Source organism: Prunus persica, chromosome G7, assembly GCF_000346465.2.
Source record: "Prunus persica cultivar Lovell chromosome G7, Prunus_persica_NCBIv2, whole genome shotgun sequence".
Classification (NCBI taxonomy): Eukaryota; Viridiplantae; Streptophyta; class Magnoliopsida; order Rosales; family Rosaceae; genus Prunus; species Prunus persica.
Window position 1 is genome coordinate 11,101,503 of NC_034015.1, and position 64,676 is coordinate 11,166,178.

Below are 64,676 nucleotides of genomic sequence, written 5' to 3' on the forward strand. Positions count from 1 at the left end.
TTTTTTTTTTTTTCTCTTCTTTTGCTTTTTCTCACTCTGTGTAGGGTCTGCGGCTCACTGAGTGTCTGGTGGGCTTGATGAGGTTGGAAAATGTACTGGTCAAGCATGTGTAGGAGACTGTTGTCGGTCTTCGCACGTGTGACACCATTTGTTTGTGATGGAAATTGGAATAAGAAGGGACATGCCGCACAACACTACGGAATTACAGCAGATTAATGTCTTTTTTCCTGTTTTTATAGAGCACTAGATCAGTTATAAAAAAATTATATATATATACCTAATTGGCTGTTAGAGTGATTTGTCATTTGGCATTATGCAATTATGTGTCACATTCAATGCACAAGTGCGTTGTTTTATCAACGGCCAAATTATAATCTTTTTAATCTTTTAACTCGATAGTTAAAAAATATATTATATCTGTTCATTGATTGCACTACAAAAAGACTCCAAAGATTATTATCTGTCATTTCACATTAGTGTAATTATGTGGTACATTTAATGTACGATACGTTATTTTGTCAACGGTCAAATTTTAATCTTTTAACTCGAGAATTAAAAAGTATAATACACAACTCGAGAGGTAAAAAGTATAATACACCGGTACATTGGTTGTACAGCCAAAAGACTCATAACATTAACATATTGAGAACGGGTTAAAGGTTGATGGGAGGTCTTTTCATAATGTGTCTTTAGATGCTCTGTTGGACTATTTAACCATGTGGGGAATGGGATCTCTATGTTGTGATTAGACTAGTTGGCAATTGGTGAGTTTTAGTTCAGGTGGAGTTTGTTTGGGCCCAGTGGAGTTTCCTATGGGCTTTTTTTACAGTCGGAGGAGATTTAGGTTGTTGTTTGCATATCTTAACAGGTTTCGTAAATATAGTAATTTTCATTTTGACAAAGTCAGTTTGGATTTTTTTTATTTTTTGGTTGGTAAATATAAGAGTGTATAAAAGCTAGCACTGAAAATATGAGAGACATGAACAAATGCGTAATTTTTTTATAAAAATACTCGCGCCTGAACAACTCAGTTTGGATTTAATAGCAATAAATTTGGTCACAATAGTTAATGAAATATTGAATGCAAGAGCAAATGCATTTTAAAAATACTTGGACCATTTGAGTTACATTGAATGGGATTCATTCATTCAATTTCTACTTGGACGTTGATTGCTCTATGGATTTTTCAATAGGAAAAAATATATATATTAAAAAGTCAAGCATGGAGGAGCCATTTCTCTATCAAAGTGGGTGGACCATGGAGCCTAATGAATGAGCATATATCTCTTGGGCCATGTATTGTAGCTTGCACGTGTCTCTCAGCTAACCTGGTTGTACAGAACTTCTATGAAGCCGTGGGTCATGGAAAGTCACGCCTTATTATAAAGACAAAAGGGCTTGTAATGGTTAGTCATGTCCAAGGTGTCTTCCACGACCAGAAGCTCATATTCCTTTGCTTTTGTGGGACACCAGCACATGACACAGCTGAGCTGAAGTCGTTTGGACAATTATATGCGTGTCAATGGAGGAGGGGCACAGGGCATGCATGACCTTGCCAAGGGCGCCCTTTGCAATGGCCAACGAAACAAGGCTTTGAGTCGGGTTGCAGAGCCAGGAAAATGTACGCATGCATAAGATTGCACTTTCTATTTCTTGGTTTTATATGTGTTTAAAATAGTTAAGATTGTCATGTTGATGATTTTGATTTCACATGATGATACAGAGTATGAAATACTTTTTGTTTTTGTTTTAACTTTCAAATTTGAAATCTCAAGTATAAAATTATAATTTGATTAGTGTTATTGATGTGTGTGCGCGCTTGATATTATAATTTGATTAGTGTGTATTGATGTTATATTATGGTTTGTTTTGGGTATTAATGTGTTACTAGTTAATATTGGCATGCTTACATGTTCATTGGTGATGATTGATTTATTACACTTTTATATGCATGCGATACGTAAACATAAAAATTATATTAAGAATTTCATTATGTTATGAGATTTGGTTAGATTTGTTGGGATGAAAAATAAATTATGGAAATGAGGGTGATGGAAAGGATATTTTGTGTAGTTGAGTCAAATTATTGGTGACACAACTCGCTCCGAATTTCTCAAAATCCGTAATGAACCTTGTGATTTTTCCGACATCTAATTGATGCCAGACCCACTTACTAAAAACATCCTTTTCTCCGAAACAAAGGAAAAGGGGTCGAGACTCCTACCTAAATTTTGGCAGAGTTTTCCTTGAAAAATGAACTTTACCAAATTTTTTCACCTATAAAAAACAACATAAAATAATAGTCCAACTGCCAGCATACACAATGCAATAGCACACATATTACAAAATAGGCCTCCGGCCTTAAATTCAACCTCACACGGGCAATATCAAAGCAATCTAAGAATCTCCAGTTAAACAACCAAAGTAAAAGTTTCAAAGCAAATGGACAACAAGTGTCCTACAATTAAGTAGAGGCACGAGAAGAGAAAGACTCAACTTGGTTGTTCGGATGACGTCAAGCTACTGCCTAAGGGGCGCAAAATAGAAAATTGTGAGTGGACAAAAAACAAACATACTAACCCCCATCGTTTTGGAAAGCGATACCAAAAACATGCAACAAAAACCATTTATATACATAACTAACTTTAAAATCAAGATATCCTATAATCCCAATATAGCATATAACATAAACTCAAACTGGACCTTTTTCTCTTCCCATACCACTATCTTCCAAAATGCATGCTCGTAGGCACATCAAGCGAGGAAGGATCCTCACTAGTAGATAAGAATAAAAGTATATATATATATCTACTACCAAACTTATACCGGGGAAACAATCCAACGGAGATTGTTTGAATAGACCACATGGAAGAATCCTCAATAAATATGTGACTTGGGAACGAGTCGTCCAACTAGGGGACTGGGCTCTTAGATACGCATAGCAGAATCCTCAATACTCATGTTGCTGAACTAAGTCCTACTCGCACAGACTGCCCCGCCAAAGGCCTACGAAACCCTCCCTAAGGGTGCCCGGGTTCCGACATATTCAAGTATCCATTGTTTCCAAGTATCCATATCCAAGTATCCAAGTGTCGGGGAGGTACATATGGTGGTGCTATCAACACTCCAATATAATATATCCCACATCCCAACTCATATACCATGACCATATCCAATTTCCCAAATAAACCCAATGTACCCAATTCCATATACATAGACATCCGGACAATAATAGCGTCCATAACTCCATACCCAAATTATTATATATAATATAGATACCAAACTCCCACAATGATACAAAACCAAAGTTATGACAATATAATAATGTCATAGTCCCAATAGTCAAAATAATCAAATATATAAATGCATGACATTCCATTTTTGAAAATAATGATCATTTAAAAAACAAAGTCCACTCATAGATAATCCAAAGTTGCTTGACCCTAAGAAGGTCTCGCCTATTGAGCTTGTGGAGCTTGAGTACTTATTTTAAAAAACACGAGGACTTAATAAAATAAAGCACTCCGAGTGAGAACTTTAAATCAAATTCTTAACTTTCCCGGGACTCAAAGTGTGTACGCCTAACAGGGAGTTTCTAAAGCCAAACTAACGCTTTTTGAAAGGTGAAACGATTTCGAAAGACTCACGATCAACCGAGTGGTCAAACTTCCCAAATTGGTCAACTAGGGCCCCTATGATTTTTCATCCGAAAGTTCCTACGAGATCCTAGAGGTACAAAGAACAACATGTTTGAAATTGAAAGCGATAGAACGATCCGAACCTATCGAACCCAGATATCGTATAATAGGTGCAATATATGTTTGACTTTTAAATAGTAACCAATTCCAAATCTAAGCATACCATCGTGCTCAAGACAACAAGAGGAGTGTTTAGAACACAATAGGCCGACACAGAGTGGCTCACGCGCCGCCACTGGCCACCAACAAGGCGTGGGTGTCTTGAGAAAATTCTGGCGACGGCAAATTTTTGAAACACCCTACAATAGCTATACTAAAAGGACAAGTACAACGAGAGGAGCATTTTTGGTTCTTGGACAATGGCCAAAAACTTGCCGAAACTAGCTGAATCGAAGCTGGAACAGTGCAGATTTGGCCAGAACTTCTTTGCCTTAAACCGGCAATGGCAGCCATCATTGCTGTCGTGCAACCTAGAGGAAAGTAAGAGGGGGTAGAGAGCTACCTGATCCAAGTGGTGGTGTGACCTGACATGGCCGAAAACATCACTGGAGATGAGAGAGGTTTCTACCAAAACTTCCAGTCGATACTGTCAACTATCCCAGTAGTTTTGAGCTACGAAAAGTACTGGGTTGGGTAGAGGAGAGAGAGAGGGTAGACTTTGGAACTTGAATCGTTGGATTTGGTCGCCTGACAGTGATGATCTCGCCGGTCAAAGTTTCAACGTCGCGAGAGTGAGAGAGAGTGTGGGGGGGAGAGAGAGAGAGAGAGAGAGCGCATTTGGAAGGGGGAATCCAACTTCAAAAAAATTACAATTGTGCCATCGTACTTCCGTTGACCACAACCCACAACTTCTTCGTTAAAACTCATATTTAGTCCCACTACGTTTTTACAAACTCATGAGAGCGAGCTCTATGCAATGGTAGCATTCAATTCCCAACATCCTTACAGATCGAAAAGTGACTAAAGTGACCTTACCTCCAAGGGCAAATTTATAAATTCAGAATTGAATAAAACGGTTAAATTGGGTCGGGTTGTTACAATTGGTAACGTACCAAGTCTTATGAAAGCCCAAAGTCCACATGGCTTTTATCGGATAATTCGAGACTTGCGACAAAGAGTTAGGTAAAATGACTAACAAAAAAGGGAAATAATGGGAATATTGGGAAGGTCTTAATTAATATAAATGGACATTGAGACTAAGTGGTATAAGCATGGTATGTGACATGCAAGGTCTATTTGTTCAGTTATATGAATTAACGGGAATAGACGAAGAGTTCACATTACACTCATGCATTATTATTAATATTGTATGATTGCATGTCACTTTATTTAATTTTGTCAATTTACTATGATAAAAGCATTCACAATGGACTTCCTAAATCACATCCTTAGATAAAATTTAGGGAAGTAAGAAAATCCACCTCCAACCATGCTCTCTATCTAACTCCTAAAATATGGAGACCTCTATGAGCTCCTAAATCTTAGGAGAGAGAAAGGGCTCCTAGTGACTCCCTATAATTAAATGTTGCTTTACTTTAATGTTACTTTAAGTATATATTTAATATTAACTATTATTTTTCTATATAAAAGGGAGCATTTATGCTAAACTAAAAAAAGAAATAAATCATTTATGATTCCCTAAATTGGGGAATATGGTTGGAGTTGAAATTTTATAAGGAGCTCCTAAAATAATTTTCTAGTGCTTTTGGCTAAATTTTAACTAACTCATTCTCTAAGGTTTATGTCCCTACTGAGCGATGATTTGCTCATTCATCACCCTTTATAAGTTTCAGATAAATTAGTGGGTAAAGCAATGACTAAACCACTTGGGGTTGAATTAGATGCGAGTGATATATCTTTATTTATTTATAATTCGAGGTTTTTGTTGCATCTTGAGTCAGGGTGTGTCAATTTGTATATGAAAATACATACCAACCTGGGGGGCCTCGTGAGTTGAAAACGAGGAGAGAAGAAAGAAAAAACATGTAAAAATAGGAATTACATAAGCTTGTAGCTAAAAGTGTCAAATGGATCGTGTCGTGATGGCCCTTCCATTTATGAAAATTATTAAGTCCAGTCCTAGCCCATATAGGACCGGGCCAGGTTTGTGTCGGGCCATTAGACGAGCCAATATGGGCCCACTCCTAGCTTAACTTATGTATTGCATTTTTTTGTTGTTGTAATTTTGTTTACAATTTCATTTCAGTCTTTTGATGATTATTTATATACTAACAAGATTTATTTGTTAGAAAAAGAGTCCACTGACTTTACTTGAAGTACATTTAAATAGAAAAAGACTAGACTACTATTTGGGTTTACAAGATTAAAACTTTAAAAAGAAAATTATTATTTTATTTATAAAGAAAACATTGAACTTTAAAATATATTATTAACAAAAATAGGCATAAATTTAAGATATAAATATAATAATATTATGACTAAAACATAAATAATTTAATAAATATGCTTAAACTGGGCTGGCATGGTTCGTAACGGGTCTCTAGTTGGCCTAGCCTATTGGGCCGAATTACCTTGCCTCGGCTCTTCTAAAGATACGAGTCGTGTTGTGTAGGGCCTTACTTAATTGGGTAGAACCCGTGTCGTGCTCTAGTCGGCCCAATTCGGTTTACACCTCTATTCATTGTCAAAGAAAAGTTTCCGACATTAATAATAAAAAATTCTGAAACAGTTACTCTTCAATATTTACTGAATAAGAAACTGTGAGAAGTCTAATATCCTAGCCTAATTTCCACTAGTTCCAATCCATCTCCACTTATAAGGAACATGTTACCAATGGTATTTGTGCTCAAAACTGGATGACCAATAGTGGGCCAAAACTTAAAGATGTGATCTGCCTCCAATAAGGGTTTCCTTTCGACGGTAAAAGGCTATATGCAAGGAGAGAATGAAAAGGAGTAGGTTAGACCTAAGACATCGGTGTGGTACCAATTGAAAGCCCTCCAATGCTAAAGTTAGAGGAAGGAGTGAAGGGTTAATTACTAACAAAGCGAGGGCATAAATTTCAAGTTGCAATTACCCTTTGCCTTGGGAAAAATGGACCCTATTTATAGAGGTCTGGGGGTATTTACTTGGCGCAAACTTTTGATGTGGGACTAGTGGGGATAGCATAGAGGCTACCACGTGTCCTAACGAATACACTAGTGAGGAACTTAAGAGACCCCTGTAAGATACCTTCTTGGAGGCTAGATCGGCATAGGGTGCCGAGGGCACCTGCCAACCTTCGAGTGCGAACCTGCTCGACTGGGCCTACTAGTACGGAATCAGTAGTGGATGCCGAGGGCACCTGCCAATTATGAGGCTGGGCTGGCCAACGTGGGCTTCTGTGCCTCGTTTGGTGTCGTGTTCTTTCCACATGTCATGGGATGAGAGGTCGATCGTATATGGTACAAACAAATTGAATTGAACCCGTCAGAGACATTAGAGCTGTAGGTGAGAAAGGGTATGAGAATTTCTTATTCAAGTTTTCCTGCAATGATAAATTGAAATAAATACATAATAAACAAAAAATTTTGAGAAATAGAAACACCATTAGTAAGAAAACAAATTAAATAAAGAAAAGTAACTTAAACTATCAGCCACAAAGCACATGATACACAGCTACACAAAGATCACATGGATCCTAACAAAATACTCCCAAAATGTTTGTGTGATATTGATGCTTCATGGTTGTTTTGTTGGCCACGATTATGGAGAAAATTAACATGTGTCGACCAAATGTTAATCTCTATGCCTTTGTAGAAGTTGAAAAGCATAGTCACTCTGTCACTCTCTGATCCGAAAATAAAAAATATTCCCGAATCAGGTGCGTTAATTGAAAGAAATAAATAAAAAGACTGAAAAATTGGTTAAAATACATTACCATTATATTTATATAAAAAATTATAATAATCTTACAAGTGTACAAGATATAAATAAAAGTTTATCACTCTAAACTAATCTAACTTCTCTGGTTTTGGCTTTGTCTTGCCCACTAATTTATTTGAAAAATAAAATAGGCCATGGATGAGAAAACCACCGCTCAGTGAGTAGATTATGTAATATGTCAGTCAAGCAATGTCATTTTACACACTCTAAAAAATATATAATAAAAAGATACACAATCCAAGTCATATCACTTCATTACTTCATATCTTGGTTACCCTTCACAAATTGTACCCAGTACGTGACCTATATTGGCCTTACTGCCTTATGTCCCTATCTGGTACATTTATTCTTCTAATACCCAGTTACTGAAGTTCTCATGCTCCATAAATAATACATACTTCACAAAAACTCCTGTTGAGGCCCAAAAAATTCACGGTTGGGCCCGAATAAGTCACAGTACACGTGCCTTGCCAAATAAATAATCCATTATGCTAGAAATTGAGATAAAGATTATAAAATACACTGGCTTTACAAGCCCATGCTAATTAAGCATCGTGTCCCTCTTCAAGGACCATAAAATTAAAGCACGTCAAGCGACATGCCATGCCAAGCAGAAAATTATTATTTCACACCCAATCATGCTACAAGCGTAAGTGGGCCCAAGCTACTCAAATGCCCGGGGCTTGCTTGAGTGGGTTGTGGTATGGATGGTAATGAATTGTCATGAGGCCCATTGATGGGCTGAGAAATGGAAGTCCCGGATTGCTTAGGAGTCTCGCAACTCAAGCCCATTTCTTAGGCCCAAATATGTGGGTGAGCATAAAAGAGAAAATAGCCCATTACTTCAACCAAAATAGCCTAACACTTGATAAGATTAACCCATTTATTTGATAAATCAACATTTTGTCTTAGAAGACCCATACAATTATAAAAAGAAGCAGCAAAAGCCCCAACACTTGGCTGGAGAACAAAGCCACAAAGGGAGCCTGGAGGTCCATGTGTGCAAAGCTGCTGGGAGGCTCTAGCACATGGGAGGGAACAAGTTTCAAGCAAAACATCCAAAGGACCGGAGGATATTTGTGCGCAGACTGCTAGAAAGGGAGTCACCTTTCGAACCAGCGTGCATACCCATTTCTTTCCCTCATCAGAACTGGCTATGGACGAAAGAGGAAAAAAAAGGAAATAGATGGCTGGGAATGAGAGTTCTCTACTGAGGTAGTTGCGGGAAGAGCATTGAGCTCCCAAAAATTCATGTTTTTGTGCAATTGGGCAGAGGAAATTTCACCAAGATAGGATAAGTTAAAGGAGGACAGGAGAAAGGAAGGGAAAGATTTGGCCAAATTGGATTGAAACCATTATGGTTTCTTGGGAAGGAGGAGCTTCCAATGACTATAAGTGAAACACTTCTTACCCAACAACCATCAACCACATCCAAAAGAGCATGCTTCCTCTCTCACCTGCAAAACCCAGCAAATTCGTGCTCTATTCATCCTTCTCCCCCGTTTTCCTTCCTCTGACAGACTGTTCTAACATTCAACATAGCCTCTTTTAAGCTGCTGGAAAAATACTTGAGCCACCCATTCTCCTATCTTTCCCTCATTCTCATCCAAACCTTCCTGCAAACCCTTCATTTCTTACCTTAATACCCCCTTTTTTTTCCCAGGAACGCATAGCTTTCTCTTCAGTGCTAAACTCATGACAATTTTGCTTCTATGCCACAAGCCTCTCATACCAAGCTAAAAAGTCTACATGTAAGCATCCATTGTTTTTGTTAGTGAAGGTAACCAAGGTGTTTCCTAAGGTTTCACTATCCTTTCGAAGCATTATTGGGGTCTGATATTGGAACTTAGATACAGGGGGTGATTTCATCCATTTTGCTCTTTACGGCAGCCCAGCCCATTTGTAGCTGTCGGAAGAAAAAGCCCATATAACTCCAAATAATATATATTATGTGAAATATTGCACAAATTAATGCTTGACTTGAAAATAGAGAGAGGTTTGTAAATAGAATAAACCCATGATTTTCACATTTATCACAAAATAAGAACTTTTAGAACATATTACATAACCCACTCACCATGATAAGTATGAAATATTGCAAGACAAACACACACGCTCTTCATCTTGTTTTTTTTCTTCCTTATCTCTCTCTCTCTCTCTCTCTCTCTCTCTCGCTCTCTCTCTCTCTCTCTCTCTCTCTCTCTCTCTAACACTACTTCATGGTAGAAATCTATCTTAAAGGATTGGAATAAGTGATTGAAGTAAGGAAGCATGATACTTATAGGAGAGGCTATGGATGCACCCAAATAATATTTATATATACAATATTTTAAACCACCAAAAAGATAAGATAGAAAAGTAAGGGAATAATGTGACTCATCCCCTCTTGGCCAATGATATCACAACACCACCAAAAAATAAGATAGAAAGATGAGGGAATAATGTGAGTCATCCACCTTTGGCTAATGATATCACAACTAAGGGTGGGCACGGTCCAGTTTGGTCCAATTTTCAGTCAAAATTAGAACCTGAACCGTACTGTACATCCAGCTCAGTCCGATCCGGTTCTAATGAAAAATTAATGGCTCAACCGAACCATTCCAAACCGGTTCAGATCCAGTTCGGTTTCGATTTTCTCAGTTGGAATCGACAAACAATCCCAGCTTTGTTTTTTGAATTTTTCCCAGATCTACATTAGATCTACAATCCCAACTCTATTTTCGTTTTTGTTTTTTTGGATTTTTCCTGGATCTACAATCCCAACTTTTGTTTTTGTTTTTATTTTTATTTTTATTTTTGGATTTTTTCCAGATCTACATCAGATCTACAATCCCAGCTCTGTATGATGAAACAAGTCCCTAAGATCTACAAGATGCTGTCTGGGCAGCGTGCTCAGAGAAGGAAAGAGACTCCAGGGAGAGAGCTGGAGCTGAAGCTGTGCTGGCTCGTGCTGGTAGCTAAGCTCGGATGCATGCGGGGACTGGAGCCCAGTGGAAGGCGATGAAGGTGTAGAGGATGTGGCTGTGGCAGCATGAGGGGGAGAGGAAAATACAAGGTTGGCATCACAAAGAAGTGAGAAAGAAGAAGAAGAAAGAGTCAGCACAGATGAGAGAAATAAGAAGAAAAAAAGGAAGAAAAAAAAAGAAGAAGATGTTCACCCGTTTTCGTTTTTAACTCCTGATGTGGAAGGGCGAAGTTCCCCACTGGCTTGGAGACCACTTGTTGGTCGACAAGTCAGCTTTCTTTGGTGTGCGAGCGTGCCACTGCTAGCAATGTAAATTCTAGCAGACTTATTTTTAGAGTGGATAACTTGCGCCTCAAGTTACTGACTTCTAAAACAAACGATTGTGAATTTGGGTGAGGAATATCTCCCAAGTAAGTTCTTTTCTTGCCTCAGACTGGTGAGGACTTTCACAATTTATCTCAGTACCAAAAATGGTTGTTCTGGCCAGAATAGATAATAATAAAGTACTGTTTCAGGCAGAACTGCCTTTTACAAAATTAAGAAGGGAGAAATCAACTCTAGGAAGGCAAAAGGATGGCTGGAATCCCATTTCTGCCTGGGTAGAAACTTCTGATCCGGGCTGGACTGGGTATGTCTATGCTGGACTGTACTGTCAACAACTTTAGCTGCTTGGCTTCAGCTGTAAATCGATACCAAAGTTCGATTTTGGCAGAGCTTCAATCTACTTCAAGCTAGGGGTGGGCACGGTTAAGTTTGGACCGGTTTTTGCCTCAAATTAGAACCGATCCAATACTATTCATCCGGTTTGGTTCGGTTCGGTTTTAATAAAAACAATTTCAAAAACTGTCCGGTTCGGTTTGAACCGATTTCGGTCCGGTTCCGGTTCGGTTCGGTTTTGAACCGGATTATAAAAATTATTTTTTTAAATTACTTTTTAATACAATTCTCAATTGAAATATTATTTTTTTACTTGAAAATTAACAAATTATTCAATTTCATATAAAAAATAAATATTAAAGTGAGAAAATAGAGATATTTTGACATTGAACTTGGATAAATATTATGTTTTTTTTAGTGAAATTAAAAATATAGCATTAAATATAAATATATATATTGAAATTATATATTTTTTTAGTTTCACCGGTTCGGTTCGGCCCGATTCGGTTTTTGAAGACATGGAACCGGATCCGGAACCGGTCCAAACCGGTCCGGTTCGGTTTTTGACCGGTTTTTGACTTTTTGGTCAACTCGGTTTTTTTCCGGTTTGGTTCGGTGCGGTTTGGTTTGAATTTCCGGTTCGCCGGTTTGAGTGCCCACCCCTACTTCAAGCCTTGGGAGGCTCTTGAGCCTTCAGTCTGAAGGGACAGAAGTGGCTATTCTCGAGGATTTAGCAAGCTGGAACCATGCTGTAAAATTTGTTGAGGTTTTCATAGTTGTGAAAACTCAAACTATGTTTGTCTTGGCTTTTGCTGAACCAAATTTGTAACGAGGGATCTCGTTCTAGGAAATTTGTTTTCTAAGTCTGAACCTTGGAATTCTGATTTAAGGTTGGTTCCTCTTGGAATTTAAGTGAGCTCTTGGCTGTTTTTCTTGCTGTTGTTTTTTTGGTTGATGAGTTGAGTGTCCTTTCTTTCTTGCCTGCTTCTGTTTTTATAAGAGACCCTCCTTTTGAAGGTGGTTTTAAATTTAAATAATGGGCGGCAAAAGATTTCTCAAAACGTAAAGCAGGAAAGATTTTTATCAATTATGGCAGATAGACTCCCAGTGGTCACTTCCTATAGCGATCCCTTCCCTGGTTTCCTGGCTGACGTTTTTTTCTATTTTAATGCCACCGTCTGTGTGAGCTGATCCTATGGCGGTTTTGATTTTTCTTTTGTATTTTCTGAACAACTCCCTGTTTCTTGCTCTTGAAAACGTGATTTGCGAAATCTTTTTTAGAAGATAGTGTGTTGCTTTGGAGCAAAAAGTCTCTGATCATAGACGCCCCTTTGATTTTTCTTTCTCGGCAGTGTTTTCAGAAACGTCCCTTCTCACATAAAAACTCTAGTTGGAATTGCTGACTTTCCAGAGAGGTGAGGTAGCCACGTGAATGTGTCTTTAGTCTCTTGGGCTTGAGTTTAAACAATATTTTGTGGGCTGATCTTCAAAGGCCCAATATGACAGCTTTCTACGTTTTGGGTTTTTTGGGACTGGATAAGTATTTCACCACGGGCCTGTTTCTGGATCTCTTTGGTGTGTCAAATTTAGGCCCAAACAGAAGAGGAAAGAGTCGGCAGCACAATGGAGAGAAAAGAAGAAGAAAAAGAAAAAAAAAAAAAGTCAGCAGCACAGAGGAGAGAAAAGAAGAAAAAGAAAAAACAAAGAAGAAAAAAGAAGAAAAAGAAGAAGAAAAGCCGGCAACCAGATGAGAGAAGAAGAATAAGAAGAAAAAAGAAGACTTTTGGAATGAGAGATGATGAAGGGGATGGCTAGGGTATGAGAAATGGTTGAGGGAGTCGTACAAATGAATATAAAGAGTTGGGCCTGGTTAAAAAATAGAATTTGGCCTGGTGAGATGGTTAACAAATGGACTTGGGCCTATTTATTTATTTGACTTTTAGAGTTAGGCTTGGTATGGAGAGGTCTAATAATATATAATTATATATATATACATTTTTTAATTTGACCGGTCTGGTTATGCCCGGTCTGATTTTTGAAGGCATGGAACCGGAACTAGAACCAATCAAAATTGGTCCGGTTCAATTTTTTGATCGATTGTTGACTTTTTGGTCAACTCGATTTTTTCTTGGTTTTTTTGGTGTGGTTCGGCTCGGATTTCCTGTTTGCCGGTTTGAATGCCCACCTCTAATCACAACATCACTTGTTACTAGCTTGCAAGGTGCATGGCAATGATGATTTGATTAAAACTAATTCTAAGTCTCTACAGGTGGAAAACAAGAATGGTGTCATCTTTCAACTAAAGGGATAATCTCATACTAGGCTTAAGATTTAATAACATATAAATCTTCACAAAAAATATTTAAATAAGAAATTTTCATATTAATAAATGATTAATATAAAAGTAATAAGTTAAACACAATCAAAATAAGGAGTCTTGCAAGGACATTACCTGAAAAGTACGGCCAGAATGAAGGTCATTGTTGGGACAAGATTTAATATGACCACTGCATTTGTTGCTGATGTTAAGGCTAGGCTTTCAATGTATAAATTTTGAGATAATGGTCCCTAAAATAAATATTTTGTACTTAATAATTATTGGAGATATGAATTCCTCATGAAGTACTTATAAATTGGTATAGAATTAATTAACTTTGACAACATGATTGGTTAAAAAATATTTTGCCGTGTATATATTTGTATTAGAGGTTCCAAACGATCTTTGGGCTGGCCTGGTCCATTGCGCCGAATTACCTCATCCCAGTTTACCCAAAAATACGGGTCATGTTATATTGGGCCTTACTTAATCGGGTTGAACTCGTCTCCTGCCCGAGCCAGCTCGGTCTGTTTGACACCTCTATCTACTGTCAAAAAAAGTTTCCGACATTAATATTAAAAAATTATCAAACAGCTAGTCTTCAATATTTACTGAATAAGAAACTCTGAGAAGTCTAATATCCTAGCCCAACTTTCACTAGTTCCAATCCCTCTCCACACATAAGGAAAATGTTACCGAATGAATTGAACCCATAAGGGACATTAGAGCCGTAGTTGAGAAAGGGTACGAGAATTTCTTATTCAAATTATCCTACAATGATAAATTGAAATAAATACATAATGAACAAAAAAAATTTAGAAATAAAAACACCATTAATAAGAAAACAAATGAAATAAAGAAAAGTAACTTGAACTATCAACCACAAAGCATAGGATACACAGCTGCTCAAAGATAGCATGAAGCCTGACAAAATACTTGCAATTTTTTTTTTTTGGGGTGATATTGATGCCTCATGGTTGTTTCGCTAGCCATGATTATGGAGAAGATTAACACGTGTAGACCAAATGTTAATCTATATGCCTTTGTAGAAGCTGAAAAGCATAGCCCCTCCTAACCCTATAATTATTCCCACAACTTTAGCTTTCCCTGCATTAGTTTGTATGGACAAGTTCTCCATCATTAAATATAAAATTAATAAGTTAAACACAATCAAAATAAGGAATCTTGCAAGAAAATTACCTAAAAAGTATAGCCAAAATAAAGGTCATTGCTGGGATAAAATTTAACATGGCCACCACATATGTTGCTGATGTTAAGGCTAGGCTCTCAATATATAAATTTTGAGATAGTGGTCCCTAAAAATAAATATTTTGTACTTAATAATTATTGAAGATATGAATTCCTCAAGAAGTACTTGTAAATTGGTAAAGAATTAATTAACTTTGACAACATGAACATGATTGGTTAAAAAATATTTTGTCGTGTAGACATTTGTATTAGCTAGGCCAGGCCGTCCTTTCGGGCTTTGTATTGCATTTTTTTTTACAATTTCATTTCAGTCTTTGTCAATTATGTATATACTAACAAGATCTATTATTTGTTAGAAAAAGATACCAATGACTTTATTTGAAGTACATATAAATACAAAAGAGTTAGACTATTGTTCAGGTTTAAAAAATAAAATCTTTAAAAATAAAATCATTATTTTATTTATATAGAAAATATTGAATTTTAAAATATATTATTAGAGAAAAAGTATACTTGAATTTAAGATATAAATACAATAATATTATGTATCATTTTTCACTATAACAAATAGAATTTAATAGAATTTTCAATCCATGTCATTGTGTAGTTATGTGGATAGGATATGTAGTAGTATGATTGGATTTGTTTAATCGAACCGTATTGCTTGGTAATCAAATGTGAACAAGGGATTCTCTCTCTCTAGCAAGGAGAGACACAAGCTAGGGTTAGGATTTGGTCTGTGTGCCGTCACCTCCTCTTTAGTTTCGTTTGCCTTCCTTAGTCGGTCTCTCTGCCCTTGTGCCTTAGACCTCGCCTTTCAGCTTCATCGTTCCTGTCGCCTTCATCACTTCCTTTTGCTCACTCTCGCTGCAACAACGCCCTCGACTTCGCCTTCCTACTTGCGTCATCGTTGCACGCCCTCGTCTTCGTGCGTCGTCGTTTACCCTCTTTCTCAACTCTCTTTGCATATCAAGTGGTGGATTTTAGGGTCTTTCCGACTTATTTTCTCTTCGGGGGTTCAAGCCGTTGCCATGTCCTCCCTGATTATTACTCCCGACGAACCTGTTGATGAGATTGAATGCTCTTTTGGAAGTCGTCTGGTTCTTATGTGACGCGAACTCGTTGGTGTGGTTATTGGGTCATCTAATGTCTCTAATCGCTTTATTGGTTTTATCTTTAGTCTTGTGGCCCAAGTGCTTTCAGATCAACCTATCAACCCAAGTGTTTCTAATTCGTCTAGCATCAAGTGCAAAAGCTTTGCGGAAGCTTCCATTGATAGTGAGGTTTTGACTCATGGAGTGGATGTAGTGGCTCCTAAACGTTTGTGCAGTGGTACCCGTGCTGTTCTACCTATGGAGACTAGTCTCTTGGGGTTTCGTAAGGACCTCCCTTTAGCTGTTCAGACAAGCATTCATCGACTTGGCATCCCGCGAATGCATTGCTGCTTGATATCTACTTTAGGTTAAGTGGCTTAGGCCAAGTTTGTTTTTTTTGTTGCATGTTCTCCTTTTGTGATCTCCTTCCCAGCATACAGGTGCGACTTCGACTGCCTTATAAACTATGTTTTCATATGAGGTTTCCTTTGTCAGTGTGAAGAAGTTTGGGTGTGTTTTTCTGGGTTTTCCTTTCTTTAGTGTGCTTATTATGTTATTGTGTCTCTGTCTGCCTCATATCCTGGGTCGAGAAACTTTACCTCTGCAGCTGTACGAAGGACTATGGCTCCATAGTGGGTTTCTTTCGACAGTTGGATGGTGTTACAGTGCTTTTGGAGTTGGTTTCTCTGTTGGGTTTTCTTGTTTTTTGTTTAGTAAGCGGTCCAGCGTGACTTGATTTAGACTCTAGTACTTGACATGCGTGATACTATTTTCTTGCCTAGGTTTTCCTAGGAAGGTTTTAATGAGGCCGTTGTTTCGTGTCATTATATGTACGTTCATGATATTATGAATGAATTCTTCTAAAACAAATATATAATTTAATAAATGGGCTTTAAACGGGCTGGTCAGTTGGGTTTCGGCGACGGGCCTTGACTAACTCGATCTATTAGGTCGAATTACCTCGTCTCGACTCGTCTGAAGATACAAGTCATGCCGTGTCAGACCTTACTTAATCGGGCTGTACTTATGTCGTGTTAGGGCGGGCTTGATCCATTTGACACCCCTACTTATAGCCCAAACTGACGTGCATCCAACTAAATTGAAAAGAAAGCTAACACAAACTTCCATTCCTTTCCTCCAACATTCCAATTATGGACTACCCATATTAATTTCAACATGCCACCTATAGATAGAGATGAAAGTTAATGACAAGTTCATATACATCAACAAATTAAATCTCACCATTGGCGCAAAAATCTGATTTACATCTAAATTTTACATCTCCTCATTAGAGATGCTATAATGGTTCCTCTTCTCAATATTAAAAGACATCTCCTGACATGATTTTTATAAGTAATTGGGCTCAATCATTATAAAAAAAATATTGGGCTCAATTCTAAATCGTAAAATAGTTGAGACATTTGCAAACACCGAAAAAAGAAATACCCCTAGAATTGCACTTTATAGTTCATTAATTTAGGGCTCATTTGGAATAACTTCTTTAGGAAGTATTTTTGCTCATAAATGCTTCTAGCAAAAGCGCTTTTGTTATAAAAATGTATAAAGTTATATAAAAAAATTTAGAATGCTTCCTAAAGAAGCGCATAACAAGTGATTATCTAGAACGCGCTTCTAAACTTTTCTGTTAAACATTGTTAGAAGTGCTTATGATTGTCATCAAATGTTTTTCATCCTTTCAAAAGAACTCCCAAATAAGCCGTTAGTTCCAGTTTAAGTGCCAGCTTGGCATTGGTTATTTAGGGTGATAAGTGATTTTTAAAAAAAATTTGGGAAGCCTAGTCCGTTTGGTAAACTATGAGAAAATCACTTGTTGTTAAAAATTGTTGTGAGAGAAAGTTATAAGAGAAAGCAGGTAATGATGTACTTTCATTTTTTTTATGATGCAGGAATCAGTTTTGAAGAAGTGCTGAGTTTAATGATTATGCGGCAATCATTTTTTGATTATGCGGGAGTCAGTACCAACAACACTTTTAACAAAAAGTTTATCAAACGCCAAATTACTTTATCTCACAGGTGATTTCTTTCGCAACAAATCTGATAATGATCATTGTCACAGCACAGTAATACCAAATTAGCCCTAAGTGAAAACAATCCAAAACTAGATCGAACCCACACAGCTTAAAACTTCCAAAAATCTTAAATATAGAGACCCTTAAATATTTCTTGCAACTTTATGGTCAAAAGGGGTTGATACTAGAGATAGTTGATATCATCCAAACGCTCATGCGTTGCCCGATATATATTAACGGACCCCACCGATTCTAATCCACTTGTTCTCCACTTACCCCTTCGGAGTTGGCCACAATTCAACAGATTATTGGTAACGCTACCTGTAAACTCTACCAGCACCCAATCAAAAGCGCACACGAAGTCTAGTCTTCCTGCACCCAACCATACCCGATCTCCTCCTTCACTCTCTCTCCCAACCTCTCTCTCTCTCATTATTCATTTCTGGAAGATCTGCAACTCACAAATCTGTCTATAGAGAACTCTGCGCTTTGCTGCCTCCCGAAAAAACCATGAGCGACCCAATTGAGCCCTCAACGTCGTCGTCTTCCACCAAAGACCCGGCCCTTCTGATTCACCCGAGGCGCGAGCCATTCGAGCACGGGCTTTTGCCCATCCCCAAGCTCATCTTCACCGACCCGACGCAAACCCTAATTCCCCTAAAGCAGAAGCTGATCGAGCAGTCTTCGAGTCACCGGGTCAACTCGGCTGCGATCTCTGAGGTGCTTCAGATCTCCATTGATCATGCCAGGCTCGTCCTCGATACCCTTGCCTCTGTTCTTCAGTCGGAGTCCGACCCGCTCCTCAAATCCAAGCCGGACGTGGTTGATGAGGTCGGCGCCGATGTGAATGATCTGGTTCTATTCCTCTACATTCAGTCGTACAAGAAGTTGCTGCCGAGGACGCACAAGGACTCGGCTGCCGTCGCAGATGTTTGGCCTTCGACCTCGGCTTTCGATGGGTATTTGTCCGCTTTATCGCCATTGCAGGTGATAAGTCGTTCCTGAATTAATATTTTTTCTTTTTGTTTTTTGGTGGTCCATTGTGCAAGCAATGCTGGTGTTATTTTAGATTACAGTAGTGAATTTGGGAAGGTATGATAAGTTTGGGGCAAATTGAAATGGGTTTGCAGCGATTCATTGCTTACTTTGGCCGTTGGTTTTGGAATTTGTATAAAATTTGATTAGTTACATACAAGAGGTTGGTGATTTTATTGAAGGCGTTGGTTTCTTTGAAGTGGGGTTGTAGCCTTGTGAATTGGGTTTATTCAGATAAATTGGTTGACTTTGTATGTGTTTATTTGTTGGTGTGAAAATATTGTTTGGATGGAATACAATGTGGATTAGAATGAGGGTTTTTATGATCGATTGTGTGCATAGGGTCAGTGTTTTAAATAGCGGATCAAGCTTCATAGCGTGGCAGAAATTTTTTCCGACATAGCAGACTATCATTGCGAAAGTATCAAATGGCTGTTGCTATATGACCGTCACTTTAAGAAAACAAACTCTGAACCTCAAATTTACCAAAAAATTGACACAAATCCATAAAATTGAACGCCATACTTTGCTGTTTCGAGTCAATAGATGTTGCTTCTTCCCTGTGTTGTGACTTGGGGTACTACTTGAACAGGATTTGCAGCAAACACATGTGTTTATTCATCTTTTATTTTTTATTATTATTTGAATTTTCTGTTTTGTGGTTGTATTTTTGGACAATTTCATAAATTGAATCTTTGGTAATTTCATAAGTTCTTATGTATATTCCGTAATTTATTCGAATCAGTTCGTTTATATTCAATTATTCAATTGAAGTTTTTTATTTGTAATTTAGAGGAGAATGTTGATAATGTGACATTTTATTGCTTAACTATTGTGATGGAATGATATTTAGACTTTTTGGGTGGCCTTTTTTTTATTGTCTATATTATTATTTTAGCTATAATATTTCTAGTCCCAAATAGCTTATGTGACAACGCATCAATGCTTACGCTATAGCTTACATAATTTGCAACGCGATACGCGATCACGATTTTTTTTTTAAAAAACCCTAAGGAACTCACATCGGTTGCAACAATTTGTTGCCTTCTTTTCTATATCTATTGGATTGAGAAGAACTTAAAAGTAAAATTGCAAGCACCGAATGTCGCGCTGTAGTGAGCGGACCTCCTAGTTTTATCATGTAGGATGTGCATATTTGGATTCCTTCGGCATGGCAGTGGTACATTGTCGCTGCCTTTGTTTCATTAGTTTTATGTACTCGTAATGTTTCACGATGCAACTTATGTGGTTGATTCTAAACTGTTAGAACAAGGTTTTGTTGAGTTAGTTTCATTCAGATGAATTCCTGTAGTATATAGTACAACATTTTTAATATCCAGATACTATATAATTCATTACTGTCTTTGTACTGAAATTGTTCTTTTCTCAATATTTAGTTTCTTGTTACTGTCATTTGAGACAATTTCTTTGTGTTGAATTAAACTTATATCAACCTTGGAATGCGAACACATGGCAGCTTGTGCGTAGCAATAGCCGTCGGTTTGTGCCATCACAGGCTGATGAAGAGGCCCATCAGTTGTCATATCTGCAAAAGCATTTGGCCAACATTGTCTCTCTTTTAGCAGAACCTGTGGAGGGGGAAGGCGAAGAATCTCTGGTTTGTGGAATTAATACTTAGTTTCTTTCTTTGAATTAAATTTTCACCTTTGTTATTCTGGCTATCACAAAGTGAATCATACACATTAGAAGTAATGGTAACATTTCTCTTTCCTTTTACCTGATAGTCCTTTTGTCCAATGTGATAGAAAAGGATTCTTCCCACTGTGAGCAACACCCCATCCTTTAATTCATGTTTTGCTGTGTCATGACTCAAGAGTTCAACACCAATTATAGCCTCATATGCATTTGTGTTTGTGGAAAGTAATTTCTCCATGCTAAGTCTTGAGGCATGAGCCTTACATTCCCCTTTCATGCTATGTACTGAACATTGGTTATCATTCATCTCACCTAAGGCAAAGTAGGACATATTTAAGGTTAATGAAAATGGAAATGTAATTTAGTTCATCCAATACATGGTTAAGATATTGTTGCCGCTTACAGTCACAAAAAAGAAAAGAAAAAGGACATACATTTCCTTTTCTTTTGTTCTTTTATGTGGCCATTGCACCTGGTAGAGTATGTACTGGCGGAACAGTTAATCTAGATGACAATAAGTTGGGCCATAACCACCTATGTTCCTAGTTGGGACTACCTACTGTGGTGATTGCATAACATGATATCCAATGTTTCAGGATTTTCATCAGACCTACCTTTGATTTGCACCAACCAAGTATCGTAGGTAGTTTTTTGTCAATTGAGAAAAGAAAAACCCTTCCAGGAATTTGTCTTGTATGCGACTCTCAATCATTTCAGTATAATTTCATATACGAGTTCTTATGTTATTAGCATTATGGAATATTATAATTGTCCTTTCTTGTTAGTATCTGCCAAGCCTACTTGTAATTATCTGATTTAGCCCTATGGTTTTAGGTTTTGACCATGGAGAAATTTGAGCACCTTGGCTTTCTGTTTTACTTTGGTGATAAAGGATCTGAAGGATATCACTTGGGCCAATATGCTCCTTTTTTTGCAAATTCGGATCCTGATATGCCTGCTGTTCCTGTTCCTGCTGCACAAGTTCATGATTGGGTTCTGCAGAATATAGTTTCTTCGTTGGAAAATATTTCTGAAAGAATTTCTCCAAAAGAAAATGGCCCACCCAGTTCCTCAGATCAAGATGTTCCCATGGCTGATGCCTGCACGAGTACAAACAAGGGCTCAATGAGTGTTAGAGGTCCAAGTTTTATTGAAGGGATCTCCAAGTCATCACTTATAAAGCAAGCATCTGATCTTAAAGGCTCTTCTGTAAAGGTTTGTTTATAAGGCATATTATACCTTTTCTTTTAATTAATACATAAAATGTAATGTCCATTTGTTTTCCGATGTCTACATTTAGGTGATATTTTGTATTTAAACACTTATCAAGAACTGCAGAACCAGAAGGAATAAAATGGAGAAAATAACTATTTTTTTTCCTAACAAGGAAACTCAACTCATTTTTAGGAGAAAATTCTATTTGTTATGTCAAACGATTATCAAGGTATGAGTTGTATGTAATGATTGCATGTTGCATGTCACCATGGGGATTCATTCTTGGTCACTCATGGTTTTGGGCTGTGCTAATGCCCATGCTATGCTTCTGTGTGTGATGGATATAGAAGCTTGAAAGGTTTTGCCAATGTTATGCTTGCAAATTTTTGTTTCCAAATTGACTAACTTATTTGGAATTATTTTTTAGACGCATTTGCTTCACCTTTCTTCAAGTCTGTTGTGTATAGGGAGGTAGATTCTCATTCAAGTTGATCCTAATCTTAATTATAAGGCACAGTGAAATGATTTTGAGCCTCATTGTAGCATATTGGAGGGAAGCTAATGCACTTTTTTAATGACAGCATTCTTGTTATGATTTTCTCAATATGTTCTCCTTCATGATGTGTGCAAAAATTGTGAACTGAGATTGTAGTAGGTTCATCGGCTGGCAATTTTTTATTTATGAAATTTATCGGTTTGCTATTAATTTGTTTACAATTGCAGGTTTTAAATTGCCACGATTCAGTTATCTACATATTAGCACCTCTGAGATATGCCACAGTTTATGGATGCTCTGATGCTACTATTGTTCTTGGAGCTGTTGGAAAGGTAACACCAAAGGGATTTGTGTTTGTGCTTTGAATTATTGACTGTTGCAATGGTTCTATTGCTGGAAAATCATCTAAGTTTTCTTTTTAAGCCCTTACCTATCTCTCTAATGACTTATTACTGTAATGTGAAGTGATCAACCTGGTAATTACTGTTTAGTATGCAATGGTTGTGGGTCCTTTTGACACCTGCTGACTTGAATATTATATCTTAGACGATCTAATGTTTCTTACAGGCTGTAAGAATTGAACACTGTGAGCGAGTTCATGTGATTACAGCAGCAAAACGAATCTGCATTGCTAACTGCCGTGAATGCATGTTTTTTCTTGGGGTAAACCAGAGACCACTTATTGTTGGTGATAACCACAAGTTACAGGTGAGTTTTCATGCCTTAAAGGTGATGCACAATTGTGTTACTAGCTGGTTCTAAGGCTTTTTACAGTATAATTTACATTTGATTGAGTTTCCCCAGGTACTGTTATGCTTTATCTTCTGCAACTGATCTTAATGCGGATTTTTTGATTGTTTGTAAAACTACCATTGCAATGTAATTTCTTTTCTATGATCCCATATATCCTACTGTATGCAACATATTATCGAGATTGATATCATCAGCAGTGCATCATAAGACTTATTGCCATTCTACATTCGATAGCATGCCACCAAATCTAATAGTTCTTCTTGACATCTGTGTAACACTGGAGCATCGAAGGATTTCCTGGAATTTTTTATTATAAAATTTCTCAATATTAAATGAAATGTCACAGCCCTACGTGCGAAGTTACAGTGAACATACTACACACACACCCTCTTAGCCTGGTCTTTGTAACTGATCTTTGCTGACAGTCTTGTACACATTTAGTTGTTATGGTTTAATTCTGAAAAATGGTCTTGTTTGCATCGGTTTCTTTTGCTATGTTAAACCTTTGACTTCAAATCGAATACAATGACTCTAAGAGTAACAAAATTTATAATCTTTACGGTTACCTATCATTAAATTTGTGATCATATGACGTATTATATTACATTGTGATGATAGTTTTCTGTGTTTTATTCTTCAAGTTCTAATAAAGAAGATTTTTGTTTTTACCTCCTGCTTGTTATCAGGTGGCACCCTACAATACATTTTACGGTCAGTTGGAGGAGCACATGAATGAAGTTGGGATTGATGCTACTATCAACAGATGGAATGAACCCCTGGCACTTGGAGTGGTTGATCCGCATGATTCGTTATCTCATCCAGCAGGTGTCTCTGATGCTCAAGCTGAGTCTGGTTCACACTTAGACCCTGAGCAGTTCACAAATTTTTTGGTATATTTTATAATTTGTGCTTTAGGCTGTTTATTTGTAGATTTGAATAGTGTATTAAAAGTTGTCCTTAGTTCTTGGAAATAATAGTTTTTCATAATTAAACTGAACAAAACCTTGGAAAGGCTCTACCGGCAATCTCTTTAGGCAAAGTCATGTTCTTTTGGGCAATCACACTTGTATTTTCTAATTATTCTTTTCGGGTGGTTGGGAGGAGGGTTGAGATGGTCTTGTAGTTGCTATAGAGTGATTCAATTTCTTTCTGAATTATCTACTCACTTCCTATATGCTTCCTTGATGTACAGATTCCAAACTGGTATGGAGGTGAATCAGAGGGCTCCACAAAAGACAACCCATTTCCATTACCAGATATTTATGTGGCATCCCAGCAGAGAAATGTATGTTTACTACAGCTGAGTATACTGACATTAATTTTTATTTCATTTTAACCAAGAATTTCCTGATATTTGTGAGGTGATGTTTTTATCTTTTCATTGTTTTATGTTTTTCTCCAGCAGAACAATTTAGGGGAGGTAAAGCAATTATTGAGGGAAGCACCTCTCGAAGAAAACAGAAAACGGGAATTATCCACTGCTCTCCACGTATATTTTAAAGACTGGTTGTATGGTAATGATCATTTTTATATAGTTTCTTCAAGCTGACAAACACGTGCTCTATATAGTATTTTTTTGGAACATCATCTGCACTCTATTTTGCACAGCAAAGTGAATTAACATATCTTACACTTTGATCTCTCTCAAGAACTGCTTTGTCGTCAGCATTTTCAAGCGCCATTTGCACCTAATAATCAGGCAAAACAAGAAGCCTTATGGAATTTAGTGCTCTTAATAATATATACTTTTCTTCTATCCCTTTTTTATGTGGCTTTACTTAAACTATCACTTGATCCTTCTAGACTTAGAAGTGTGTTTATATGCATCCCATCTAACATAATTTCATGAGCTTTTTTTCTTGTTATGAAGATGAGTACCATGTGGTTTGACAAGCTTATTTAATGTGTGACAGCTTCTGGAAACATCCGTCAGCTTTATTGCCTACAAGGAGAATGATTTTTGCGTCATAATGCTGTGGAACAACCAAGAGTGGTATAGAAGGAAGCTTTCTGGTTTTATCATTCAATCCCACCATGGCCACCTTGCTGTTTCTGATGGTGCCACAGGGCGAATCAACCCTTTGTACTTTGGAATGGTACCCTGCATAATTATGCATTGATACGGTGCACAGGATGGAATCGGAATAACATTCGCTAATCTCCCATTGTAATATTTTTTTTTTGGAAAGAATAATCTTACTGTAATATTTTGTTAACCTAGGTTCACAGCCTTGTGAATTTTCCTTTTTTATTTTTCATGTGGGTCTAGAATGTTGGATCTCTACTCTAACCATGAGTTTTGTTCCTTTTTTGCGAGGTTTCGTTTTTAGATTATGTTGCTAGAGTGACTTAGTTCTTTATATCATTTTTTATATATATGAAAATGGAACGTGATCCTGCGGTGTTGTAGACAGTCCTCATGATCTTATTGGTGTGGAACTTGAATAAGGTAGCAAAACTTGTTGAATAAGCATAACGATTTCTTTTGATCTGAGCCTTGTATAGATTGGTCCTTGAATCTGTAGTTATGAGATTTCACTGGATAGAAATAAAGTTACTTTCATTTAGATTTCATTTTTGACTAGATAAATGAAAATGAGAGTTCGAATTAATCAAATTTTCCGGCGAGTTTCCACCAAATTTACACTGAAAAATGTACAGCCTTTTATACATCGATACAAGCTATGGCCCCTTAGATGTTGTGTTGCAGATGCCTGAAAAATCTCCACTTACTCAAATCACTTGATGGGGTTGGAGAGAACTGCAAAACTTTATGATAAATGTAAGCATCTTGTGGCGGCTAGGTGGTCTGGAAAATTTGGAGTATCTTCTCGGCTTGATCGGGGAAGAAAGTGATGAATAAGTATGCACCTGGCATTTGATCAAGTAGAAGAAACAAGTAAATATCATCTCAAGGACCAACACAACAACACAAGTGTTCATAAGGGTGTACAGAACAAAAAGACTTACAGATTAGTACTGTTCCAAGTACAGCTGAAATCTTCCCTTGAACGGTGACTAAACCAGCTTTGCCGGCATTTTGCAACTCCGTGGAACCAACAGAATCAAATGCTCCTGGTATAGGAAAGAGAAGCCATAGCATCGGTTAACTTCACATAGAAGATAATCCAGAGAGAGCAGAAGCATTGGGATCAAAATCCTGATTACCTGGTTTTACGGATTGAAGTCCTGACGTCATACATGCTATGTTTTCGAACCCGGCTTGCTCCAACTTATTGGCAGCAGCAGTAGACCTTGACATTAGAAAGAAACAGAATAATCCTGTCAAAATAGTTTCGAATGGGCAAAACCTTTGCCTCAGTGCCTCAGTGATGAGAACTTCTATGCAACGGGAATGCCACTGTGGCAATATCCCAAGCCAATCAAGCACTGTCACACGCTTAACTTTCTCTGTATACAGCCACAACGCATGATTGACTTGGAATACAGCCACAGTGGCATCCCCAGAGCAGGTACGATTCTCTTAGTGACAGATGCATTTACAAATATATTAATCCAAAAACTTAGCAGTTATTATACATAAAAAACTAACCTCAATCCTTCCTGGCACACCAGTAACAGTTTACTTTGAGGTGAAAACTGGGATTTAACAGATTGTACAAATTCAGGGTTGGGTTTAGTGAAAGGCAACCCATAGAACAGACCAGAAAAGTTGTTGTGGAGAGTCCTCTTTATGATTGTGCCTGCCCATTACATCTGAATCATTAGCAAGAACAAAATCCCATGTTCTTTTGTGGGGTTCCAAACAAAAACCATTATATGTTTTTTTTTTTTTGGTCTGAAAACCATTATATGTTCAGTTGAAGAAAATAGAAAGAGACAAAAATCCCTCAATTACCGGGGTCATTGTCTTCGTTTGCAATGAAAAGAGGGACATGATGGCATGATTTGATGTGAGCTCGTTCAAATTGAGATTTGTCCCGAACATCAACAACTGTGTATCCATCAACTGCAATAAGTTCTTTTGCTTCTTCTGCAGTCACAAAATTCACTTCTGCTCTAATGGCCAAAGTTCGACGACGGTATGATATCCCTAAGATGGTTCCTCCACCATGAGTTTGAGTCTCAAATTTCAACCAAGATGTGCGGAAATTGCTGCAAAAGAAGCAAAAATAATAATAATAATAAAGATTTAAACATTATCTGGCTCAGCAGTTGAATGCTTCTATGTATCTCCTAATGCTTGAAAAGAACAGAGAGATGAGTTTGTCTGTTTTCAGTTTTCTACACTTTCTCAGCAACCAAACAAGAAAACCCACCACCGAGAATTTGAGAAGTGTTCAGATAGTTGAGCTAGTCTTACTAAAAAGGAAGTTGAAGATGTGAAGAATTGTTGTACATAAAACAAGACAAGCAATGCTTTACCTTGTGGAAGAGAGAGTTGAACAACAAGAGCCAATCCCTGCCAAGGCTGCCATCGTTGTGGTTCCCTGGAAGCTAGAAGAAGCCTTGTGTCTCTTCTCTCTCTGTCTCTCTCCGCTCACTGTCCACCCAATGAAAAAACATCCCAGAATGGCCCAAGAAATTTGGGAAGGGCAATGGGTTGGTGCCACGTGGCAACTGGTTTCGGATATTAGATATGTTGCACCGAATCTTTTTGCAGGTTCTTTTTATCAGAGAAATTTATACAACTCTCTTTGAATTCAGTTTTAAGAGTCTTGGACTGGCAATTCACCAAATCAGACAAATTTTTTCAAATTAGGATTTAGTTTTTTACAAACGGAATTGTTTCATTAGTTTCCCTTAAATCTTAAAGTGAACCAAACTACACTTATTGGTTTCTCTTTAATCGAACTGAAACGAACCGATTTTTCTTTTTTCAACATTTAAAAAAGAAGTACCACTAATACTTAGTTGTTAAGCCTTAGTCTATTCTAAGAAATATCACAATCTATTATCACAATAGAGAGTTGAGAGCAAGAAGCTAACGAATTTATATTTGAATATTTCCCAAGAATTAGTTGAAAATATTTTTGTAAAACTGTTCTTATCATGTGACAAATATTAAGTACATAATAAATAGTCCTATTTTCTTGAATTTATGTGTTTTTATTACTAACGATAATTTAAATTATAAAAAAAGTTGTCTTAGCAACTGACCTAACCCACCACAACATATCATTTTTTCTTTCTTGAATTTGACAGGCAGTATCAGTATGTAAGGAGCGTTTGGGTTAAGGATCAACTCTTGAATAGAAAAATGTTTCAACTCATGGTAATATTGGATATTCTTTTTAGTATTAATTTTCTTTTTTATAAATTCCTTACATTACTTTTATCTTTCCCATTTTATATGAAACAAAGAAGTGTATTTTCTGTCGATAAGTCAAGAAGATTGACTAATGACAATGGAAAAGACCAATAGAAACAAAGTCACCTCGTCATTTGACAATATCTTCACTTTAAGATGGAGGAGGATGATGATAAATAAAACTCACATTTGATTTATAAAATTAGAGAGAGAGAGAGAGAGAGGATGGGATTTTTATCATCAATTTGTTGCTGCCTAGAGAGAGAGAAAGAGAGAGAGAGGATGGGATTTTTATCATCAATTTGTTGCTGCCTTCATGGTGCTCTTGTATTCAACCAAGGATCAGCAGCTGCCACAGCCCCAGAGAGGCAGCCTCTGACTTTGAGTCCTAATTTTGTTCAAACTGAAGCTCCAGTGCCGATTCTGGTTCCACACTTTCCTGTCAACTCCAAGCTCTATCATATGTAGAGAGATTATGTACTCTTCTTGTTCTTGAGAAGAGGGCAACATATATATATATATATATATATATATATATATATGTAGTTTGGGTGTGTTTTTTGAGTCTTTTTTTTTATCTGTTTATTTTCAGTTTTTTGGGACAACAAAGTTTGCACTCTAATGTAAACTTGTCATATCTTATTAACGTAAACTTTTGTGTTTAAGGTTATGTACAAGGCAATAAGATCGATGGGAATTGGTGGGTGAATTGAAGAAACTTCACCTCTAATTTTCTGGTTTAAAAGTTAAAGTATTTCCTCTCAGGATGGTGTTGCTTTCTAAAATTCATAGATGATGGTGGTGCAAGAGGGGGAAAATGGCAAAGCTAAAACCCTTCAACACGATTAGCAAAAGTAAAAGCACACCGTCAATGATCATTTGGTCTGATTAATCTTCATTTCATTGGAAGTAAATACACACCGTCGATGATCATTTGGTCTGATTAATCTTCATTTCGTTGGAAGAGGTCGTGAGTTAATTGTGAAATCCGTTGTCATTAGTTCACAGCGACACTTACCAACTGTCAACAATTGGAATTGAAACCAGTCTAATTATTATTGAATTTTCGTACAAAATAATATATGTTTGCTCAACTTACTAATGGCATATTTGAACGCAAATATGAAAAAAAAGCAGATTTATTCAATACATCCATTCAAGGTCAAAAACTTAAATTTGGACAACAGAGAAAGAGAACTAAGAGTATGATTACATCTCCAGAAATACATCCAATTCATGAAACAGTCTTCTCTTTTCGTTAGCTTTGCCAATATCTTCCTCCAAGAGCAGCACTGGTAAGTTTTTACGAATCGGCAGTGGATCTTTTCTTGGTGGTGTAAGGATAGTACTCCTTGCCGTTATCGATTCTTGTTGTCTGGCCTCCAGCATCAATGAGTGAAGAAGTGACCGCTAAGGCTGCCCCCGCAGAAATCGCAGTTGAAATGCTCTTTCCTGTCCATTGGACAGCAAATAATTTAACATAATTGAGAACATTAGAGGCTTACGAGAACAACTACCTGCTAGCACAGTAAATATCCATATATCAATTTAGAACCTAGAGTCCAAAGTCCGGATTCATTTACCCCCAAATAAGTCAACTCTACATGCTCAGTAATCAAAATGAAGATAAGATCAAACCAATAACGATAAGAACGCTCATTGAATGGAAAGAATATTTGGGCAAGCAGACAGACACATTAAATTAGGAGGATTAGAAAATAAACTACAAATTTCATTAATGAATGGAGATCTATAGGTCATTTATGCATTCTGTATGAGCTGAAAGAAAGTGAGAAGTGCTAGTAGTGTGATTCCCAGACACAAGGATGTTTTGCTTCTTACAAACCAATCCATCTCGATTATTGCAAGTATACTCTGCTAAGTAAGAACTCAGTGTATGCTCTTCAAATCCAAAATAGACTCAGCTCCTTAAATTTATATAATAGCAACACAAGTTTTGGACCTTTAGATGAAAATACATTGAATGGCTCATATTAGCTCTTAGCATATGAGAGTATCATTGGAAAACATCTTGAAAACTAATTTTGTTAACCCAACTAATCTTAGCCATTCAATGTGCTTTCATCTAAACGCCCAGTGCTTGTTTGAGAAACAAGGCTAAAAATTGTCGACAATACAGAGATAATTTGAGCCATTAAATGTGCTTTGGAAAATTAAAGGAGCTGTTGATCCTAACCCTAGATTTTACCCATAAATGGATATCTTCTTTTAAGGTTTAAGCAATATTAGGATAGGAAGAAATAAAACTATACATGTACTAATTCCAGAGCAACTAATGAGGTTCACGTGAAAGTGAATTACTGAGACAGTTTCTCTTCGTTGGACTGGGGATCTTAAATAAACTTTTCTGCAAAGGAAAAGTTCTCACCACTAACATTCTCAAAGTTCCATTAAATTCTGCGTCCATGTATTAAAAATATAGTCAAACCTTAGCCAAGTCACTGTTGATAATAACACGATTTCCACAAAATATATCACCAAAGGCTAAATGAGATAGGTTGCTGCCAGCAATTTATTCTTCCAAAAAATTCAAACCTCCCATTTAACGCAAAAGCCAACAGAAAAAAAAGAAAGATAGTTTCTGCTCTCTGCTGAGATTTGTATGACATGAAACAACAAACTACCTATTCCATATCATTTATACGGTCACAGCAAAGTTCTCACTCTCTCACTCTCTCACTCAACATTAGTCCAAAACACATAATACATCCATCATCATTACAGAAAATATTTTCTACCTAAATGCAATTTGACCCTCACATATCTAAGAACTTTTTCTCGTGTATCCATACAAATCATACAGTAGTTATCATACATAACAATCATCTAGCTTAAAGGGTGACGTCATCTGAGCCAGCTCCACATGATTTTCACCAGCAACATGCCTTTCTTTTTGTTGGAAATATTAGATACATATAATAGATAGTTAGTAGCAGGATCCAATAAATTTTGGATAAGTTATACACACTCCTTTCTAACCAGCATATGTGTCAAATTTATTGGTCTCTATTTCTATAGCATAAGCCACCTCAATCTTATCAGTCAAAACTAACCATTTATGAAGATTATACATGAAGCTTATGACATACTTCAACAAAAAGAACATTGAACATATCTTTCTCCTAAAAACTTAATCCCTATTTTTGGAAAAGTAAAATCCAATTTGGTTCGAAGAAATACCAATAAATAAAAAGAAAAAGAAAGACTGACCTGGAATATTTGAATAAGATTATGTCTGAATTGGCATTTAGTTGTGACCAAGTACAGTAAGTACCACAGATTACCACTCGTGGCAGCAGGAATTAAAAGTTTAAGGAAGAAAATAGGCATCAAAAGAAATCCACACCTTTGTAACCAAGAATAGTCGACCCAGCAACAAAACCACCAACAGCTCCATTGATGAAGTCTCTCTTCATCCTGTAATTCTGCACGATCTGCTCAACACCAATGTACACTCCCCCAATTGCAGCAAATGTGATCCCGTAGTTTCCCATCATCTTAAGGGTCCTTATCAGCCCTGGAAGAGCGACACTTCTCTCAACACGAGGCACATCATACCAAGTAGCAACTATGGTCCCAAAAATAGTTCCAGTAACAAATCCATTTGTTGCACCCTTAATTGTCTTCATGGTAGGACTATCCTCATCCTCCAAATACCTGCGCTCCGCGGGGTCCAAGGAGTCCATGACTGTCTAGTACTAACTGGGCACTGACAAAAACTGCAAGAAAGTAATACATATATCAGCACTTAGGCCTCACTGAACCTTTCCCAAAGGGAATCTTTCAACTTCTACCATGCAAGGCAAAGAAGGAAACTGTGTTTTCCTTTGCTCTCTCTGTTTTTAACATATAAGTTTTACTGGGTTCAAATTCTATAGAAGCATTCATTTCCCTTGATGGGCAGTAAGCGACATACATTTAGCATTTCTACTAACCCATATTTCATTTCTTTAAAAAAAAAAATTCTTCCACACTAACAAACTAAGCATTTGGGAAAGAAAAAAATAAATCCTAACATGAAAATTTGGGCCAAAAAAACAAAAATTACAGAAGAATAAGTAAAATTATTTTGTTTCATAATAAGGCATTGTTTGGTAATCAATTCCAGAAAAAAAAAAATAAAAAAAAGAAGAATTCATCCACATAGATGCAATCAAAGACAAATTCCACAAAACCCAAATATTATGTGACTATTAACACAAAATCGATGCTAATTTGAGTAAATGCTAACGCCCGAAATGAAGATCCAACCATCAACAAAACAAATTTAAAAATTGATAAATCTAAACCCTAAATATGTATATGCATATGATCCAGGAGCATATGAATCCATGAAAGAACCAAAACGAAAGCAGAAGCTCAGGCGAAAAATGAAAATTACCTTTTCAGGAGAAAAATGAGAAGCCGGCGAGTTTCTACTCAGTGCTCTCACTACGAAGACACACAAGAAACAAAGACTATCAGCAAAAATGATCGAAAATGGCATCTGCTCCTTGTTGCACCAGATTACCATTACTGTCTGCAATGACTATTTTGCCCCTCCCTCAAAATTGGGCCTCGTATACGACGACTGTCCGTAAACCGTGTTCTTTTTCATTTGGGCCCCGACCCGTTTACCCGTAAACCTCCTGCACCACTTTCATTTCAGACTTTACAGTCTTTCACTCATTTCTCAAATCACACAAAGCTGATATTCTGAGAAGAAGGGAAACTGCTTTCCCTAGAAAACGTTTTCCCGGAAAATGCCAGAAGACATTGGCAAACTCCCAATCGACATCACATTTTCTCGTCTCGGAGGTACATAGAACCACCGGAATTCAATTTTTCCTTTCAGATTTTTTTATATTTATGTTTTTTTTTGGGGATTGATAATTTTGTTGCGTTGGGATTGAATTGAAGAATGGCTGGTTGATCGCAAGAGAATACCTGGAGACTGGAGAAAGCGATTGGCAGCAGCGAGAGCTCGGATTTCCAAGGAATTCGCTTCCCTTCCTAAGGATATCAATCCCTATTTCCGTAGCTTAGAGGTTGATGGTTGGTTTTTTTCAAACTTAATCCATTTTCGAATTGTGAATTTGTGATTCTATTGGGAATTGGGTGCTTGAGAATTCGTAATTTCGTCTCAATGGGTTAACTAAAATGCTATTTCTAGGAATTGGTTACTTGGACGCCAAACAGATATATGATATTCTTGCGAAGTCAGCTCCAGAAAGCCGGAATATATTCGGCCGGCTATCCGGTGCCGCTGTAAGACCTTCAGCTCTCTCTTTCTCCTTTGCACAAAGCTCTCTCTTTCTCCTTTGCACAAACGTACTTGAATTGTAATATGAATATATATGTGTGTATAAATTTTGTGTTTTGTTTGGATAGGGTGCTTGGGAATCAATTGTACGTTCTTTTGAGAAAGATTATGTATATCTTGGCGAGGCTGCTCAAATAATGGTTCAGAATGTGAACTATGAGATGTAAGTGGTTTTGCCATTGCCTGCTTGGTTACTGCATGATAAGAAGAATAGTTAAAAACTTAAGGGTATTTATATGTGATTTGTATTGATTATTCTTTTTCTCCTGTTATGAAGTCCATATCAGAAAAAGCAGGTGCAAAAGATTCAGCAACAATTAGCAGAACTAGAGCACAAGGAAGCTGATATTAAGAGAAGTGCAGCTCTATCAGCAGCGAAGTATGTAGAGGCTTGTCAAGAACTTGGACTGCAGGTTATATCTTGGACCCCCCTACTTGTTGTTTTCTCATTTGGCTTGATAGGTTTTCCTTCTTAAATTTGGTATCTGCCTGTCTGGTTCTTTTCTTTAGGGAAAAAATGTGAGGTTGGAACTTTTAGAGACTGCGAAATCACTTCCAAGTACATTTAGCAAGATTTTGGAAGTTTTAAATGGTGAATCTGTGTCAAGGGCTCTGGAGTATTATTCAAACTTTGTTAGAGATGCTCACACAGACAAGGATGTAAGGCGATAATTTTTTATTTGTTTCATGATATGAAGAATAACTTCTTTATTGTTTGTAGATGTTGATGGAAATTTGAGATCAGTGTGACTAATATCATAAATCAACTCTGTTATTTGTGAATGTGATCACAGAGGCCTTTGGTCGTGTTGACAAACTTGAAAGATTTACGTGAACATCCCCCATCATTGAATGTCCCTATAGGCTCAGAGGTTGTTGATTCTGGGAATGTTCAATCAAGCAATGATGAGACAAACAATGTGAAAGTGGATGTAGACATTAATGCAGATAGCTTAGACTGGGATTTTTCTGTGGATAGTTCTCAGATTGATTGGGATATTGGTACTTTGGAAGAAACAGAGGATACTGGTAATGGTTTGGGTCCTTATGAAATGGTTAATGCGAGTGAGATCTTGCAGAGTGCTCCAAATGAAGCGGTAAAATCTGATCAGATCCCAGAGATCTCCGTGTCAGAGATATCTTGGGATATTAGTGTTGAGACTCCTCAGGTTGATGTGATTGATGATGTCAACTTTCCTAATGTAGTCGTAGACAATCAAACATCTGGTCTTGATACTTCAACTGAAACAACTGAAATCAAGGAAGGCAGGAGCCAACTTTTGGAGACAGAGTACAGGAACAAGATTCTTGATGATCTGAATGAGGTATATGGCAATTTTTCATATGGCTGCATTGGATCTATTTGTTCCATTTGTTCTTCTGGTATAATATTGTCGGTTTTTGACTGAAAGATCCTACTAGTTTGTGTTTTATATCTGTGGTCAGATCACGAAGCTTCCTTTACATGAATTCATGTTCTCTATTAATATTCTGCTATCAGGTGAAAGCTTTTTTAAATCAGCGATTGGTTGAGTTGAAGAATGAAGAAACTTTGACCTTGCAACATCAAGTCCAGGCAGTTGCTCCCTTTGTGCTGCAGCAATATGCTCATGATGCCATCGAGGCAATGCTATCTGATGTTTCTTTGGCCATTTCACTGCTGACAAATAGGAAGACAAGGGACTTGATTATGATTCTCAACTCCAAAAGGTAATACAAAATATTTTTTCTTGATTTGTGTCTTTTTTAAATTCGTTTCGGTGTGTATATTTTGAATTTCAAACAAGAAAATCATAGAATGTTCCCAAAAGCAGAATCAGTGACAGTATTTAGTTAAATTGAACAAAATTCCCTGCCAAATTTGTGCGGCACACAGACAATTTGCATATATTAGCATCTTGGATGTAACTTTTTGTCAGTACAAGAAATAATGAGGCCATAAATCTGGAGACTGTACTTGCTTGATCTTGTTTCTCTTTCTATCTTTGCATGGTTACTCCTAATTGTTTGTTACATTACATCAGAAAGATCCTTTATACCATCAAATAAGTTTTTTAATAAAAAATTTTAAACGTTTAAATTGGCTTCTTGTTGCAGCTTTCTAGAATTGGCTAATCCTATTTCGGATAATTTTATTTTAATTGTGGTTTTAATGAATAGGTATAGGTTGAATTCCTCTTCCGTTCTAGCTGCAATATTTAGCATGTTACTTAAGCGGCCTTGCCATTATCCATGTACTATAATTCTTTACTACTTACTCTGGTTTTTTGGTTTTGTTTTTGTTCTGTGAACTGAAGTAGTATACTTATGTCAACCTTAATTTCAGGTTTCTAGACAGATTAGTGAGTTCATTGGAAGAAAAGAAGCATCATGAAGTTAAGTTGAAAGATGGTTTGAAGGGCATAGCTGCCAAACGCATGGAGCTGCAAAATTCATTATCTTCTTCCTGGCCTAAGCAGGTGATCTATTTATTGATAGCTTTATACCCTTACATATATTGGGAGTGGGAGGGTTGAAGTCTCCCAGTTTTAGTGGTAAATTCTTTTGGTTCTTCAGGTATAAAATTAGGAAATTTATGTTTGCTTTTATAGTTATGATCATACGTCTGTTTCTTCCTTTCCCCTTCCCCTGAACTCTGACTGCTGAAAGATAGCTACGCTAGAATAAGTCATTTTGTGTTGTTTTTGACTTCTGGGCCTCTGGTCCTATCTTGCTTCTGTTTGTGTAAAAATACTATTATTCAGAGAAAAGCAATCATCCACTTTCTCTTTGTTAATGTCAGTTTGAATTTTTGGCAGAAAATACTAACTCCTGGTTCTATTACAGGAAGCGGCTCTTGCAAAAACTCGGGAGCTGAAGAAGCTGTGTGAAAGCACCCTTTCATCCATGTTCGATGGAAGACCTGTTAATATAATTGGAGAGATCAATACCCTTTTGACTAGTGGCCTTGGTGCATAGGAAGATGATTGCTTCCTTTCATCCATGTTTCATGGAAGATCTGTTAATATAGTTGGAAAGATCAATACCCCCTTAGACTTTAGTGGGCTAAGGAAGATATAGTTGGAGAGATCATCCATGTTTAACATAATCGGACACGTCAATACCATTTGAATAGTGGCCTTGATGCACACGAAGATGTTAACTTCCAATGATAGTAAAACATTCCATACTTTGCGTTTGTGTTTTATTTTTTGAAGAAGTGGTTCTCTTTTTGCTTCAAGATCTTACAAAAATTGAAGGAAAAAAAGAAAAGAAAAAAGTCTTTGAAATCCCAGTGAATCCATGAAAGAAGTTTCCCAAACTCTATCAAACTCAACATATAATTTGCAGAAATCAGTCGCTTCAACTTTCTGTATTCTACAAAAATGACAGAGCAATAGTACGTATATATTTGGACCCTTTAATTTCACTTATGGCGAAGATTGCCAAATATGCCAAAGCATGAAAAGAAGGCCTGTACAAAAGAATATACAGCATTTGTCATGGGAGAGAACACAATCTTGTAGCAAACATCCAACGCAGCAGATTCAGTTTGTGTGTAGAGATCAAATGGACAAATAGCTCATTGAAGGTGAGCCCATGAACTGGCTGTTGGTTGAACGGAAAGATCTCTCGAAAAGGTCAACTTGAACACCATAACCATCTACTCCTTTACCTTTCCCCATGCAATTCAGTTTCTGGATTAGTCTTGATAGAGATCCCACAACCTCAGACATCGGCGGTCGGAATTCCTTCACAGGCTGTTCAAGTTTCAGTGACACAAACAAAAAAAATCAAAATTTTTCAACAGGTAAGAAACACCCATCAAAGTAATTACATGTTATCAGATAGAAGCTAACGTTTGTTCAGTGCATAAGCAACTTCAACAGAAAAATGCCTTCTAAAAACACAGCTTTCAACTAATAGCTTCAAGTAATAACAGTACTAGAATCGGTTGTTGTTTTTGGACTTCCCTAAGACAACATTCTCTTAATGCATAAATTTAAGGTATGTGCTTGTACCTGTATACAGAGGGAGACAATGTCAGCAAATTGGGAGATAGCCTTGGAGGAAAATGTCCTTTTAATTCCGGGATCAATCATCTCAGCCAGACTCTCACTGTCATGAAGCCGGAATGAAGCCCATTTCACCAGTGATTGCTCCTCCCTTGGTCTTGAACTATGTATATCAAAATAGCAGCATACGTTCACAATCAAGAAACAAGACAATAATAATGTTGAGAAATGGGAAAAATGTGTATGAACCAAGCGTACTTATCGAAAGGTTTCCTTCCTGTTAGTAGCTCCAAAAGCAACACTCCATAGGCATAGATGTCACACTTTGTGCTATCAATGCCTGGCTGGCCATGCTCAGGTGCAATGTAGCCAGTGTCACCGATAGCATTTTCTGAAGCCTGTTTGCATCATAAAAATGAAGTTAAGCAGTTTAGCCTGTGTCAGTTTATTACCAACTGTTTTGTATCAGCATAGAAGTAGGACTTACTTATAAAAAGTATATACCTTTAGCTTAAGCCTATTGCTTGTAAGTGGCCTCAAAATCGCAAGCCCACAGTCACAGATTCGAGGAGCAAGTTCTTCATCAAGTAAGATATTGGCACTCTTCAAGTTGCTATGAGCAACTGGCGGTGTGAATGTGGAGTGCAAATAGCTGAAATCCAAATAAACCAAACAGATTAGTAACGAGGATAACTACATTATTTCCCTCACATAGAAGGGATCAATTGCTACCTAGGAACTAAGAACTCTTTAAAACTGTCTAACTTTCAAGATCATGATTCGTGAGGTATATTGCAATTAAAATCCACATTTCATTGAAAAAAAAGGTATAATAGTTACAGTTTGCGACTCAGTAAATTATTTATTCGAAACGCCGTTCCACTAGGTGTGGACTAAGAGATATGAACTTGTTGGAGAATACAATACTTACTCTAAAGCTTGTGCAACACCAAGAGCAATCTGGAGACGAAGGCCCCATGACAAAGGCTTGTATTCATCACTGTGCAGAGCATCATGAAGGGATAAATTTCTAACATACTCATACACAACAAGATGCTGTCCATGCTCTACACAATAGCCAACCAGTGGTACTATGTTTGGGTGAGTCAAACGCGAAGCAGTCCAAATGACATACAAGAATTGTTCTTCTTCATTGAAAGACAATCCTGCCATGTTGATGTTCTTCACAGCCAAAATCTGAAACAAAGGAATAACAGTCAAAGAATTCTCACAAGTTCCATAGGAATTCACTGTGGCTATAAGTAGAAATAATTAGTCTAAGGAAATTTCAGGTTTATACTTGGCCATTAGGAAACACGGCCTTGTAAACTGAACCAAGAGATCCTTCACCCAGAAAGTTTTCTTGACAGAAGCTGTTTGTAGCTAATTGAAGCTCTGCCACAGTGTACTGCTTTGCTCTCATTGGGAATCTGTACTTATCAGAGAAACTTTTTCTTCTAGGATTTTTCTGCATTCTGTAAGCAAGAGGTAGTCGCCTAGGAGGTAGAATGGGTGAACTGAAGGCCAATATTTGTGGGCTTTCTTCTGCAGTAGAAGAGCCATATATAACAAGGCAGGGAGCAGATCAAGAATTTAAAATAAAAACTGAAAAAGAAAAGGCATGGAGAAGCTATGCAGCAGAAGTGGATTAAGACAAGTTCATGTCAAAATTTATTGCCATTAGACATGTTGATATCAAGATGAGGTTTGTGCCATTAGTTACAAGGAATGTCTTTAAACCTGGATTTCAGGTTTAAACACCATGTCTGAAAGGGCATATACAGATGATACCATCACCTACGCATTCACTTTCAAAGCTAAAATGATATCTAATCAGTGAGATGATACAATATATTACAAGAAGAACTTCATTTCTGAGCTAAGCATAGGATTGAGCTTGCAGCGGTTGGCTCGTTTAAAGATGAGAGCTAAGGTAAATGTGCTTTGGACTAAAATAGCAGGGCAATAATCTTTACTTTAATTGATTGCAAGAGTACAGATTTCAGGCCTGTTGGTTAAATTATATAGATTACTACAATTATTTACTGACAGATTGTATACAGGATCAGTATGAAAGTGAGTGAGAGTTTACCTCTGGCAGTATTTCTGACTGACAGAGAATGCATTGAGCTATTACTGCTCCCCAAGGTTATAAGCCTCTGTGCACGCGATTGATTGATGCGAACTGCAATGTAAAGGGCCACACATGATGCCACTAGAGTTCCTCCACCAACCAAAAACGCTATTCCTCCAGGGCCAATCCTTTTCTTCTTGTGTCCACCTAATTTCTTAGAGGGGTTCTTCGCAATGGCACTTGACTGAGTTGCTGGGGGGGCAGGGATGTTCTGTTCAATGGCAGTTGCCTGGGTTTGCAGAGGGAAGTCCCAGGGTGGAGAGTTATCCCCTACATGAAAATTATTTCCCCCAAACCTGAAAGAAGATAAATGTATGATGTTTACTTATTTTTTTCCTTTGCAGGAGAAGGAGTTGTAATAACAACTGATCACTTACCATAAATTTGGTATGGACTGGAAATGATTTGGAATGATACCGCTGAAATAATTATCTTGAATGTTCCTGTCAACAGAAAATGTGCAAGCAAGCAATAAGAAAACAGATAATAAAAATTGCAAAACACAGCAAAAGGCAGGTAGGTGGAAACCTACATATCAGTTAGCGGAAGCTCAGCTAGATAAGCCACTGATCCAGTAAATTTGTTATTCTGCAAGTACCTGCAGATGCACCCAATGGACATGTGAATCAATGACACGTAATTGTAGAAATAGACTATCCCAAGCATGAAAGCACTGCAACATAGGGAAAAAAAAGTTTAAAACAAAACAAAAACTCACAATCCAGTGAGATTTGTCAAGGATCCAAATGAACTTGGAAGATCTCCAGTGAAGTTATTATATGACAAATCCCTGCAGAAAACAAAAACTCACCAGTAAGAAAGGCCGGTAAATACATTGTCCAAACTTGTAATTTGATATCTCAACCAGATCACAATTCATCCAATGACAACATGCTGCGATTTAGAGAACAAAAATAGAAATCAACAAACCCGTGATATACCAACAAAGAAGATTAAAAGTTGAGCATCTTTTATTCCACATCAACTTAAAGAATCAAAGTTAAAACCCCCATTTCAATTTCACTTGAAACCCAACATTAAAAGAGTTACATGAAAAGAAGCATACAGTTCTCTTAAATTCTGTAGGCTGGTAAATACATTGCCAATAGGTCCAGATAACAAATTGTGGCTTAGATTCCTGCAAGGAAGGAAAATTTCAGTTTATGACAGAACAATCATGAACCAAAAATCAGTCAGGGAATAAGCAACTCACAAATGTCGGAGGCTTTTCATGGTAGGTAAAGAATGGGGAATATTTTGGGTCATAAAGTTGCATGCCATATTTCTGCACATGTGAGAAAGCAGAATTATAACAATTAAAAAAAAAGAAAAAGTAAATGATCTAAAATATGAAATTTAACCAATCAGTTGTCTGAACTAAGCATCATACTTACATATGAGTAGCATTAGGAGGTAAGACATATGGAATTTCACCCACAATGTTATTCGAACTAACGTCCCTAGAAGATTCGAAACCAGATGAAAATGAATCAGCAAAAGTTGTGCTTGCACAGGCATATGTAAAGCTAAAAAACAGCAGAATGATCACTTACAATTGCTTCAGATTGAAGAAGTTATAGAGCTCGCCAGTAAGATACCCTGAGAGACTCAGACCATGAAGTTTACTGCATAAGGTGAGAAAAGAATTAAGTTTGGTACATTGTTAAGGTAGCCCAAGTCTGAAAAGGTGCATAGTTAATGGAGCTGTGTGCATTACAGGTATATTACAGATGACCCAGAACATGACACTCCACCCCATGATTCACCACAAGGATCCCCGCCGTCCGATCTCCATCCCTTCAGCTGTGGTGGGTGGTTAAGGGCTCTGTAAAGATCTTGAAGAGCAGTGACTGCAATGCACAGAGTGAAATAATAAACTTGGAACCAGTACAGCTAAGATTATTCTAAATGCATATTCTATTCCAGAAAAAAGAAAAAAAAAAAAGAAAAAAAAACATTCTGCCCTTCTCAGCAGAATGCACAACATGGTAGTCCAATTGATTTTTAATTTTAATTTTTGTTGGTAAACTGGGAGAAGTAAGAAAGTCCAATTGATTAATTATGAACTATTATTTCTTCAAACCACCACAAAAATTACTCTTTCTAATACTGTTCAAAGACGACAGGTCGTTTTGAGCAAAAGACCGTTTCGTAATTTTCCCGCCCAAAGCTGCGGCCTTACTGTTTGGTTGCTCGTAAAACCCTGGAAAATTAATCGGCACAAAATTCGAGCCTTCTAAATTCTGATTCTTTTGCTTCCAACACATAAAAATTAAAACTTTTTTGCCCCCTTTTTCTACTCTATTTCTTTTCTACTTTTCCTATACTTTCTCAGTGACCAAACAGAGGATAACGAACACTGTATCTCTAAACAACGATCTTCACCAACGACATCTATCAACTTTAACAGTGAAAAAGACTCCATATAGAACGACAAGAAAATCAAAAAGAAAAAAAAGAAGGATCATACCATCACGCGGTTCAGTAAATGCCCCAGCCTCTGAAACCAGAATGGCGGAGATGACAATTACCGCGAAACACACACATAGGCTCTGTTTAGCCATATCCTCGAGAATCAGACTGCGGCAATCAAACGGAAGAAATCTTTTCAGAAACAGTGTAACATAAACTAAAGTTAAATGCATTTTCTTTCATTTTCCTCCATTTTCTCGGAAACTAAACGGAACAGAGTGTTCAAGAAAGAGTGCAGAACTAACCGAAAATGCAATCAAGAACACAATTCTCAAAAAAAGCTAAAGACAAAAACGACGTCGAAGCTGTAGATTGAATATAGAAATGCTTAGGGTTTATAAATGAACCTTTGGAGGAAGCAACAGGCACAGAGAGAGAGAAAGAGAGAGAGAGAGATTGTGAAGCAGAGAGGGTTTGGAATGTGTGCTGTGGAGGTTGCAGAGAGCCAGAGAGACTGATAACAATGTCTTAACGAGTTTGACAATCGTTGAATAGCTGGACCCCACATCAGCACAAAACCGTTAGTTTCGTTATTTTCGCACGTGCCACTTCTCCGGAGTTTGTTACAAAACTGGGCCTAATAAAAACCCGGCCCAAACCCAATAGTCTTGGGTTCTTCAGAAAATTGATTTATGTTTTTTCTTTATTTAAAAACAATGAAAATAAAAGGAAAATAATTCAAAGGCTTACTGTTCGTTTTTGCTTAGTGAATCGTTGTGTAGGTGCTCGAGCTCTCTGGCTATGGCGGAAGAAGATGATTACATGGGGGATCTCTCTCAGTTCCTGACTCCAGAAGCCTCCGGCCCTCCACGGCTTTTATCCAAAAAGGTAGGGTTTTTAATTTGTAAGGTTAATTTTCTGTTTGGTTCTCTAGAAAATGCATCATAAGAATCATGAGACCTAGTTCTGACTCGTTTTTGTATCTTTTATTTTGTTTCTGGGTTTGTTAGTTTCTTTCTCAATTGTCATAAGGGATTTGTTTGCATCGTGGAGCATGAGTTTTGTGTTTTTGAGCTAATTCTTCACTTTTGGTGACAAAAGCTCTAACAGTAATGTACCTATCTATATTTCAGATTTCTAATAGCAAAAACCAAAGTATTCAACCCTCTAAGAAAAAATCCAAAGCACTAAACTGGCAAGAACAGCGTAAACTCGATAGGGAGAGAAAGCAGCAGGAAGAGGATGAGAAAACCTTGGCCAAAATAGAGGCTGCTCCTATTCCACAATCCAACATAGGATTCAAACTTTTAAAACAAATGGGGTATACCCCAGGCTCAGCTCTTGGCAAGGAGGGATCAGGCCAGGCTGAGCCAGTGAAGATTGACATTCGGCGCTCACGGGCTGGAATTGGGCGGGAGGACCCACATAAGGAGAAGAGGAAGAGAGAAGAAATAAGGACTTGGGCGGAGAGGAGGAACGAGCAGGTTATGATGGAGGAGTTTGGGTCTAGGAAAAAGTCACAGTGGCGGAGTCGGAGAGTTGTGGTCAATTTTAAGAAGGCGCAGGCGGCTTTGGATCAATTGGAGAATAAGGAAGTTGTGCCGCCCGAGAAGAATGAGGATGAAGAAGAGGAGGGTGGAGGGGAGGAAGAGGAAGAGGAAGAGGAAGAAATTACAGAAGAGGTATGTTTCTTGAATTGTTGTCCTTTTTATTTTAGTGCATAATTGGTTTAGTGAGCATCATTTTAATGTAATATGACTGAAATTTTGGATTAAATGTGTGGTTGACATGCATAATGTAGAACATTAGATGGATTATGATGATTTCCATCCAAATTGGAACTGTTATTGGGTTAATTTTCAGTTAGTGCCGGCTCTCTTAAATTGGAAATTTAACTGAGAACAAGTCCCGTCATCTATGAGTTTCACTAGAATCCTAGATAACATGATAAAGCAATGTGGCCTTTATATAATGTTGCATATTGTGGAATTTAAACCAAAGTTTTGTTGATCGTGTCATTGATCTTCCTGTCGGTAATCAAATTTTTCGTATATAGTTGGTGGTCAACAACTGGAGACTTATACTGGGCTTAGGATAAACTTTTAGGTGGTCTTTGTAATAACTAGGTTTGAAAGTTTCAGCTTTGAATAATTTAACAACCAAGAGCTAATTTAGGATATGTGAGTTGATAGTATCCAGATTATTGTAGTTCTGCTATGCTAGATACTCTTTCTTGGGTGTATCAGGAGTTGGGTCTATTTCCAGGCCTTGTAGACGATTTCCATCCCTTTCTGTTTCTTCCTTGTCCTAATGCCTTTGGATTATTACTGCTCGATGTTACTTGGGAAAGTTGAAATATTTGTTATGCCTGGAAATAACCTGTGATGATGGTTACTTTCTGCCTGCAGGATTTGCTAGAGATATTGATGAAACTGAGAGATGAGCATCGATACTGCCTCTTTTGTGGATGTCAGGTAAGCCCAGTACATGGACTTGTTAAACTCTTACAAAGATTTAGGAATTATCATTTACTTCCAAGAGGGAAATTTGAGCTAAATTGCCTGTTTTCAAATCTGAACTGCAATTACAACATTTTCGATTGTCCTGCCAAAGATTCTGCCGTTTATTTCAGTATGAATCAATGGAGGCACTATTAACCCACTGCCCTGGAGCTGATGAAGATGACCACTGATCTAAAGTTCCCTAATGCTGTGGACACCCAGACCTTCTTCCTTGTTTGAACAGAGAATACTGAGAGGTAATGCAACTCTTCTTTGGAGATGGATGCACTTGCTTGTTATGGAGATTTTTTTTCATTCTTGCTGCCGATTGACGTCGTAAGTTCCTATCCTCCGATGTGCAACTCTCTGAGTGAAAAACCAGTAGGAAGGCACTGAAGTTGCTCACTCGGATATTCATTTGAAATTTGCAGCAGCTAACCCTCAGAAATATGTTGGGAAAATCCCTATAATCGAGATTGTACTAAATCACACCTTTGTGAGTTAAGTTTGAAATATCTCCCGAGTGTGTGGATCAATAACCATATGTACACAATTATAGAACTTGTGGATGACAGATTAGCCGGGGGCTTTGCCCTGAAGTAAGAGTTCTTTTCTAGTTCTTTTTTTTTTTAGGGTTCATCCTGCCTTGTAACCGAAAAAAGAACTTGTGGAATTTCCTTAGAGCAGGAGTCGTACATGTATATAGAAGCTCAGTGCTCAACAATAAACTAGTGTACTTTATTGATATTTGGAAAGGCTTGCCCAATGGTTTTGCAAATTAATCTATGTGGCTATGAAATCTCTAATATTTGTTTTGCCAAATTGGATTACAATATAACTCATGAAACATTGTAGGTTTTTATCTGGATAAATTTAGGGCCCACCAGTCTAAGATTCACCTGTAATCTATGGTGTTTTGAAATAAAAAATAGAAGAGAACATTTAGTGCAAACCTGTTTGAAAATTAAGCTGAACCATGAGCCACAGCCATATTGCAAGCATCAACACCTGACGGCACTGAACCCAATTTTAGCCCAAAGTGCTTCAAAGTAATTCACAAACTAACCACCAATACTCATAGGGCAAGAACTATATAGTGAGGGCATTAGTAAGACTCTTAGATGAGACCCTATTTCTTAACTGTTAGATCAAATTAGTTAGTTTTGATCCAACGGTTAGAGATAGGACCTCATCTAAGGGCCTTCGATAATGCCCTCACTATAGAATGACTCTACTCATCCAAATCGTAGCTTTATTACTAGGTAGACAGTTCAAGCCTTCGAGGCTAACCTAGATTACGATATTCGTAGTCTTAACATACAAAGCATGATCAGTTTGGGTTGCTACCCAACAAGACATAAAAACCTGCAAGAAAAGTTCCAAAGTTTTTAAAGTCACACTAAGGCATCCACAAGAACTAGAGAATGAGGGACCCCTTTTAAAGTGACCAGTGCATCTGCTGGTTGGTGGAGGAGTCATAGGCCCTGGTGTGTCCAAGTTCCATGTGCTGCTGCTGCCTCCTGTTCTGTTGAGACAGCTCAAGCATACCAGAGTACTGACTACTGAGAGGCTGTGAGATTTGACCGAGACCCAGATTGGGAAGCATCTCGTGTGAGCTGCTACCAGCCTCATTTCCCTTGAAACCCCACGAAGTGGTTGGAAAGTGATTGGAAGTCCCAGCATGAGCCATTGGTTGAGCCACAGTTACCCCTTGGGTGTTCATCCAGGTATTCAAGTAGGCATTCATCCCAACACCCGATACTCGGTTTCGAGAGCCACATGGTTGATTTGACAGAAGAGAGAGAGCACAGCTTGAGTCAGCGATTCCTGTGATGCATTCTCGAGGAGGAATTCCAGGATCAGGATAACTAGTCCCGCCTGCTGAACCCTGTAGATAACGGCCGGATGTAGTAACAGAGTTGCTCTGCCATGCATGTTGAAGAAACTTCCCCGTGCCATTGGCATTTTGATTAACAGGTACTCGCTCAGTTCTCGTGGTCGCCCTTGCATCCCTGTCAGCAGGCCTTGGGTATGCAGTGAAGTCCATCAGAAAGCTTCCAACTTTGTTGCTGTTTTCTATCATTTCAAGTAAAAAACATTTTATTGACGTTTTATAAGTAGCATAAGAGGAAACTGAAAAAACATAAGAGAGCGCAAAAATGTATTTTAAAGGGAAATTCAACTATGATGAGGTATGTCTAACCAAAGAGAGACGAAGAAAGTCGGCCAAAACGCGTAGATACGGATCCAGGTTGTGGCTTTCTCCGGCGCTCATTATGACCAGCCAGGCGTCTACGGCAACTACGTTTTCCTTGGTCAAATTCAGGAAGCTGATGAAATCTGGGAGAGGTAAGAAAATTATTTACCATTAATTTAGGGTCTGAACTAAAGACTTGAAGAAATTTGTACCCTAACAAAAGCAAAAGCAGACATTTAATTAGTGTTTAGTTTGGCTAAGCCGAGGATCTAGATTCTTCTATAAAGAGCATACATAGGTTGTGCTTGTGACACAACTGATGTGACCTGAAATTCACTGGATGCTAGATGTTCTAGTACAAAAAAGAAAAGCCCTCAGCAGAAAGACCAAGACCTTTAACAATACTCATAATACAAAAACACAACCATTTTTCAACCTCCAAACTCAAATACAATAAACAAATATTGATGAACAAAATAAAACATAGGAAGTATCATGAACTTAATACCCTACTCATATGCTGCTAGTTTGAAAGGGTCATGTTAAGATCGCAAAGAACAAACTATTAAAGAGACGATGCAATGTACAAGTTTTCTGTCACTCGACCGAGAATTGTTGAAGCAAATCTCAAAATTTTATGTCATGCCGGTATAGCTCGCACTTTCTGCTGTAATTTAGAAGAATGTTGCACACTTGGTATACAGCATGGGCACGCAAGATTCATTTTTGAAAGTAGACCTACCATCACATGAATCCAATAATAGATTGCCAATGCCGAAAAACATATCACAATTGTAATTTTATACCAAAATATCAGAACCATCATAGAGACTAGATAATCCTAAAACCATCTAGTACCACAGGTAAATACATTTACTGCTAAATTCAAATCTTATATTCGCAAATGAAATCTGTTCAGAATGACATGGTTCGCACAGGTTATAAAATTGATCACAAGAACTTCTACAACCTTAAGAAATTTGAGTTAAATGAAACAACCTTGGTTATCTGTTTCAACTCAAGTTGTTAGTCTATTCACTATTGCTGCAAGCGATTCACGAGTCACAATTTACAGTGTGAGAACTGTGTTGCACGTTCTCAAGCCTCAATGCAGCTCATGAAAATAATCTCACCATAACTTTAGCATACGAGCCTTGCAATTGAAGCATTGAAATGCAATGCAACACTTCCAAATGCATCATTTAAGAAAACAAGTAAAGCTGAAAAGCCTTCATCAAGGTCCAAAGCAGCTAACACTCAGAAGAACAATCACCAAGAACAAGATACATAACACAATACTCACTTACAAATAGAATTTGACAAATTGGAAAGTAGCACAGCTAGATTACAAACAAAAATCAACAACCACAAGAAACATAAGCTACAACCCCACCAAGCACCAAAGATGTTAGTTTACCAGAAAATTTATAAACTTGAAAGTCGAACAATGAAATTGAAAAAATACCCAACAATGAAATCTAAAAACTTTATTAGAAAAAAGTCAAGTGCTTGCTGACCTGCTACACTGTTGGCAAAACCTCTGTTCAAGACCAGCAACAATGACCTTAGGGGTCTTAGAGTGCAAGCCACACACTTTGTGCCTGGAATAGTAAGCTTTGGCATCACTCAGATCTACCTGCTCACAAATGTTTATGTTTTGGGTAAGAACACTGAAATTACTGCACTGTTTCATTCAATAAAGAATGATGATTGAACATAGTGTGTTAGGTTAGTTGACCAGGGCAGTGAGCCGGCACCCAAGTTCGAATCCCTTCTCAAGATTAGATTAATTTAGAGTAAATTATCGCTTGTATAAAAAATAAAAAAAATAAAAAATTGATGATTGATACAATTTATATACACTGCAAATAATAGATTGCTCTAGAATGAAAAACTGTTAGAAAACTAGTTTAGCCATTTTCTGGCATGATTCTTTCTAGGAGAATTAATATCCTTGAGGCTAGCTGTAATATAGTAGAGTAAGGTGTATTGTATGTTTTGTGAGCTTGGTGTCACCTGGCAGCCTTCAACCTGGCACCTGGGTGGCTGACCCGGATGAGCCAAATGCCCGGCCCTTTGCTTCTTTGGCGGGGTAGCCCCAGAAGAAGAAGAAGACCCGGCAGACCCGGATTTGTATGAAGCTCCGAGACTCGCATCCTCAAAGTAGATTTTCTGGCCAAATTTTAAGCCGTTGAGTGACTCAGTGGAGGAGTTTGGTGGGGAAGAGGAAGATGAGCTGCCTGACTCGGTCATAGAGCTCGAGCTCATTTCCATGGTTGACCTCTACAGTGCATTTATAATGTTTTTTGGGGTCATGAATGTGCCTCAATATATATATATATATGTATGAGAGAGAGAGAGAGAGAGAGAGAGAGAGAGAGAGAGAGGTCAGTTTCTCTTTCTAAAGAAGCGGTAGTGAGAGAGTAATAAAGGTGGTGAATGTGGAGGGATAGTGAAAAGCAGGGACCTGACAATGGCCCATGCCAGCTCTGAGCCTCTCGGAGAGAGAAAGAGAGAGATTTTGTTTGTGTAATTTGTCTCTGAGAGAGAGAGGTACAAAAATAATGGAGCCAAACGCAGAACAGAGAGAGATGGATGAATGGGTAGTGTGTACTTTAATGGAGTTCTCTCTCTCAGAAGCACTCAGCTTTACAAGAAGCTCCTTTTACGGGCTTGACAATTATAACTCTCACCTGTCGTTTTTAACAAAACTTTCTTCTCCTTTCTCAAAGATTTCATATGATTCGAATGGTGTGTAGCTCAAGTGATTAAAATCATTTATTTATACTCTGAGTTTTAAGTTGATTTCTCGCTTTATAAAAAGAAAAAAGAAAAAGATTTTATAAGCTTTCTTTTTGATGAGATATTATGGATTATGGATAGGGGTGCCCATATGCATGATGCATGGGGCACATAATTTTGTGTTTAGAACATGTCAAAATGTCTAAATTGCCCCTGCTTTCTTGATTAATGTGTTTTACATTATGATTTAGTAGATTTTACCCCCACTATAACTAAGAAAATAGTTCTCTTATGCTTTCACTTCCCCTCATTTTGTCAATACCAACTCCCAAAAGAGAACTTTAATCCATCAGGGGACCATATGTTTGTAGACTATACCACTAAAAATCACAATAATCATTAGTACAAATGATGTAATTAGTAGATTTCAACGTGGTTCACTAATGTACTCTAAAAATATATTCTCTTTTAAACTTTACTATTAATTTAATCACAAGTCAAGAAGAGTTTTATTTTTCTAACTTAGCATTAGGTACAAGTACAATAGGGTAGGTAGTTGATTGATTCGGGCAAGTTATTAGTTGGTTAATTAAAGAAAATAAAAGATGCACAGCAGACTCCCTAGTCTATAAATAGTGGGCAAAAACTCATGATATTATTTTGTAAAGCAGTAAAATTCATTGATATATTGGGCAAAAATTCATGATATAAACAGAAAGAACACAACTTCAAAGGAGATTCTTGCAATACAGAAAATTAGAAAGCATAATCAATCGCGCATAAATATTGCAAGATAATGTGTACAAAAATTAGACAACAATTTTGATTAGGAAAAACCAAACCATGTACTGCAATTGGGAGGCTTAGCAAAAATAAAATTAAGCATGTAGTTTAGTTAGGTTGAATTTTCTAATTACAGAATATTATGTTATCCAAGTTGGAAGAAAAGGGCTCTGAGGAGAATTGCCTCACCTAACATATATGCCACAGCTTTATTAGGTCTAGAATGCATGTACTTCCTGTTATAAACACTTTTTCCTTCTTCAAGGAGCTACGTATGTGTGAATATTTCATGCTGTTTCAGTTCATCCATCCATGTGGGGGCAGTGATGTAGATTATCCACTACTTTATCAAAACCTGGTTTTCATGTTTGGACTATGCACTTTTTTCCTTTTTTAATATAAATAATATCAGGAATATCCCAATACATTATTTACAAGATATATATATATATATATATATATGTGTGTGTGGTGTGGAGTTTCCATTGATGGATTACTCGAGTAAATTTCTTTGACAGACAACTTTTTAGGAGCAAAAAATCACCAAAATCAGAAAGGTAGTCATTTTAATATTTCTTGAAAATATTGTGTTTGTCTATTTATTTTACCATGATTTATGAATAAAAACTTAAAAAGTAAACGGGTTGGATCATTGAAATTTAATGTAAAATAAACCCTATAAACAGGGGCGGAGTTAGGATTTTATATTTGAGGGGGCCAAAATGTTAAACACAAAAAATAATTAGTTGTATATTTTTTTTGGCCTATTGAGTAAACTATTACGTACAAAAGCACTAAATTGAAATGAGTGGTTTTCTTTCATAAATGTAGTATGATTTTATTATTATATTCATATTAAAATATAATTTTGACAAGTATTGATTTGTGGTGAGGGAGCCATAGGCTTAAGTATATCAATTTTTCTTTGCATTTGTTACAACATCCAATATATACATTCAAAAGGCTTAAATAAATTGGACGGGCCAGAGCCATCCCAGACCTTAGTACAACTCTGACTCTGCCTGTAAAGGTGGGGAAACACTTGTGTAAATATTGTGTTTGTCTATTTATTTCACCATGATCTATGAATAAAGACTTAAAAAATAAACAGGTTGGATCATTGAAATTTAATGTAAAATAAACCCTATAAGGTGGGGAAACACAGTGTAAAATAGGAATAATATTGTTTTGCTATCCTTAGCCGATCACAGTATGCTATACATGATAACTTTTCTATATGACAATGTATAATTGATCAAATATAATAAAAGAATGTTGTGTTATTCCCGTTTCACACAAATTTATATGCTAAAAGGTGAGAGCGAGGGATGATGGATATAAGGACACGCAAGGCCCTCCTTTACCCCATCTCATCACTGTTTCCTCACACAACAGGACATATCTAATAATTCAACTTTGAGATTTAATAATTCACCATGAATTATAGATGTATGTTGAAAAGCTCAAATATTATTCCAATGACAAAACAAAGGTACAAGTTACCTTAAAGAAGGGCACACCTGTCTCTCGTTTGAAGTAGTCAATCTCCTCAGCCTTGAGTACCCCGTTAATTTACTGCTACCAAGGAAGGATTGTAGTTCCAATGAGAAAACCAATGTTAAAAGAAGGGGAAAATTGTCTATATTGATTTGAAACTAGTCAATCTGCGCTCAGCTCTGAGTTGTTTGTTCCATTTCAGACTTGCTACTTATTGGAATTTGAATACTTCAGAGCTGGAGAAGGAAGTGACAGTTTTATTTTATTTATATTTTTTGGTACAATAGGATGTGACATTTTTAGGGGTGTTGGCATGTGAGGCATTTGGCATTTTCTTTATTATTATTTTTTCATACCCTAAATTTCTGAACCCTAGAGAGACACATGCATGCAGGTACTGCTTCGCAAATATCTTGGCAAGAATCTTACTCTGAATTTCTGAACCCTGAGGTCTCTGAATTATTTTCCATTGAAATTACTTGAAATAAGAGCTGTGTTTGGAAAAGTGGAAACTTGATGGCATTCAACAACGGTTCCATTTCAAGGTTGGTAACTTGGGTTTGCAGTTTTTGTTAGTTTGGTTTGGTTGGACTTGAAGCCATTATTCTCAGTAGCATTCTCCAACAAGCCAGCCTTCTCTTACCTTACCATTACAAAAAAAAAGAGGAAGAAAAGGGCAAATAAAGCTATCAGAATCACTCATCAGCAAATGACCCACTTCTTTTTTAGCTGTCTGCCCGCCCTCTTTCACCTAAAAGCAGGAATAAATATTTGATTGATTTCATAAAGGGGATTAATTGTTAATGGTGTGGCAGGTGAATGTCCTTTTAGGTCAAATATGTTAATAGCAGTTGAGCAGTCAGCAGGTGAAGCATGCTTCCTCATTGGGATATCGGAAGAAAGGGGGTTGGTTGGTTTACTTGTTATAACTACTGATCTCATTTTTTTTTCACAACTTATGAGGCATTTCTCACAAAGTTGGTACTATAATATTGTTGTTCTTTTAATCCAATGATTTGATGTGCAACATGATGCGTGAGGAAGAAAGATTGCTAAAATATATCCTCGGTGTAGGAAAGTTTTTATTTATTTATTTACTTATTCTTTTTGTCTTCCTACCACATGGGTCATATTGGGTTGGGAAAGAGTTTAGAGAAAAAGTTCGGACAAATAGCATTTTTTTTTAAAACACAACATAACTGACTAACTATTAATTTAGTGATATTTCTCTTCCTAATCATGAAATATGTCCAAATTCGAATGCCTCTCTCAATAATTTTTATTTACAAAATCACAATCACAATTTCTTATTGTTGCTGAAAGCGATATCTAAACTACTCTAAATTAATCTAATTTACAAAGAGTTACTGAGTTCGAGTTCTAGCATCTGTGTAGTATGTGTGAGTTTAGTATACTATTGCCCTTCTTAATAAGAAAAGCCCTTTAAAATAAAGGAGACTTCTTTTACAAGCTGGATTTAAAATTCATTATTTACGTTTAGAATATAATTTTAGAAAGACAAAAGAAAAAAGATGCCATAACCACCTCCCATCCCAATCCAATCCCCCTACTCTACTCACCCTGCCTGCCGCCCCTTCTCTCTCTCTCTCTCTCTCTCTCTCTCTCCCCCAACTCTACTCACCCTGCCTGCCGCCCCTTCTCTCTCTCTCTCTCTCTCTCTCTCTCTCTCTCTCTCTCTCTCAACAAAAAATTACAAGATCTCTTCATTTGGGTTTGAAATTTGCGCGCCGGCCCGAAATAAGCGTTGGGTTCACTTTCGAAAATGGGTATTGAGCTTTGTCTATCAAAAATAGTGAATGACCTATACTATTCAACAAAAGGGGGATTAAATTAAATAAATTCACATTATTTTGATAATAGAGAAATAAGTTATCACCAATGGTGATTTAATCCAAGGATCAAATTATTTGAATTAGTTTTAGTCCAAAATTCATAGTTTCTTAGCTGTTAAGGTATGTCAAAATGACTCCTCATCGTTGGTAACTAAACTCCAAATAAATTTGAGGACCATGAAAGCTGGAAAGTAAAGTCAGACTTGCTTTAGTTGAAAATTACGCTTGACAAATCTTTTTACCACTTGAGCATTGATGAGGGATTAGTCCAAAATCAGAAAATATCCAGGATTATCCATCATACCTGGACTGAAGAACGGACACCCAACCAACCAACCAATCAAACAGAAACCCAATATAAACAATCAGTTCAAAACTGACCAAAGATCATTGTGATAGTTGCAATTACATTGCCCACACTATATGTACCGGGGACAAAATAAATAAGGCGTTTGATTGTCATTTTCTTGTTGATGTTCATGTTGATGATATTGATGCTGATTTTAATGAAGATGAATACTACAAACATCTGTTAAAGGAGCAGGATCTGAAAGAGCTGTTGAACCAGATGCTCGAGCACATGAAATCAAGGAAAATATCAACTCAGGGTCTGTGGTCGGCCATGGCGGAGCTGATAAAATACTATAAAAAAGAAGTTGAGAAACTGCTTAAGCACTCTATCCTCGATCAACATCTCTTCGTCCTCGATAACGAGGGGTTTGGAGATGCTTTAAGTACAATTACTTGTGACGCTTGCATGGGACCCATCACCACCATCAGTAGCAAGGCCTTTTATCGTTGTGTCCGCCAACAACAATGCCCTTTCTTTGTCCACAAAACATGTGCTGAATTACCTAGTACAACGATTCACCCGCTTCACCTACACCACTCTTCTCAAAAGAAGCTAATTCATTTGACAGAGTGTTTAAGTGTCATATGTGCGAGTGCTTGAGCCAAGGCTTCTGTTACTATTGTAACAAATGTGACTCATACCTAGACCTCTAATGCATGTCTCTTTCCGACTCTCTTTCACATGACGCTCATGAACACCCCCTCTACTTGAACTCTCCTCCAAGCGAGGGCCGGTGCGGATGGTGACTTTGAATGCCATCCTCATTGCATTTTGGGGAGGTATCCGCAAGTTAAGTTAGGCAGCAACAAGCATGACGCTCATGAACACCTTGGCACTCTTGTTGATAAGAGAAAGAGTGTCATTCCTTTTGATAAGAGAGAGAACATTCACCGAGAAGGAAATTGTTTTGTTAGGTGAAGGTAAATAAAAATAGGAACTTTCACTTTTTTCAAAAACAAAACAAGTAGCCAAAAAAAAGTTGCGGTTGAGTTCAAGAATCTTTGAGAGTCCTACAAGTAATCACTGCCGCGATCAGCACACCTTCAACTATCAGCCACAACCGGTCCATATGGTTTTCTCTCTTTCTTAACTTCTCTTGGGGCCTGCGTTGTTAAATCTTTGAGAGAGAGAGAGAGAGAGAGAGAGAGCATTCTTCGTTGTCAGTTGTGTGGTAAACCTTGAGAAGGATTGATGTTTGGATGTTCCATAAGATATAACATACTAAGCAACTGAAAAATCACAAGTGATGTGCATCATAGCATCCATAGAGTTATTCTTTTTGGAACTTTTTTTTTTTTTTTTTTCTGTCTTTAATTTAGCAGACTTTTGCAAACATTTCTGTTCACCCTTAATTATATCATATACCATCCTTAAAATCCTGATTAGATGCTTCTCAGCCAATGAATTATTGCATTTATATAATTGATTCACCAAAGATAAGTATGCAAGTATGCAATGGAAGGTATGTAGTTTGCTTTGGCTCTAGGATTTTATGATGTAATCTTGGACATGGATGCCAAGGAGGTTAACAGAGGCTCTTTCTTCAGGTGACGAAAGTTAATTATGAAGCGGATGGTGCATTCGTGGAAGAAGTGAAGTCGGCTTTTTCGTTCTTTTAGTTTTAACTGTCCTTGGGAACACCTCCAATGGAATAGAGTAGCTCATTCTCTTGCGTACGCAAATTATATAACATGGATTTGATGAGCCTATGTTGGCTGCCCCTTCTCTCGATGAAGACGTTTCATTTTTATGCTTTATGAATGATTTTTTTTTTCTTTCTCCAAAAAAGAAAAAGGAAAAATAAACAAGTTGATCATCTACATATATTACTGTGAGTGTATGGGTGTAAAAAGTGCAAGAATATTACTTTTATTTTTTTCCAAAAAGAATAAAATAGTCACATCGGAACCTTGATATAATAAAATCGAATACGTATTAAGTGTGGCACCGAGGGGCTCGGAAGCCCTATGCAATTTATGACCCGAACTTGCGCAGGTGACATTCTTTAAAAAGGAACCCTTTTTTTTTATTATATATATATATATATATATATAATTTTTAAAAAGGAACGACTTGCTGTTGAGTTCAAGAATTTTCGGAGCCAGAAGCTGTAATGCCATCCTCTTCACTCCTTGATCTTCTTTAAATTGCAATCATTCTCTTTGGTTCTTGTGCCTGCGATGAGCTTCTTTCTAAAAGAAAAGGAAGACACAATGATTTAGACAAAATTATAGAAACTTTTTTTTCCTTTTTCTTCAAAATCCCATTACCTTCAAAAGCAAGAAAGCATCAGGGGTCTATATTGAGAGAGCGAGATTGCTTCCTCTGTTTCTTGTTACTGTAACAGCTATTTCTACATCTCTCTTCGGAGCCATTGATTTGCCGATCCGTGCTGATACATAATATTTCGTTTGGCTTTATTTTGTGATTGTTAAGTGACCGGAAAAACCTAAGACCAGCTGCTTACTTAGTGATACAGAGGGAGATGGCTGAGCAGCAAATTGAACATGTCTGTCATGAGCATCCGCTGATGTTCAAGGAAGAGCAGAAGGAGAAGGATTGTTCCTTTGGTTTTTTGCTCCGCGTGTGAGGACCCAATGCTTGGACCAAGCTACACTTGCAACCAATGTCGCCCTGCCTTCGTTCTCCATAAATCTTGAGCAGATGAACTACCTCCTGAGATAAACCACCTAATCTACCACAAACACCCACTTATTCTCTTCCCAGCCACAGATGGCATCTTCTGTAAAGCCTGTGACAAATGCTGCAGCGGCTTCACCTACACTTGTTCCCAATGTAACACAAAACCACTGTGAATTCCACAAATTCACCGTCCTTAAGAAACACATTAAATCCTTTTGCAATGCATGTGGCCAATCTGGCAAAATCTTCTACCTCTGTAGCATCTGCGATCTTGTGGTCCATAAGGAATGCACTTGGTTACCTCGCCAGGTCAAAATACCACTGCACCAATACCGCCTCGAGCTCACTTGGAGCTTTGAGGACATTTACCCAAAAAACCAACATTTCTGTGATCTTCGCTTTAAAAACTTGGACGGCATAAAGTTCACTGTTTATTATTGTCATGAATGTTGCAGTTTTGTTGCCCACAATACATGTGCCTTAAAATATGCTAAAAACCTTGACACCACCACCTCCAAGTCCACCCACGACAATGAGCCGTAGCACAACAACAACAACATCCAAACAAATCCAGAACCAGATGCGTAGATCGACCATTTTCAGTCATCAACATAGCTTAGCACTCATCAGTTATCATCATGAGGTACATAAAGATAATGATCACCATGATGATGTAATAAATACTCGTAATGGCTGCAAGCGACCAATCACTGCTACAAATGCCTTTCATAGCTATGCAGGAAAAGAAGAATCGATGTCGTCATGTCGTTTCTTTCTCCACATAATTTGCGCTCAATTACCTCAAAAGAGGCATCTCCTACTTCACTGGCACCAGCTCACACTCATTCCGAGGGCTTCTTCTATTGACGGCGTGTTTAGGTGCTACATGTGCAGTAGGTTTAGCCAGGGCTTCGGATACCATTGTGATAATATTGACGGATGTAACATCTACTTTATCAAGGAGGAAGGCTTCTACCTTGACCTTCACTGCAGTATTCTTTGGGAGTATAAGTCTCTTAAACATGAGGCACATTCTCATGACATCCACTTCAATATAAAACAGGGTGGAACGTGTATGGGTTGTGGTACTTCTGCACATTGCTTGGTTCAGTTGTACTAGATTTACATGCAACTTCAATCTTTGTATTCCATGTGTTAAATTACCTCCCACAGCCAGGTACATATACGATGATCACCGACTGAAGCTCACCTATGGTAATGTTAAAGACAAGCTTGATGAACATTACTGTGAAAAATTCCAAGGACCACGAAATCCCAAAGATTGGTTCTACTCCTGCTCAGATTGTGACTTTGATTGTCATCCTCACTGCGTGCTAAACTGGCATTCGCAAGTTAAGTTAGGGGAAGCATATAAGCATGACACTCACCCACACCCTGTTACTCTTGTTGAGAAGAGAAAGAGTTTCATTCCTTTTGATAAGAGAGAGCACATTCTTCCTTTTCAAGCATGTGGTGAACCATGTGAAGGATTGGTCTGGGAATGTTCTGAGTGCAATGTCAATATGCCCCGAAACGGTTACTGTAAATCCACTCAAGAAGACAAAAGTGACAGTGTAATCATCTCAACTGATGTAACAACATCAAAAGATTCTTCAACAGATTCTTCAGCAGCAAAAGATTCTTCAACATAAAGTGTCTTCGATGCTGATGTAACCATCTCAGCTGATGTAACATAAGCAAAAGAATCTTCAACATATTCTCTAGTAGAAGGTGTCTTTGATTTTCATTCTGGTGTTATACGTTTGAGGTTATAACCTAACATTTTCAAATATGGATATGAATTATTTGTTACCCATAAAACTGTGAATCCGTTAGCTATATGAGATGATGACGGCCTCGAAAATTTACCTATGGCACATATTTTGTGTTATGTTTGGTGTATGCAAGAAATATTACATTAAATTATTGTGTATTAGGTTTGCATGAACAATTACATTGAAGGAAGTTGAGGTTACACTCCAAAACCTTTTAAGTGCATGCTTGGGGCCTGAGCTTTTACACCCCAAAACCAATGGGCAATGGGAGAGTAGCGCAATTCTTTATAATCTTATATTAGAGCACTTCTACCCCTATGAGTGATGGCAAGGCAAGGGCTGTCACTATTCAAGTAAATAGTGGCAGCCCTTGCAATTTTGTTTCCACCCCTATGGGTAATGGCAAGGGCAATTACAATTCACTTTAATTTATTTTTTATTTTTAATACTTAAACGATTAATTTTGATAAAATTTTCAGTTGCCACGTGTTACTATTTATTATAAAATTCTCATCTCAAATTTCAGATAAAATTTTTAAATTAAATTTTAGGATTAAATTTTCGGATAAGATTTACAGTTGCCACGTTTTCATATTTATTATAAAATTTACATCTCAAATTTCAGATAAAATTTTCGAATAAAATTTTCGGTTGCCACGTGTCCATGTTTATTATAAAATTCACATCTCACTCATCATACAATTGAAATACCTACTCACTTATCATACAATTGAAATACTCCGAGTCCTTATAGTCCGACACAATCGAGTACAAGGACGACTCAATCATTGGCAGAGGCAGTTGTTGAGACCCAAAAAAGTCACAGTAATTCCAAAGACATTTAAAGCCCAATATAACGTATAATGTTGTTCATGCGTTAATCTAGGCTGTATTTTGAGAATTAATTCATTAAATAAATATAGAAATAGTGTGCATGTCATGCCAAGCCAATAATACATTTTTCATATGTTGATCACTTGCCAAGCTCACATGAACCCAAGTCATGTGGTTTACAGGACTTGCACGAGGGATTGTGGTGTGGAAGGTTACGGAGGTCCATAAGACCCACATAAGCTCTTGGATAATGGAGACTTTGGGCTAGCTACTTGGGAGCACCAAAGTCCAAGCCCATTACTTGGAGTTCTCCAATGTGGGTGAGCAAATGAGATATTTTTCAAGCACTTCCTTTTACCCAAAGGAAATAGTCATTTTCTAAATGCTCAGCTTTACCTGCTAGAAATAAGAATGCCCCAATGCTCCCTATTACCCGCTGGAAACAAGCAAATTCCAACACTTCCTTTTACACATAGGAAATAGTCATTTTCCAATGCCTAGCTTTACCTGCTAGAAATAAGAATGTCCCAATGCTCCCTTTTACCCGTTGGAAATAGACTAGCTCCAACACTTCCTTTTACGTATTGGAAACCAAAGAGCTCTTTCACCTTCTATAAATTGGGAGGCATTGCCCAGCCAAAACCAGCCCCTCTTGGTTGTTGCAACCCTCTCAACAACCATGAGAACTCACCTTTTTTCAACTGCTGCAAGCATTCCAACAGCCATTCATTTTTCTTCAGCCATCAAGCCCCCTTCATTCGGCTGCTGCAAACAACACAGCAGCCATCGACCAATCTTTCTATAGCCTTCAAGCTTTAAGCTTTTCTTCTCATCCTCATTCTCTTGAAACTCTTAAATCCATAAAGCCTTACCAAGTATAATTTCAATCTTCTCCTTTCTTCCAAGCTATAAATACCATAGCCTTCAAACCTCAAGCTTTTCCTTCCATCCCACTTCTTTTGAAACTCTTAAATCCCTATAGCCATAGCCACAAACAACAAATTATCAACACCCAACCTCAAGCATATTCAACACCAAGCTAAGCACAAGCATTCTCATTTGCTAAACTTGTGGGTCTTTAGCTCCCACACTCCAAGCTCTCATGCCAAGCTCACACAATCTCAGTTCAACATCAGGAAGTCATCTGCAACAATCCAAAGCATGACCAAGCAATCATTATGCTGTTGGAAATCTACTCAAGCAGCCCATCCTTTATCTCTATCTATCTATCTATCTATCTTTCTTTCTTTCTTTCTCTCTCTCTCTCTCTCTTTCTCTCTAAAAAGCTCCATCCCAAATCTAAAACATTCATCCTCTCAAGCTAAGTTGAAACTATAGTCATTACCTTTTTGGTAGAAAATGCAGACATCATGAGCTGCTGAAAACACCCAAAATCTCAAGCCTTAATCCTTTCCTTGTGCTCATTTTCTATTAGCTCCCACGCCACAAACCTCTCAGGCAAAACCTAGTAGTATCTTGATTCACCAAAACAAACTCTCATGCCAAGCCTGTGCAACATCAATACATCATCTCCAACTCTTCGTCTAGCTGCCGGAAACATCAGCACAAAACACGCAGCCGCTGGAAGAAGAACATAGTACTCCCCTCAGACTTGCTTCTCCCTCAGGATGCTTTGGGCCTAGTTCTTGCTAACTTAAACAAAGGGGTAATGAAGGCTTAATTCACCACTCTATGGCGATTCAAGAATCAACAAGCTCGGACGAGCCTTCTGACGGAAAAAGACCCCAACAGCTATTCCACCGAATCACAACGTGGGGGAGTATTTTCCTTCGAAGGACGTAATAATGCCATTATTTCCTACACGGAATGCACCACTGGAACCGACAAGGAATTATTATTTCGCACCTAACCACGCCACAAGCTTAAGTGGACCCCAAGCCACTCAAATACCCGGGGCTTGTTTGAGTGGGTTGTGGTATGGACGGTAATGAATCAACATGAGGCCCATTGATGGGCCGAGAAATAGAAGTCTTGAGTCGTTTGGGAGCCTCGGGACTCAAGCCCATTTTCTAGGCCCAAACATGTGGGTGAGTACAAGAGGAGGAAATAGCCCAATCAAAATAGCCTATGGACCTTACCAAAAAGCCCAACGTTTAATAAATATGGCCCAAATAAAAATAGCCCAATCAAAAAATAGCTTATTGACTCAACCAAAAAGCCCACTTACTTAAAGAACCATCTTGGCCCATACAAATACCCCAGCTGGGTGGGAGAATAGAAGCCACGAAGGGGGAGGTCTGAAGATTTATTAAACAAAGCTACTGGAGGTTCCAGCACGTGGGGGGAGCAAGTTCCAAGCATAAAACACCCGAAGAACCAAGGGATATTAATGTGCAAGCTGCCAGGAAGAGAAGCACCCTTCGAACCAGTATACATACCCCAATTCCTTCTCCCATCAGACCTGGCCACGGAAAAAAGAAAGAAAAAAAGGAATGAGATGGCTGGGAATGGAAGTTTCCCACTGAAACAGCTGCGGGAAAGGGGGCTTTGAGCTCCCAAACTGTTTATGGCACTTTCTTCTACTTCTAGAAAGAGCGATAGGTTGTGACTTGAGAACAATTCAATAGAAACTGCTACGAAATCTCAGTTTTAGTTTGGATATTACATTCTTGAAGTGGAGTAGAGTTTTGGAATATGGGTTTGGTAAAGTTTATTTAAAAGCATGAAAGCATCTGACCCTGGACAAGAAGGAGCCAAAGAAAGAAAGGGATCTTTGTTTCATTGTTGAGATGTTCAGGGTTTCTTCTCTTCTCTAGCTATCTTTGTTTCCTATATATATAGCAACAAGTAGCCAGACACATGCATGCACATACATATCTCTCTACATCTTTTACTTTGAGCTAGCTACCTCATCAATTCGGATGTGGTGTCGACTTCCTGAACAACATCCATTTCTGATCCATCCACAATCTGGGATTCTTGTTTAATTAAGGTATGAATGAAAAGAACTTTACTTCATACTCAATTCATCCTTAATTTAGGGCCCCAATTTTAAGTAGCTAGGTCTCCAAATATAATTATATATTTGTTTTAACTTGTTCTTATCCACCTCCAAAGTTTATGTTATGTGTAGGGATGTTCACCTAATCATCTAAATCGTAGTCTCTTTTTTGTACTAGTTACTCTTAACAAGAAGAAGAGGATGAGATTTAGGGATTTCAAGAGAAGAAGGAAGAGAGAAAGCAAGAAGGAAGAGAGCCTTGTAAACCTGTATTTCTGATTAGATTGTAAATGAAAATGGTAAAAACACAGCTTTAGTACAGTACACATTTCCTAATATTATGCTAACAAACTTAACAAATACAGCTCTCTCACTAATAGACTTAACAGAGAGCACGTGAGCTGCACATGATGACTTAACAATTTCTTAACTAAAACACATGGTTAACATTTTCCCTACCCAGCTGAACTCCTCAGTCTAAGATGAAGACAGTGTTGTAAGAAAATGGGACTGTGTAACCCCTTTGTAAAAACATCTACTATTTGTTCTTCAGTAGGTATATACTGCACAATAAGATCTTTTCTTTGTACCTTCTCTCTCACAAAGTGGAAGTCTATATCCAAATGCTTAATTCGAGAATGGTATACTGGGTTTGAGCTTAAAGCCAGTGCTGATAAGTTGTCACAGTACATAATAGGAGCATCTGGCAGAAACATCTTCAGATCCAAGAGAACCTGTCGAATCCATGACAAGTCAGCAGCTGTGTTTACTAGAGCCCTATATTCTACCTCTGTTGAACTCCTAGACACAGAACCTTGCTTCTTGGACTGCCAGGAGATAGGATTACAACCCAAGAATACTACACATCCGGTTGTAGACCTTCTAGTATTGATATCCCCTGCCCAGTCTGCATCACTGTATGCATTAAGCTGCCAAGGACCCTTTGTAAAACTGATTCCATACTCTAATGTACCTTGTACATATCTGAGAATACGCTTCACCAAAAAATAGTGAACCTCAGTTGGATTATTCATATATTGACACACATTATTCACAGCATAAGCCAGATCAAGTCGTGTAAATGTTAGATATTGTAGAGCACCTACGAGATTGCAAAACATAGTAGGATAAGCCAAGGGCTCACCGTCAGTCTGTAACACTTGAGTGTGTGGCTTACAAGGTGTTGCACAGGCTCTACATGAACTCATGCCTGCTTTATGTAGTAGATCCTTGGCATACTTAGTTTGATTCACGAATATGTCACCAGAGGAATTATAGGAAATCTGCAGACCTAAGAAAAAGGTGAGTTGCCTTATATCTTTCATTTCAAACACCTCACTTAAGTCTGTAACCACTCTTTGAATCAACTGATCACTTGAACCTGTTATAATGATATCATCAACATATAGGAGTAGAATGATAATATCATTCCCAGTATGCTGCACAAACAGACTTGGATCTGAATGTGAAGATTTAAAGCCAAGAGTAGGAAGTAACCTGTGAATTTAGCATTCCATGCCCTTGGAGCCTATTTAAGACCATACAAAGACTTTTTCAGTTTACATATAAACTGTGGATGAGTAGAATCTTCAAAACCAGGAGGCTGTTTCATAAAACCTTTTTCTTCAAGATCGCCATGTAGGAAAGCGTTCTTGACATCAAGTTGTCGTAGTTTTCATTGGTTCATAGCAACTATGCTTAATACTAACCTCACTGTTGTGTGTCTAACAACAGGACTGAAGGTTTCCCCATCAAAACCAGGCTCTTGACTGAACCCCTGAGCAACAAGTCTGGCCTTATATCTACCCACTGAACCATCTGGATTTCTCTTTATTTTATAAACCCACTTACTGCCAATAATATTTTTATCACCTGGACTAGGAACTAAGATCCATGTCCCTTGCATATGAAGAGCATCAATCTCCTCTTTCATAGCTTGCCTCCACTCAGAAGAAAACAAAGCCACCTTAAAACTAGAAGGCTCATCTAATTCCGGAATAGCATGAAGACAGGTAAAATAACCTTGATAATCTGGGAACTCTTTGTTCTGAACTATACCACTTTTGGCCCGAGTAATCATGGGATGATCATTGATAGGAAATAAAGAAACCGATGAGTCCAAAGTACTAACAGAAGAAGATGAAACATCGGAGACCTCAAACGGAAACATAACCTGTAATTGTTGTTCATTCAACACAGGTACAGAACCTGCAAAAGCCACTGGAATATCATCCAACGAAGCTTGATGTTGGATAGGAGATAAAGACCTAGGAGTAGATGAGATGGACTGAGACTGAGAAGTAGAGACTTGTGTATCAGAAGCTAAAGATAATGGATCCTGAGAATTAAGAGAAGCTTGAGAAGGCCTTGAAGGTAAAGAAACAATGACAG

The 64,676-nt window shown here is 37.6% G+C and overlaps 9 protein-coding genes across 11 annotated transcripts in view; 4 read left to right on the top strand and 5 right to left on the bottom strand.

The window, feature by feature from the left end:
* Nucleotides 1-189, bottom strand: part of LOC18771066 (FT-interacting protein 1) — a 4,057-nt gene extending 3,868 nt beyond the window's left edge. The window contains exon 1 of the mRNA XM_020568055.1: nt 1-189. This exon is cut by the window's left edge and continues 343 nt beyond it. The gene's annotated coding sequence lies outside the window, so the exon portion shown is untranslated.
* LOC18769047 (TBCC domain-containing protein 1) lies at nt 18,216-25,423 on the top strand. 2 transcript variants are annotated; one of them, XM_007203697.2, is made up of 9 exons: nt 18,216-18,842; nt 20,368-20,508; nt 21,381-21,761; nt 22,485-22,589; nt 22,825-22,965; nt 23,697-23,900; nt 24,203-24,295; nt 24,416-24,524; nt 24,924-25,423. In XM_007203697.2, exons 1-9 carry the CDS (start codon nt 18,366-18,368, stop codon nt 24,965-24,967), a joined length of 1,695 nt encoding a protein of 564 aa, XP_007203759.1. In that variant the 5' UTR covers nt 18,216-18,365; the 3' UTR covers nt 24,968-25,423. The 2 variants fall into 2 exon arrangements, with proteins under 2 accessions (XP_007203759.1, XP_020423793.1); XM_020568204.1 differs by having other exon boundaries at nt 18,246-18,842; nt 24,413-24,524.
* Nucleotides 25,585-27,535, bottom strand: LOC18770791 (rhodanese-like domain-containing protein 9, chloroplastic). Its single transcript, XM_007203470.2, has 6 exons — nt 27,397-27,535; nt 26,870-27,126; nt 26,564-26,714; nt 26,179-26,264; nt 25,981-26,085; nt 25,585-25,881 (listed from the first exon to the last, which is right to left on the bottom strand). The coding sequence occupies exons 1-6, from the start codon at nt 27,447-27,449 to the stop codon at nt 25,811-25,813; spliced, it is 723 nt and encodes a 240-aa protein (XP_007203532.2). The 5' UTR covers nt 27,450-27,535; the 3' UTR covers nt 25,585-25,810.
* LOC18770565 (outer envelope pore protein 16-3, chloroplastic/mitochondrial) lies at nt 29,314-32,804 on the bottom strand. Its single transcript, XM_007202626.2, has 3 exons — nt 32,685-32,804; nt 31,650-32,022; nt 29,314-29,734 (listed from the first exon to the last, which is right to left on the bottom strand). Exons 2-3 carry the CDS (start codon nt 31,987-31,989, stop codon nt 29,586-29,588), a joined length of 489 nt encoding a protein of 162 aa, XP_007202688.1. The 5' UTR covers nt 31,990-32,022; nt 32,685-32,804; the 3' UTR covers nt 29,314-29,585.
* Nucleotides 32,858-36,792, top strand: LOC18769731 (CDK5RAP3-like protein). Its single transcript, XM_007204511.2, has 10 exons — nt 32,858-33,100; nt 33,203-33,337; nt 33,456-33,550; nt 33,674-33,768; nt 33,883-34,018; nt 34,116-34,265; nt 34,400-34,930; nt 35,107-35,315; nt 35,932-36,064; nt 36,432-36,792. The coding sequence occupies exons 1-10, from the start codon at nt 33,046-33,048 to the stop codon at nt 36,561-36,563; spliced, it is 1,671 nt and encodes a 556-aa protein (XP_007204573.1). The 5' UTR covers nt 32,858-33,045; the 3' UTR covers nt 36,564-36,792.
* LOC18771585 (protein STRUBBELIG-RECEPTOR FAMILY 2) lies at nt 36,900-42,298 on the bottom strand. The gene is made up of 16 exons (XM_020568969.1): nt 42,205-42,298; nt 41,452-41,611; nt 41,288-41,359; nt 41,129-41,194; nt 40,948-41,019; nt 40,801-40,872; nt 40,453-40,524; nt 40,267-40,332; nt 40,112-40,177; nt 39,693-40,045; nt 38,901-39,145; nt 38,532-38,797; nt 38,105-38,252; nt 37,859-37,998; nt 37,607-37,763; nt 36,900-37,345 (listed from the first exon to the last, which is right to left on the bottom strand). The coding sequence occupies exons 1-16, from the start codon at nt 42,296-42,298 to the stop codon at nt 37,151-37,153; spliced, it is 2,244 nt and encodes a 747-aa protein (XP_020424558.1). The 3' UTR covers nt 36,900-37,150.
* LOC18771855 (G patch domain-containing protein 11) lies at nt 42,871-45,429 on the top strand. 2 transcript variants are annotated; one of them, XM_020569447.1, is made up of 4 exons: nt 42,871-43,034; nt 43,280-43,828; nt 44,555-44,620; nt 44,779-45,429. In XM_020569447.1, the coding sequence occupies exons 1-4, from the start codon at nt 42,948-42,950 to the stop codon at nt 44,836-44,838; spliced, it is 762 nt and encodes a 253-aa protein (XP_020425036.1). In that variant the 5' UTR covers nt 42,871-42,947; the 3' UTR covers nt 44,839-45,429. The 2 variants fall into 2 exon arrangements, with proteins under 2 accessions (XP_020425036.1, XP_020425037.1); XM_020569448.1 differs by having other exon boundaries at nt 44,760-44,896.
* LOC18769457 (squamosa promoter-binding-like protein 9) lies at nt 45,883-49,575 on the bottom strand. Its single transcript, XM_007203364.2, has 4 exons — nt 48,861-49,575; nt 48,362-48,480; nt 46,851-46,987; nt 45,883-46,723 (listed from the first exon to the last, which is right to left on the bottom strand). Exons 1-4 carry the CDS (start codon nt 49,116-49,118, stop codon nt 46,086-46,088), a joined length of 1,152 nt encoding a protein of 383 aa, XP_007203426.1. The 5' UTR covers nt 49,119-49,575; the 3' UTR covers nt 45,883-46,085.
* LOC109950389 lies at nt 56,805-58,366 on the top strand. The gene is made up of 3 exons (XM_020568970.1): nt 56,805-57,143; nt 57,676-57,827; nt 57,892-58,366. Exons 1-3 carry the CDS (start codon nt 56,805-56,807, stop codon nt 58,364-58,366), a joined length of 966 nt encoding a protein of 321 aa, XP_020424559.1.

Bases quoted from the DNA above. Each gene is read 5' to 3' on its own strand.
- LOC18769457 (XM_007203364.2), bottom strand. From the start codon at position 49,118: ATGGAAATGAGCTCGAGCTCTATGACCGAGTCAGGCAGCTCATCTTCC. The intron at 48,481-48,860 runs GTGACACCAAGC...ATTTGTGAGCAG, and splicing joins GCCAGGTTGAAGGCTGCCAG to GTAGATCTGAGTGATGCCAA. The intron at 46,988-48,361 runs GTCAGCAAGCAC...TACCTCTCCCAG, and splicing joins TTTTGCCAACAGTGTAGCAG to ATTTCATCAGCTTCCTGAAT.
- LOC109950389 (XM_020568970.1), top strand. From the start codon at position 56,805: ATGGCATCTTCTGTAAAGCCTGTGACAAATGCTGCAGCGGCTTCACCT. The intron at 57,144-57,675 runs GTTTATTATTGT...TACTTTATCAAG, and splicing joins TGGACGGCATAAAGTTCACT to GAGGAAGGCTTCTACCTTGA. The intron at 57,828-57,891 runs GTACTAGATTTA...TCCCACAGCCAG, and splicing joins GCACATTGCTTGGTTCAGTT to GTACATATACGATGATCACC.
- LOC18771855 (XM_020569447.1), top strand. From the start codon at position 42,948: ATGGCGGAAGAAGATGATTACATGGGGGATCTCTCTCAGTTCCTGACT. The intron at 43,035-43,279 runs GTAGGGTTTTTA...TCTATATTTCAG, and splicing joins CACGGCTTTTATCCAAAAAG to ATTTCTAATAGCAAAAACCA. The intron at 44,621-44,778 runs GTAAGCCCAGTA...CGTTTATTTCAG, and splicing joins GCCTCTTTTGTGGATGTCAG to TATGAATCAATGGAGGCACT.
- LOC18769047 (XM_020568204.1), top strand. From the start codon at position 18,366: ATGAGCGACCCAATTGAGCCCTCAACGTCGTCGTCTTCCACCAAAGAC. The intron at 20,509-21,380 runs GTTTGTGGAATT...CTATGGTTTTAG, and splicing joins GGGAAGGCGAAGAATCTCTG to GTTTTGACCATGGAGAAATT. The intron at 22,966-23,696 runs GTGAGTTTTCAT...GCTTGTTATCAG, and splicing joins GTGATAACCACAAGTTACAG to GTGGCACCCTACAATACATT.
- LOC18769731 (XM_007204511.2), top strand. From the start codon at position 33,046: ATGCCAGAAGACATTGGCAAACTCCCAATCGACATCACATTTTCTCGT. The intron at 33,338-33,455 runs GTTGGTTTTTTT...TGCTATTTCTAG, and splicing joins CCGTAGCTTAGAGGTTGATG to GAATTGGTTACTTGGACGCC. The intron at 33,769-33,882 runs GTAAGTGGTTTT...CCTGTTATGAAG, and splicing joins CAGAATGTGAACTATGAGAT to TCCATATCAGAAAAAGCAGG.
- LOC18770565 (XM_007202626.2), bottom strand. From the start codon at position 31,989: ATGGACTCCTTGGACCCCGCGGAGCGCAGGTATTTGGAGGATGAGGAT. The intron at 29,735-31,649 runs GTGTGGATTTCT...TCCAATGGACAG, and splicing joins GACTATTCTTGGTTACAAAG to GAAAGAGCATTTCAACTGCG.
- LOC18771585 (XM_020568969.1), bottom strand. From the start codon at position 42,298: ATGGCTAAACAGAGCCTATGTGTGTGTTTCGCGGTAATTGTCATCTCC. The intron at 40,333-40,452 runs GTGAGTTTTTGT...GTGCATCTGCAG, and splicing joins TTGACAAATCTCACTGGATT to GTACTTGCAGAATAACAAAT. The intron at 40,178-40,266 runs GTAGGTTTCCAC...TTCTGTTGACAG, and splicing joins GAGCTTCCGCTAACTGATAT to GAACATTCAAGATAATTATT.
- LOC18770791 (XM_007203470.2), bottom strand. From the start codon at position 27,449: ATGGCAGCCTTGGCAGGGATTGGCTCTTGTTGTTCAACTCTCTCTTCC. The intron at 26,086-26,178 runs GTAATCAGGATT...TTCCTATACCAG, and splicing joins ACTTCAATCCGTAAAACCAG to GAGCATTTGATTCTGTTGGT. The intron at 25,882-25,980 runs GTAAGTCTTTTT...ATCAAATGCCAG, and splicing joins ACTTGGAACAGTACTAATCT to GTGCATACTTATTCATCACT.